Source organism: Physella acuta, unplaced genomic scaffold, assembly GCF_028476545.2.
Source record: "Physella acuta isolate Inbredline_101_S28 unplaced genomic scaffold, ASM2847654v3 ptg001066l, whole genome shotgun sequence".
Lineage (NCBI taxonomy): Eukaryota > Metazoa > Mollusca > Gastropoda > Physidae > Physella > Physella acuta.
Genome location: NW_026732583.1, coordinates 418228 through 490316, shown reverse-complemented (window position 1 = coordinate 490316; position 72089 = coordinate 418228). Strand labels below are relative to the sequence as shown.

Here is a 72089-nt window from a genome sequence, read left to right as displayed (position 1 = left end):
TAGTGTGAGTACACGGGTAGCTAACACACACGGGCGTGAGTACACGGGTAGCTAACACACACGGGCGTGAGTACACGTAGCTAACACACACGGGCGTGAGTACACGTAGCTAACACACACGGGCGTGAGTACATGGGTAGCTAACACACATGGGCGTGAGTACAAGGGTAGCTAACACACATGGGCGTGAGTACACGTAGCTAACACACACGGGCGTGAGTACACGGGTAGCTAACACACACGGGCGTGAGTACACGTAGCTAACACACACGGGCGTGAGTACACGGGTAGCTAACACACACGGGCGTGAGTACACGGGTAGCTAATACACATGGGCGTGAGTACATGGGTAGCTAACACACATGGGCGTGAGTACAAGGGTAGCTAACACACACGGGCGTGAGTACACGCGGGCGTGAGTACACGGGTAGCTAACACACACGGGCGTGAGTACACGGGTAACTAACACACATAGACGTGAGTACATGTGTAGCTAACACACACGGGCGTGAGTACATGGGTAGCTAACACACGACACACGGGCATGAGTACATGGGTAGCTAACACACACGGGCGTGAGTACACAGATAGCTGACGCCACACTCACGTTGACGACGGGCCAGGTTTCATCCAGTTGTCCAGCTTGCTGGGTTGTCTGCTGATCTCTGCTAATCTGGCACACAACTTCTGGTCCTGGATGCGACGTTTTTTTTCTGCTGAAGAGATCGTCCCTTCGGATTTGGGCTGCAGATCACAAAAGAAAAGTGGACCTTATCAATCATTGTAGCGACCCTTCCCGGGGACAAACTTTCAATTTTCGATTTGCACTCCCTCCCCCCCCCCCTCAAACTTTCTATTTGCATCCCCCCCCCCTCAAACTTTCTATTTACACCTCTTAAAAGACTATTTAACACTCGAATTAATCACTTTATTAAGTGGAATTATCATTTTTCTCTATATATTTTGCTATTTTTTGCCTTGGTGTCACCCCCCCTAATGGTGTCACCCGGTGCGGTACACACCCCCCCCCCACCTCGCTACGCCACTGAGTTAACGTATACTATAGTTTGACTAATTAGATTTCAAACTCAGTTTATGTACCTACCTTCGTCTTTGAATAGCCCATTGGACCTGTGAAACAAAGAAACCAATTTGTTATCGTTTTTTTTTTCTTTTATTGTTAAATAGGGCGTTATGCTAACAGAAAGACAACTGTACTGCCATTGTTTTTATCCCTAGTGTCTGCAAGCAGCTGGCCTGTGGGCCGTGTGCGGAACAGATCTTGGCAACAAGGGACAGTGTAAACTAGTCTCAAAATGACACGGTTTTAATGCTAATTTATTCTGCGAATAGTCTCAAATTGACACGGTTTCAATGCTAATTTATCCTGTGAATAGTTCCAAAATGACACGATTTGAATGCTAATTTACCCTGTGAATAGTCCCAAAATGACACGATTTGAATGCTAATTTACTCTGTGAACAGTTCCAAAATGACCCGATTTGAATGCTAATTTACCATGTGAATAATACCTTACCTGTCTTGGATCTCGTCCCATCAGCAAAGGGTGCGGACTTAGCTCTGACTGGAATTGTGACCTCTTCCGATACAGGTCCTGTAGACGAGCCAGATCAACAAACATTTTACTTTGTCATAGACGGAAGTCTACAGTGTTTCATTGTATAACATAGACCATTGTCTTGGTGATATGTCGTGTTTAATTGTTATGTGGTATTTTAATAGATATACAGTGTGTATGATTAGTTGAATTATTGTTGAATTTTAAGTTATTTCAACCAAAATGATGAGACGACGTGGTTGTAGCGTATGACAGCTAACCCCAAAGTCTCAAGATTGGATCCTGGGTTCGATTCCTTATGATGTCGCCGAGTCCACCCAGCTTTTAATGGTACCTGATTCACTTTAGGGAAAGTAAACGGGAGTCTTAGTGTTGACGGCACTTCGTATGCCGAGGTCATATGCCCCACGGATCGCAAGGCTTGAAGGGGTAAACTTAAGATTGTAATTACAACTCTGATGTCTAAGATAATTAATCCATTTAGACCTTTTGTTACGTACCAGTTTGGTCGTTTGTCTTCGAACTAGATTTGGAAACTGGCCATTCCTCCTCTACTGGGGCTACTTCCGCTTCCGGTGACTCTTGCGTGAAGACGACTGACTCTGCAGCACCCTCGTCGTCATTTGATGAGAGTTGCTCTGGCCTGAAACTGTACCAGGTGCCATCTTGTAGGGCCTGCATCACGCTAACGTCGCCTGACGGCACCAGATGGACTAGCTCTGTTCCATCGTCTGCTGGTGTGTGGGCTGCTGATGGTGACGCAGATAATGCTGCCTTGTTTGTTGCTGATGGTGACGCAGATAATGCTGCCTTGTTTGTTGCTGATAATGACATAGATAATGCTGCATTGTTTGCTGCTGATGGTGACACAGATAATGCTGAAGGCTCATACCCGCTTGTGTCCTTTGCGTACTCCCATTTATGATCCTCTGTTACCTCTGGCATTTTTCTCAGTTGTGCTTCATTCATGCTCTCTGCATCCCCAGGACGGGCTTCTTCCTGCTGGACATCGGCCACCCCGAGGCCCCCCTCCTGAACAACCTCCCCCTCCGCTCTGACCTCTGTTTCTTCCACTCTGGAATTATCGCTGTAGAATTCCGCAGGGTCGACTCCGGACCCTGCGGATCTTTTGAGTTCGTAGAGTCTCTCCTCTTCGTCGTCGCCTTCTTCATCGTTCTCCTCGTCGACCCTGTTATTGTTTATATCCGTGTCCCTAGATCGAGATTTCCTCGGGCCACGGGACCGTGAGTGCCTGTGTGCCCACACCTCAATGTCTCGACTCCTCTCCTCACAGCTGGCGAAGGAAATTCGATCCGAGGCTGACATGGAGATAAACAAAACAAAAAATTACAAGTTCACCTAGATCAATCGCATAGCCTATCTGGATCTTTCTGTATTATTTCTCGGATTCTCTTATTAAAGTTATCTGAACATGGTAAGAAGCAATGGATGTTGGCAGTGTTGAATACAGAGTATATAGATGTTTAGAATAACACTTTTTCTAGAGCTATAAAAGTCAGTGTTGGTAGCTAAAATGTGTTGTTAGATTCTAAAGCAACTACGTTTTTATGAAGCTAAGGAATAAATTAAGTATATTTTAAAATTATATTTTTAGAGCAATTAAAAGCAGTTTATTATTAAACAAATTGATACTTAATTTATTTGATACTTTCTGGTATTTAAATAATTCGAGGTTGTCAACGTAAATCAAAAGTAAACAGAATAGTCAGTATATCAAGCAATAAATTACCTTCTTCGTAAATAGGACTAAAAGGTGCAAGCACTTTGTCTTGCAGAACTCGACTGAATGGCTCCACCCTTTTCTCTGGAAACGGTGCTTGTCTAGACAGGATGTTGTTCTTCAGTACCTCGGGGTTGAGGCCGGGTGAGTCCTGATGCTCCACACAAGATTGCTTGCACAAGTGGCGCTCAGCTCTGTCCTTGACCTCTCTTACGGGTGAGTCATAGCAAGCGTAGAGCGCCCTCTCCTGGCTCTTCTTCCTGGCACACTTGGCCGTCTGGTGAAGCGAGGGGGGCGTGGGGTCGTCGGGGAAGTAGCCCTCGAGCTCCGCGGTGCACGGCCGCTGGGCACTGGACGACGGTCGAGTTGAGGAGGATCCTCTCCAGGGCAGCTCACCCTCGACGTTCTTCTGAAACTTGGTATTGTCTGCTGCATTCCTCGTGAGCTGGGGGACTTCTGCTACGTGGCTTGTTTTGCAGTGCACGCTCCTGAGATCTAAAGAGAAGTTTAGAGTTTTTATAAGAATATATTGTTTTAACGCATCATAAATACAATAATATAAATTTGAAATAGTTCATACAGTACTTAGGTCTGTTCCTGCTAAACAAAGTAAATTATGAATGTACTGCAAAGGAAGCATTATATTTATTTCATAAGTACTTTAGACTTTTTTTTTTCACTACACCATGTGAAGAAACCATATTTGCGTGGAGTAACATTATTAAATTGATTTTTTTTTTTTTTTGCATAGCTTGAAAATCCGTTTCCGGTAAAAGAATAGTTATGTGGGTATCAAGTAGAAGACAATAGTTTGGACACCGCTAGATGCTCTATTTACTAACCCATAGTGAACTCCTTCAAGTCTTACCTCTCTCTTCATTTGAGGGTTCACCCCATCTAGCAGCTCTGGCACCGCTTGGCGAATCGTTGACCAAGACCAGCGGCTCGAACTCGCACAGCTTGTTGCTGTGGTTGTTGGACGTCCGGTTGCAGGCGGGGTGTTCCAGCGACTCGGACTCACTGGAGATGGGGTTGGGGTCGACCTTGGAGCCGAGCACCTGTCTCCGTATGAAGAGCTGGGCGGAGTGGGAGTTCTCGCTGTTCTGGTGGAGGAAGAGCTGGGTGAGGTAGTGATCTGTCTTCCAGCTTGTCACGCGGCTGTTGGCTGGGAGGTTCCAACCTTCCTGTTCTATGGTCTTCTGCAGCTTTCCTTCGGGTATAATGTCACTCTCGCCTTCAGTAGGGGGACGTTGATTGGCTAACTCGCGGGAGATGTTTTCTTGTGGGGGCCGTTGGTTGGGTAAATCTTGTGGGGGCCGTTGATTGGGCAAATCTTGTGGGGGCCGTTGATTGTGTAAATCTTGTGGTGGCCGTTGATTGGGTAAATCTTGTGGGGGCCGTTGATTGGGTAAATCTTTTGGGGGCCGTTGATTGGGTAAATCTTGTGGGGGCCGTTGATTGGGTAAATCTTGTGGGGGCCGTTGATTGGGTAAATCTTGTGGGGGCCGTTGATTGGGTAAATCTTTTGGGGGCCGTTGATTGGGTAAATCTTGTGGGGGTCGTTGATTCGGTAACTCGCGGTAGATACTTTCTTGACACGTGTCAATCACCTGTAATTTTTTTACGACGGCGGTACCAATTGTTGCTTTTTTAATATTTTCTACATCCTTGTTTCCGGCGGATGGTTTTGTACTTGTTTTCGCTTCTTTCCGTTTGTGCGTGTTGCATTCATCTGTCTTGTGATCAACGTCTAAGGTCGAAGTTTTGGTCTTACTTTCTTTGCTGCTATGCTTGGCCTTCGTCTCAGGCTGATCGTTGCTTTTGTGGGCTTTTACTTCTTTGGCCTTGCCTTTACCTCCCTGGGGGGTCTCGGCGTCGTGATCCTCCTGGGACTCACGTCTCCGCTTCTTACTGGAGCTTCGACTGCTTCTATGGCGCTCAGATTTGGCGTCTGTTGACTCCCTGTGGTGACTCTCTTTAACTTGAACTTTGCTTGAAACCGAATGCAGCGATCGGTGTTCTGCGACTGAGGTCGCGCCCGTTCTGTGATGCGATTTTTCTGATTTCCCCCCAGGGGCTTGAACTGTGGTGTTAGATATTTTTATTTTCTTAAACAGCTCGCACGAGGCTATCTTTTCCTTGCGCGCGTGGTCTTTGGTAAGCTCGGCTCGTTCTTGTGTGCAGAGTGATGAGCTCTTAGCTCGGAAAGGAGAGCTGCTCTTAGACTGGATCACACTGGTTGACATCGCTCGCGTTGTTTTTTTACTGCTTTTCTTTTTCTTTTTCTGCGAATCCTTATCATCTTGATCTATGTCTGATAGTGTTTCGTTCTCTACTACCTTAGTAGGAGACATACTGACAGCTCTGCGAAAGACTGGAATCTGTGTATAGTTTGTTTTGGTGCAAGGTAAATACTCGCTGGCAGGGATTCGGTCGTCTTCAGAAGAAGAGGTGGAGACGCTTGGCTTGGCCGCGGCCTTCATGACGTTGTTCAAAACCTGGGTTACTCTAGCTGCGGCAGTCAGAGATTCCTCGGCTACACGTAGAGCAGCTTTCAAGGATTGCTTGATGGAGAGCTTGGATTCCTTGCTGTGTCTAGTCTTGCCTTGAACCTCTGAAGGTTGCACTGCTTCGATGACGACTTGATCAACTTTATGACTTCGTTTATCTGTGGGGGATTTCATTTTCCTGTCCGGGCCTTTCATTTTTCCCAGTTTCATCTGACTGACTGTAGATGTGGATTCTACAGACTCCACATACATTTCTTCTTTGACGCCTCCTTGTTCTGTGTAGACGCACTGCCTTTTATCTACCGTCGTTTTGAAAAGTAAATCGGAATATTTGTCTTTAGTTTTAGACTGCAACTTCTTTTCAGGCACTGCTATATGAGAAACTGTATTGAGCGATAAATATTGTTCTTCTTTATATTCGTGGCTGGATTCCCGTGTATGTCCTGGTTTTGACATTTTATCTTTCCTGTGTGTGCTCGAGGCTTGGTGATTCTCTAAGTCTTCTTTGTTTTCCTTATGTTTACTGGAATATTTATGACCTTCCTCTGCCACCTCAGGGTGTTTTGAATATATTGAGTCCATCTTTTCCCCGTCAAAGTGTTTGTTTTTCTTGGCACAACACGCCAGAGCATCTATATCCTGTTCCGTCGCTCTTTTAGTCACGTGCTTCTCCATTTTTCTCTTAGACTCGTTTCTACTGGAAACAGCTGCGTCAGCTTGATTAAAGTCTTCAGGCATCTCTTTGAACTTCAGGGCCCTCCCTGACGTTGCTTCAGGCATGGTTCTTGATCTGTGTTTCATTTCTCTTGTGCCATCAAACTCCGCAAAGTCATCTCGTTCATGTTTAGGTTTATCTTCAAATCTCTGAGAAATGCAGCTGTTTTCCCTGTGTTTTGTAGATGACCGCTTGTCTTTGCAGTCGTCTTTAATAACTTTCACATCGTTTTCGTGATATTTTTCGTGCTCAGATATCTCGTCGATGCCCGTTTTCTCAGAGTCCCGGCGAGTTCGGTGCTTTTTGTCTTTACCTTCTCTGTCCTCCCTGTGAACATGTTCACGAGTCGACTCGTTGTTCCTCCTGCCTTCTTTATCGTCCCTTTTTGGAACACCTCGCTTTTCTTCATCCAAGTAATGTCTTGCTTCGTGCTTTGCAATTTTCTCGGATATACTAACATCTTGTATATCATAATTCTTCATTGGTTTCCCTTCTTCTGCTGCAAGCTCCTTCGATGTTGCATTTTGTGGATCGTGCGAGCTCCTTTGGTTCTTCATCATCTGTTTATGTGAAAGCTTTAGCTCTTGATTCTTCAGGGCGTCTTTTCGATTGAACCTACTGTCTGAATGCTGCACTTTAATTTTGCTCTTTTCATATTCTCTTCTGATGACAGCGTCCATGACCTGGCTGTGACTTCTCGAATGTTCTGTCGGCGATTCGTTTTTTAAGAGTATTTTGGTGCCATCTGATTCAGCTGTTGAAGGATGGTTCATAGCTGACATGTACTCACTTAAACTGTCTGTTGTGTGGGATTTTTTCTCAGCACTGCTGCAGGCATCCGCCCCTGTTAAAATCTCTTTACTCATATTTCTATCTACCGACAAATTGGTTGGCGTTTCTTTAGCAAATATTTCCTGGTTTGGCTGCTCTTTGGGAGCCATTTCTTCTTGGTTCAGTTTTTCTTTTGAAACAGTTTCTTGATTTCGTTTTAACTTAGATAACATTTCTTTATTTGGTTTTTCCATACGAGCCATTTCTTGATTTTGCTTTTGTTTTGGCAATACTTTATCTTTTGACCCTTCTCTAGATAAGTTTTCTTCAGAAGTCCTTTCCATGGGCAACATTTCCTGATTTAACATCTCATTCGGTATTGTATGTTGACTGTGTCTATCTTTATGTCCTGTTTCTTGTTTTTGTTTTTCTACAGGCATCATTTCTTGACTTTGCCTTTCCTTATGCAACTTTTCTTGATTTTGCCTTTCTTTTGGCATCATTTCTTGACTTTGCCTTTCCTTTGGCAAATTTTCTTGATTTTGCCTTTCTTTTGGCATCATTTCTTGACTTTGCCTTTCCTTTGGCAACTTTTCTTGATTGTGCCTTTCTTTTGGCATCATTTCTTGACTTTGCCTTTCCTTTGGCAACTTTTCTTGATTTTGCCTCTCTTTTGGCATCATTTCTTGACTTTGCCTTTCCGTTGGCAACTTTTCTTGACTTTGCCTTTCCTTAGGCAACTTTTCTTGACTTTGCCTTTCCTTATGCAACTTTTCTTGATTTTGCCTTTCTTTTGGCATCATTTCTTGACTTTGCCTTTCCTTTGGCAATTTTTCTTGACTTTGCCTTTCCTTTGGCAACTTTTCCTGACTTTGCCTTTCTTTAGGCATCATTTCTTGACTTTGCCTTTCCTTAGGCAACTTTTCTTGACTTTGCCTTTCCTTAGGCAACTTTTCTTGACTTTGCCTTTCCTTAGGCAACTTTTCTTGACTTTGCCTTTCTATAGGCAACTTTTCCTGATTTTGCCTTTCTTTAGGCAACTTTTCTTGACTTTGCCTTTCTTTTGGCATCATTTCTTGACTTTGCCTTTCTTTTGGCATCATTTCTTGACTTGGCTTTTCGTTAGGCAACTTTTCTTGACTTTGCCTTTCCATTGGAATTTTCTCCTGACTTGACTTTTCCTTGCAATGGTGTATTTTATCCTCAGCCCTACTGGACTCCCGAACAATGTCACGAAGTTTGCCGATCAGCTCCTTAGACTTGATTTTGTTTCCCCTCAGGTCCATCAGCTGAGCGATGAATTGCTGCGATACTAAACTCAGACTTTCAGATTCAGAGCTGTCCTCGTCCTTTGGCACGGGCTCCGACTGAGTCTCCAGAACATAGCTCTGTTCGCTCGACGTGATCGTTGACTGTGTTTTGGAGCAACGGAAGCCAGGTAGGTGTTTGCAGTCGTCGAGAATTTGGGGTTTGATCTCTTCGGGTTCAGTGCTTGTGTGTGAATGGCAGGTTTCTGTTCGACCATCTGGCCCGATGCTATAATTAGAATGACTTCCCTGTAGCGTATCCACCAGGACCGTCTCCTCTTGGCCCGGGGGTGAGCTTTCTTCTTGAAACGGATTCTTCGGCTCGGAATTTTTTATCTGAGATAAGTCATCTGGCTGAGGGGGACTGCTTGCATCCTGAACAGCACCATTTGGCTCGGGGGGATTGCTAGACTCGTGAAATGGATTTTTAGATTCATGGTGACGTGTTTCCTCATGAAATGGATTGTTTGATTGAATGAGATTGTTTGCTTCTTGAAATGGGCTGTTTGGTTCAGGTGGGCTGTTTGCCTCCTGTAATAGACTGTTTGGTTCAGGTGGGCTGTTTTTTTCCTGTGCTAGGCTGTTTGGTTCAGGTGGGCTGTTTGCCTCCTGTGATAGGCTGTTTGGTTCAGGTGGGCTGTTTTTCTCCTGTGATAGGTTGTTTGGTTCAGGTGGGCTGTTTTTCTCCTGTGTTAGGTTGTTTGGTTCAGTGTTTGCCTCTTGAGGGGTATTTGAACGTAGGTGTGAGTTGGTTTCCATGGGTTCTGGCCCATTGTTTTCTTGATACCCAGAATCTGAAAGTTCTATGGAAAAGGTCCCAGGACTTGGCTGTTTGGCATCTTCTTCTGTTTTTGTTTTTACGCGAATCTCAGCTTGGCCGAGATCTGAGTTCTTCATTTCACAATTCATTAAAGAATTTTCGTTGTTCTTTTCTGCATCATTTGATAACCCAGTTCCAGCCTCAGCATGTTGTGTATCAACAGCTTCAACGTCCTCTTTTTTGGAATCCGCAATTCCTGTGTCTCCTACACATTCCTCGTTCGTGCCAACACCCTCCCTCATCATCTCTAACTCTGTGGCTTCACAAAGCTTACTTGACACCGGCTGCGGCGCCCCCTCTGCGTGATCCACGAACCCCCACACATCCCCGCCCTCGTCTGGCCGCATGATTTTATCCGGGCCACAAAAATGCTGCGAGAGATCTTTCTTCAGCTCCCCGGCTAACGTCTCGTCCAGAAACACCGACCTGTCACCGTCTGCCAGCGACACCATCGCCCCGTTCTCGTCGTTGCTCTGACTCAACTCCTGTTTTGATGACAACTTCCGGTTGTTGGACGTGCCCAGGGCGTCCATCTTGGGCCAGCTTTCTGACGAGATCTGCTCACACGACTCAACGACCCTGATGCTGGACTGCTCCACCCCTCGCTCCGTGTACATCTCGCTGTCTTCCTTGGCGGCTCCCCCCGCGTCTTTCCCCGCCAGGATCTCGTCCACGCGACTGCCGATGTCGGCGCCCCGGCACATGTCCTCGTCGTACTCGTCCTCAAAGCGCATGTTGACTTGCGTCAGGGGGACGACGGACATGTCGCTCTCGTTGTTCTCGTAGCCTGGCCCTGCTTCAGCCGTTTCCACGTTGGTTTTATTGAAAGATCTGTCCAGAGAAAGCCAAAATAAATTGAGAACTCTTCAAATTTTTTTTAAAAACTCATTTGTAATCAGTCAGAGTCTCTTTCTTTATTTAAACCAACTACAATACCAAACGTTGTTAAGCTTAAATATATTTTCTCGCCAGCTTGTATAATTAGTAATTTAAATACTTCAGTTTTGTACACTTTGTTTCGTTTTGATTTGCCCTTCGTTTTTTTTTGTTGTTGCTATTTCATCGTATTGAAACTAACCCTAGCCCTTACCGAAAAGATAAAGCAACTCTAGACCATAACCTAAACATAGCCTTAGAGTAGTGGCTAGAGTTTGGTGAGTAGCAGACGCACCTGTTGGTCAGAGGCAGACCAGATGGACCTCCCTTAGCCTGGCCAGGGGTCTTGACGGACGTGTCTTTAGAGGCCACGTCCCTCAGCTCCATCGAGTTGTAGTTTTTGGGCGCGTCCACCAGCGTGTGCTCCATGGCGCCGTCGTCGTTGGCGTAGCTGTCGATGTCGTCGTCCAGCGAGCCGTCGATCACACTGAAGACGTGCGGCTTGGGGAAGCGGCTCGGTGTCTCCACCACTGGGCCTGTGTAATCTGGGGACACAAGACATAGCACGCTCATAGCTTCAAATGGGTCCAGTAGCATCTTACACAGCTCCAGAATATTGTGGTTCAACTCCAGAATAATTATACAGCTTATGGTACTAAGGTACAGCTTCAGTGCATTAATGAAAAGCTCCAGAATATTTTGGTACAGCTGCACTACATTTTGTTACAAATCCAGAATAAATAAACTTTGGCAAATACGGTTAAAATTACTATACAATATAGTGAAGCTTCCCATATGGAAAAGTTCGGCCATCTCCATTACCACAAAAATTAGGATATTTAACTCTAATGTCAAGGCAGTTCTGCTGTATGGAGCAGAGACATGGAGAGTCTCCAAGGCAAGCACAGCAAAGATACAGACCTTCATGAATAGATGCCTTAGACAGATACTGAAACTGAGATGGCAGGACAAAGTGCCGAACTTGGAACTATGGAGGAAAGCTAGGCAGGAGCCTATAGGTGTGCAAATAAGAAGGAGGAAGTGGCGCTGGGTGGGTCACACACTGCGAAAGGCTCATACAAATGTTACACGCCAAGCGCTTGAGTGGAACCCCCAGGGAAAGCGGAAGAGAAGGCGCCCAAGACAGACCTGGAGGCGGAGTCTTCTTGAAGAACTGAAGCCAATAGGGATGTCTTGGGAGATGTCAAAATTAATAGCCGAGGATAGGAAGAAATGGAAGGAAATGGTGGAGGCCCTGTGCTCCATAAGGAGCAAAGAGGACTAAGTAAGTAAGTAATAGTGAAGCTTCATATTCTGATACAACAGAACTGAAAATTGCAAGTAATCTGAGTAGTAACCGTGAACAAAGTTTTGAGGTTTTGAAGAACTTTGCTCGTCAATTGGTTTTACCCGGGAACAAAGCGCAGTTTGGAACAAAGAACGCTTATAAATGTGTAAATGTATGTAGGTGAGCTAAAACTTACACTAGGAAAATGTGCGATATTTTCTCTAGTACTTTTTGCAGGGGAAGCAACCTAAAACTAAGAGGTAAAATTTGTTTTTTCATGGTGCCTTCCCCTTAATTCTCTTCAGTGTACGGTTCAGTGAGATATAAATATAGGCCCTATATTGTTTTGTATTGTTGTATTAATTAACAGCTGAAACTGACGCCGTTACCCATCTGACTTTAACCTAAAATCTGACTTTGAACTAAAATCTGACTTTGACATACAATCTGACTTTGACCTACAATCTGACTTTGACCTACAATCTGACTTTGACCTACCATCTGACTGACCTACAATCTGACTTTGACCAACAATCTGACTTCGACCTGCAATCTGACTTTGACCTACCATCTGACTGACCTGCAATCTGACTTTGACCTACCATCCCACTGACCTGCAATCTGAATTTGACCTACAATCTGACTTTGACTAACAATCTGACTTAACCTACTATCTGACTTTGACCTACAATCTGACTTTGCCCAACAATCTGACTTCGACCTATAATCTGACAACCTACAATCTGATATTGACCTACCATTTGACTGACCTGCAATCTGACTTTGACCTATCATCTGACTTTGACCTACCATCTGACTTTGACCTACCATCTGACTTTGACCTACCATCTTCTAAATCATCAATCAGGTGATCGATATCCGTATCGACCCGTCCGTCGATGGTGACGATGGGTGGGTACTTGTCGTCATTATTATCTTTCCTGGTGAGCAGTGCGGCGATGGAGTCGAAGGGGGCGCTCGAGTTCTCCACCTGACCGGCCTCCAGGCCAGACCTGCGGAGGTAGGTCGACGAGTAGCCGGCGGCCCGTTGGTTGACCTTCGCATCTTGTTCTGTTGGATGGGTCAAGTACTTGGTTCAATCTACAAACTCGAAACTTTACCCGGGCCTAATCATCGTACAACTACGTGTACGTGTGTGATAAGCATATGTATTATATATATATATATATATATATATATATATATATATATATATATATATATATATATATATATATATATACATATATATATATATATATATATGTGTGTGTGTGTGTGTGCGTGCGTGCGTGCGTGTGTGTGTGTGTGTGTACGCGCGTATGTGCATGAGCATGTTCTTGTCCATGTGCATGTGCAGGCGTAGATGTAAACGTATGCGCATTATGCATACGTAGGGTATGCTAGACGCAGAGGCGTCGCAAGGCGGGTGCGGGGGTGCGGTCCGCACCGGGTGATACCAATTAAGGGGGGGGGGGCGGGACCAAGACCAAAAATAGCTAGATATATTGAATAAATATGTTATTTGCCAGTTCAATTGATGGCTAATTAGAGTTTATATAAAAATATTTAGAGTACATAATGACGATCGCGACAAGGGTGGGGGGTGAGGGTGGGGACGACGACGACACCATGACGTAAACTATAGAGAAAACAATGCTACACCCAGCTGTATTAACAAGCGACTGTAGATAAACGTCATTAGTATTAAGTGTAAACCCTGTAAAGCTTTTACCCGGGGGTGACACCAACTACACAATTTACATAGAAAAAAAAGGCGGGGTTACACCACGAGGTGCGCACCGGGTGACACCCGACCTAGCGACGCCACTAGCTAGAGATATAGCCCAGTATACATTTTGTGTGTGCTAAAACAATATAATTGTATGATGTACTACCGCTGATCTTAGAAGCCATGACATAACCCAAATCCTAATCCAATATTAACTGTTACCCGTTGGAGAAAAACATTACTGTTCGTACGACGCCTCACGAAGAGCTATAAAGTAGCACAAATATCGGTACCTTAATTCTACAAGAGAGCATTAAAAGTCACTAATATCGATACCGTTTACAGACACACCTACTTTTTTTTTAAATATCTACAATACTTCTATTAACTAACAAACTTACCCCAAAGCTTAATATATTATAATTATTGTCATGTAATTTGAATCAGAATTACGATTAGGTTTATGGTTGAACTATCTTTGTAGGTAAGCGATACAAGAAATTGAAGAACTGCACATAGATAAATATTTCTCTATTCTTATGGGGGGATGCGTAAGGAAGTTGTAACTTGAATCAATGAATGAATGTCTATTTGTGGTACAATTTAATTAAGAAACAAATAGTAGCATACCTTCTTTATTCGTTTCGTTCCTTTTGCCAGACATCTCTCAAAAAATTTTGTAATAAACCCTGGAATAATCTGGTGGACTTGTTTGTGTTCAGATGGTGTAGTGTGACCTAAGCAGACGATCTTCAGTTTCTTCTTGTTTTTACTCTACATTTCCATTCTTAATCCATGTTGGTACACATTACACAACACAGAATACGATCTAACAAGTTAATGATTGATTTTTTGTTGATATTTATTGATGTTTATTCCGCATTCTTTGCAGTCCGAATTTTTTAAAATTATTGTGATGTTACTAATAATTAATTCATTCACCTGCGTAATTAATTAATTTACTTTTTTGCTGATGCGTTATTTCGAAATGGCTACAAAATGCAACGTGCATACAGACCGATCTACATCAATGTAGACCTAGGCTACCTCCCGCCTCGTTCTGGACACTTAGCTTAATAATGGATGACTTGGACTTGCACAGTAACCGTTGGGGGCAGATAACCTTCTCGTCGTGGTCAAGACTTGTAACTTGAGTCCTGGAGGTTCTCGAGAACTAGGACTCGATCATCTCCAGTGACTGATCCAGTCCTTTTACTGATTTCCTTTTGCTTCTATTCTGTATGCACTACCGCCATTGTCTACAAAAAATGATGTCACTGGTATCTATTTGGGCGTTCTTTAAGAGTGCGCACTGTTGCGCACCGCTTTCAACAGATCTTTTATTTAAACTGCACACAACTATTTCTACACAATAGTCTTATTATTTTTTCATGTGTCACGAAAGAACCAATCAAAATGGTGTGTAGTCGCTTTTTATTTGGGTTTAATTTATTTGTATTCACTATTGTGGTATGTTTTTCAACGCTATACAAGAGCGTTACTGAAGCTTAAAAATTAACTAGTTTTATATAGAATAATAAAATACATAACATTAAAAACAGCTAGAATTTATTTTAATCTCAATTTAAAAAGTAACAAAAGTAAATTATAAAGTTAAACTATGTGATTCAATGTGTGTATAGTATACATAGCGTGGTCTATTAGTAACATCTCAATTTTGTATTTAAAATAAAACAATTATAGACCTAAAATTAAACAAACAAGAAAAGGACACCATTGAATAAATTGAAGAAAATTGCGGGAATGTGGGGCGAATAAAATGTATCAAGGTGCGCAACAGGTGAGTGAAGCGGGGAGAGGAAATCACCCTGTCACAAAAGAATGTGCTTGCGGCGGGGATTATGGGGGGAGGGGTAGGGTAGGTCTACACCGAACGATAGCAAACAAATCTAACTTTCGCCCATTCGTGTCTTTATGTTTGCTCTATTTAGCCAGCAAATATTTCAAATTTACCGCTTTCTTGTGGTTTTAAATTTGTATCTGTGACTCCTTCTCCCCCACCCCCTCCCCGGGTCGGTGTCCCCTACCTTTAGGTCCGGTGAACATGTGTCCGTTCGCGCGCCTTTCATAGCGCAGACAATAGGAGGGTACCTGTTCCCACGGTCTTGGTCGGCCACGCACGGGTGGATTCGGCCTGAGGATGGCGGTCATTGTGTACAAGTGTTAGAGCTTCGTCCATTTAGGTCACTTGTTGGACGGGTGAAAGATGCAAGGGGTGGGGGGGGGAGGTGGATGGGGAGGGGAAGTACGTCTACAGTTTCAAACATTTAAAAATGGCGGGCTAGATTAGACTTGTCTCGGTATGCTAGGACGTGCGAGAACTGGGATGAACAAATCAAAGCGAAAGGCCAAGACAAACAAAAAGGGATTTAGTTCTAGCCAAACACTTGGAATGTCAGAAAACATTTTGTATTTAAAAAAAAAAGATTTAAAAAAAACAACAGAAAACGACTTTAACAATAGGAATGTATATGTCCCATCAGTAAAGGTGTTTCCTATCCTTTGAAACCGCCATCATATTAACCATTGTAACCAACTACAGCCTACATGTTTGTTGCTTGCATACTTTGTGTTGATTCTTGATCTAAAACTAACATGCATGTTGAACCACTTCAAGAATCCGCATCAACTCCTGATACAGTCTACCAGTATCTTTTTCAAAAGATCCGCTAGCTTCCTTTTAATTTATTAGTATCGTTAAACTATCTAGAATATTCCAATGCAATGATTTGCGTGCTTTCTAAACCACCCCACATAACTAGATCACAGAGGAGTTACAACGTAAGAAGTCTCTTCCATGCAAGTGTAATCATACTGAAAACATTTTAGTGTAATCATACAGACAACATTTCAGTCTAATTATACAGACACCATTTCAGTGTAATTATACAGACAACATTTCAGTGTAATCATACAGACAACATTTCAGTGTAATCATACAGACAACATTTCAGTGTAATCATACAGACAACATTTCAGTGTAATCATACGGACAACATTTCAGTGTAATCATACAGACAACATTTCAGTGTAATTATACAGACAACATTTCAGTGTAATCATACAGACAACATTTCAGTGTAATCATACAGACAACATTTCAGTGTAATCATACAGACAACATTTCAGTGTAATCATACGGACAACATTTCAGTGTAATCATACGGACAACATTTCAGTGTAATCATACAGACATTTCAGTGTAATCATAAAGACATTTCAGTGTAATCATACAGACATTTCAGTGTAATCATACAGACAACATTTCCTTTTCTTTGGTTATAGAGAATCTTCTCAACAATAACCGAGTACAGAAACACTCGCTGTTGATGATAGTTTTGATGTTTAAAAACTTTTTACTTTAGGAGGGGTGGGTAAGGGGTCAAATGAGGTCATCTCCTCCCAGACGATGACCTGGAGCTCTCACCTGCCGGGATGACCAAGTGACCAGCAGTGACTCAGTCATACAAGAATGACCCCAGGGAGGTTACAACTGGTCGCCGCCATTGTGTCCCGTCATGCCACTTTCTCGCTCCTCCCCCGGCTGCGTCTATACACCAAAATATTGCTGCAAACTAGATATTAATTTAGATATTGAGATACGTTAATTTATCCTGTACCTACACACACATACATACACATAACTTAAACGCCCATATTTGTTATCCCTTTCAACAAGTACATCAAACGAGGTCAGTTAAAACTCAACCTATTTTCACCTCCTCCAAAGAAATCGGTACGGCTATTGTCAACGGCTATTGTCATCCTACCTTGTGAACTCTACTTCCTACCTGAGGTCATTGCCGTGTTGAGCCTGATATTGTGAAAAACGTTGCACCGAGAATCTTGAACGCGCCAATTTTTTAAAAAAATTTTTGAGACTATTGTATCAGGAGGATGATCATACCCAAAGATAAACCTATTAAAATAAATTTATAAATATCGAGGTTTTTAATGCACTAAAGTTAAGGAAATGAAATAAACTGGCTCTTTAGATAAAATAGCAAAAGCAATAGTCTCTAAATTGGTTAAAAAATGTCTGCCATTTTTTGTTACGCTTAATTTGGAAATGCGCAAACGGAAAACTGCGCAAATAGAAACGAATTATACTAATACATTTTAAATTTCTTATATTCCGTGGGGAAATGTTTTATTATACTAAAATGTACGTGTAACCTATCTTTGCTAATGTCAGTAAATGCTCAATTTACCACACAAAAAAATCCCCTGAGCACATTTTTGTGCACAATTTTCCGTTGCGCCTGTTTCGAGTCACCCAATATTAACCCTAAACAACTCTTATCTGCCTCTTTTTTTGTCTATATAATCAAATCTTTGTTTTGCTGGCATGCACCAACCCTGCTCACATGTTCTGCGAGTAACTTGCTACTTAGTTATATCCTCTTTCTTACTGAATATGGTCTGTAAGGTAATTTTAATGACTAATTTAATGTTTTTTTATTTTTATAAAATAGATATGCATTAATCAGGAAAGTTAGAAAGAAATAAGTCACAATTGAGTTACAAAATAGTATACATTCTAGTGTGCAGATAGTACACTCTGGGTGCAGATTGTACACTCTAGGACCCAGATTGTACACTCTAGAACCCAGAATGTACACTCTAGGGTGCAGATTGTAGATTCAGATTGTAGGTTCAGATTGTACACTATTGTGTGTAGATTGTACACTATTGTGTTTAGATTGTACACTCTAGGATGCAGATTGTACACTGTGACCAGATTGTACACTCTAAGGCTCTAGGGTGCAGATTGTTGGGTACATACCCCGAAGGTTACGTGACATACGACGCTGTTACTCATAGATGATCAAAATACCTTTGTCTAGGCCCAAAGTGGATGTAAGCCTTCATGTTAAACGTAATGCAATCTGTGCTGTGTGTGTACGTGTGTTCTATGTGCTACAGATCTTGTACTGATGTGTGTGTACATGTGTTCTATGAGCTACAGATCTTGTCCTTTGATGTGTGTGTACGTGTGTTCTATGAGCTACAGATCTTGTACTTTGATGTGTGTGTACGTGTGTTCTACAGATCTTGTACTTTGATGTGTGTGTACATGTGTTCTATGAGCTACAGATCTTGTACTTTGATGTGTGTACGTGTGTTCTACAGATCTTGTAATTTGACGTGTGTGTACGTATGTTCTATGAGCTACAGATCTTGTACTTTGATGTGTGTACATGTGTTTTATGAGCTACAGATCTTGTACTTTGATGTGTGTGTACGTGTGTTCTACAGATCTTGTACTGATGTGTGTGTACGTGTGTTCTACAGATCTTGTACTTTGATGTGTGTGTACGTGTGTTCTATGAGCTACAGATCTTGTCCTTTGATGTGTGTGTACGTGTGTTCTACAGATCTTGTACTGATGTGTGTGTACGTGTGTTCTACAGATCTTGTACTGATGTGTGTGTACGTGTGTTCTACAGATCTTGTACTGATGTGTGTGTACGTGTGTTCTACAGATCTTGTCCTTTGATGTGTGTGTACGTATGTTCTATGAGCTACAGATCTTGTACTTTGATGTGTGTGCACATATGCTCTATGAGCTACAGATCTTGTACTTTGATGTGTGTGTACATGTGTTCTATGAGCTACAGATCTTGTACTTTGATGTGTGTGTACGTGTGTTCTATGAGCTACAGATCTTGTACTTTGATGTGTGTGTACGTGTGTTCTACAGATCTTGTACTTTGATGTGTGTGTACGTGTGTTCTATGAGCTACAGATCTTGTACTTTGATGTGTGTGTACATGTGTGTTCTATGAGCTACAGATCTTGTCATTTGACGTGTGTGTACGTATGTTATAAAAGCTACAGATCTTGTACTTTGATGTGTGTGTACGTGTGTTCTATGAGCTACAGATCTTGTACTTTGATGTGTGTGTACGTGTGTTCTACAGATCTTGTACTTTGATGTGTGTGTACGTGTGTTCTATGAGCTACAGATCTTGTACTTTGATGTGTGTGTACGTGTGTTCTACAGATCTTGTACTTTGATGTGTGTGTACATGTGTTCTATGAGCTACAAATATTGTACTGATGTGTGTACATGTGTTCTATGAGCTACAGATCTTGTACTGATGTGTGTACATGTGTTCTATGAGCTACAGATCTTGTACTTTGATGTGTGTGTACGTGTGTTCTACAGATCTTGTACTTTGATGTGTGTGTACGTGTGTTCTATGAGCTACAGATCTTGTCCTTTGATGTGTGTGTCCGTGTGTTCTACAGATCTTGTACTTTGATGTGTGTGTACGTGTGTTCTATAGATCTTGTACTTTGATGTGTGTACGTGTGTTCTATGAGCTACAGATCTTGTCCTTTGATGTGTGTGTACGTGTGTTCTATGAGCTACAGATCTTGTCCTTTGATGTGAGTGTACATGTGTTCTACATATCTTGTCCTTTGATGTGTGTGTACATGTGTTCTATGAGCTACAGATCTTGTACTTTGATGTGTGTGTACGTGTGTTCTATGAGCTACAGATCTTGTGCTTTGGTGTGTGTGTGCGTGTGTTCTACAGATCTTGTACTTTGATGTGTGTGTACGTGTGTTCTATGAGCTACAGATCTTGTACTTTGATGTGTGTACGTGTGTTCTAAGAGCTACAGATCTTGTACTTTGATGTGTGTACATGTGTTCTAAGAGCTACAGATCTTGTACTTTGATGTGTGTGTACGTGTTCTACAGATCTTTTACTTTGATGTGCGTATACATGTGTTCTACAGATCTTGTACTTTGATGTGTGTACAGGTGTTCTATGAGCTACAGATCTTGTACTTTGATGTGTGTACAGGTGTTCTATGAGCTACAGATCTTGTACTTTGATGTGTGTGTCTATGTGTTCTATGAGCTACAGATCTTGTACTTTGATGTGTGTACATGTGTTCTAAGAGCTACAGATCTTGTACTTTGATGTGTGTGTACGTGTGTTCTAAGAGCTAAAGATCGTGTCCTTTGATGTGTGTGTACATGTGTTCTATGAGCTACAGATCTTGTACTTTGATGTGTGTGTACATGTGTTCTAAGAGCTACAGATCTTGTACTTTGCTGTGTGTGTACGTGTTCTACAGATCTTTTACTTTGATGTGTGTGTACATGTGTTCTAAGAGCTACAGATCTTGTACTTTGATGTGTGTACATGTGTTCTAAGAGCTACAGATCTTGTACTTTGATGTGTGTACATGTGTTCTATGAGCTACAGATCTTGTACTTTGATGTGTGTGTACATGTGTTCTATGAGCTACAGATCTTGTACTTTGATGTGTGTGTACGTGTGTTCTATGAGCTACAGATCTTGTACTTTGATGTGTGTGTACGTGTGTTCTATGAGCTACAGATCTTGTACTTTGATGTGTGTGTACGTGTGTTCTACAGATCTTGTACTTTGATGTGTGTGTACGTGTGTTCTATGAGCTACAGATCTTGTACTTTGATGTGTGTGTCCGTGTATTCTACAGATCTTGTACTTTGATGTGTGTGCACGTATGTTCTATGAGCTACAGATCTTGTACTTTGATGTGTGTGTACATGTGTTCTATGAGCTACAGATCTTGTACTTTGATGTGTGTGTACGTGTGTTCTATGAGCTACAGATCTTGTACTTTGATGTGTGTGTACGTGTGTTCTACAGATCTTGTACTTTGATGTGTGTGTACGTGTGTTCTATGAGCTACAGATCTTGTACTTTGATGTGTGTGTACATGTGTGTTCTATGAGCTACAGATCTTGTCATTTGACGTGTGTGTACGTGTGTTATAAAAGCTACAGATCTTGTACTTTGATGTGTGTGTACGTGTGTTCTATGAGCTACAGATCTTGTACTTTGATGTGTGTGTACGTGTGTTCTACAGATCTTGTACTTTGATGTGTGTGTACGTGTGTTCTATGAGCTACAGATCTTGTACTTTGATGTGTGTGTACGTGTGTTCTACAGATCTTGTACTTTGATGTGTGTGTACATGTGTTCTATGAGCTACAAATATTGTACTGATGTGTGTACATGTGTTCTATGAGCTACAGATCTTGTACTGATGTGTGTACATGTGTTCTATGAGCTACAGATCTTGTACTTTGATGTGTGTGTACGTGTGTTCTACAGATCTTGTACTTTGATGTGTGTGTACGTGTGTTCTATGAGCTACAGATCTTGTCCTTTGATGTGTGTGTCCGTGTGTTCTACAGATCTTGTACTTTGATGTGTGTGTACGTGTGTTCTACAGATCTTGTACTTTGATGTGTGTACGTGTGTTCTATGAGCTACAGATCTTGTCCTTTGATGTGTGTGTACGTGTGCTCTATGAGCTACAGATCTTGTCCTTTGATGTGTGTGTACATGTGTTCTACATATCTTGTCCTTTGATGTGAGTGTACATGTGTTCTATGAGCTACAGATCTTGTACTTTGATGTGTGTGTACGTGTGTTCTATGAGCTACAGATCTTGTGCTTTGGTGTGTGTGTGCGTGTGTTCTACAGATCTTGTACTTTGATGTGTGTGTACGTGTGTTCTATGAGCTACAGATCTTGTACTTTGATGTGTGTACGTGTGTTCTAAGAGCTACAGATCTTGTACTTTGATGTGTGTACATGTGTTCTAAGAGCTACAGATCTTGTACTTTGATGTGTGTGTACGTGTTCTACAGATCTTTTACTTTGATGTGCGTATACATGTGTTCTACAGATCTTGTACTTTGATGTGTGTACAGGTGTTCTATGAGCTACAGATCTTGTACTTTGATGTGTGTACAGGTGTTCTATGAGCTACAGATCTTGTACTTTGATGTGTGTGTCTATGTGTTCTATGAGCTACAGATCTTGTACTTTGATGTGTGTACATGTGTTCTAAGAGCTACAGATCTTGTACTTTGATGTGTGTGTACGTGTGTTCTAAGAGCTAAAGATCGTGTCCTTTGATGTGTGTGTACATGTGTTCTATGAGCTACAGATCTTGTACTTTGATGTGTGTGTACGTGTGTTCTATGAGCTACAGATCTTGTACTTTGATGTGTGTGTACGTGTGTTCTATGAGCTACAGATCTTGTACTTTGATGTGTGTGTACGTGTGTTCTACAGATCTTGTACTTTGATGTGTGTGCACGTATGTTCTATGAGCTACAGATCTTGTACTTTGATGTGTGTGCACGTATGTTCTATGAGCTACAGATCTTGTACTTTGATGTGTGTGCACGTATGTTCTATGAGCTACAGATCTTGTACTTTGATGTGTGTGTACATGTGTTCTATGAGCTACAGATCTTGTACTTTGATGTGTGTACGTGTGCTCTAAGAGCTACAGATCTTGTACTTTGATGTGTGTGTACGTGTGTTCTACAGATCTTGTCCTTTGATGTGTGTGCACGTATGTTCTATGAGCTACAGATCTTGTACTTTGATGTGTGTGTACATGTGTTCTTTGAGCTACAGATCTTGTACTTTGATGTGTGTGTACATGTGTTCTATGAGCTACAGATCTTGTACTTTGATGTGTGTGTACGTGTGTTCTATGAGCTACAGATTCACCACAGCTCACCTTTGATTAACAGTTATAGTTATAGGTGGACCAAGCTTTGCTTCATCAATCAGATGAGCCGTTTTACTGCTCACTAATAGCAGTTTATAAGTTTAATATTATTTATATCAGGATTGAATGTCTATTTTTGATCCTCCCAATAGGCTAGCACGTATAAAGTCTACTTAAACTAAAGTAATCGAATTTAAAGTAGATAATAGTCAGACAATGAAATACCTATCACACCGTAAGTGTCTTGATTAATTTAAAAAAAAATTAAGTTGTGATTGGCGTAGATTTGTGTACTATTTTTAGCTAAATTGGTCTCATTAATTCAGGCAGATGTATTCTATCATCCCCCCCCCCCTACAAAACAGTCACAGCCCCCACCCCCTATAAACATCTACCCCTGGGTTAGACGGAGATTCCCATTAAGTCTTGTAATTCTGTGCCACATGTCCGACCCTACACGTGCCATTGAGCGCACGTCCAGGAACAATACATCGCTCACGGTTCCCACGATATTTCCCAGCGTTGGGCACACGAGGAACTCAATGTCGCGTTCTGCATTGTGAGCCGGCTCCCACGATCGTGGGAAAGGCGAGTCCGACCGGCCCAGATGAACGTGCGAGCCGAGGCGCGTGTTTGATTGGTTCACGGAGCAGGTGGCGCCTCTAGCGGCTTAACAGGTTGTTGGTATGGGTCAGCTGCGGACAACTGACCTATTGGTGGTGATGATGGGGATGGGGTTTGTTGTTGTGATGATGATTATATTATGGTGGTGGTTGTGTTGTTGGTGTGGAATGTTTTAAGTGTTGGTTTCGTCGTGTAGAATTTGTTATAAGAAATCACTATCATAAATTCCAAATTAAATACATTTTCGATTTAGAAAATTGATCGATTTTGGCTTTTGTTTTAGCAATGAATTAATAATTTAATGATAAAATTTGAAGAAAAAAGGCGAAGGCTTGGTCAAGATCGTAGGTGTCCGGTGACAAAGCTGACATGACATGACATGACTTGAGATGTCAGTAACCCGAGTTTCTTTCAGCCCCCCCCCCCCCCCCCCGCAAATTAAATAGATTGCATATAGAAGATACATAATTTTACAAGTGTTCGCCCACACCCCAAAAAATAAAACTTCAACTGCCCCCAACCCCCTCAGAAAAAAAAAATTCTGGAAGAAACACTGTCATTAACAGAGATATTATGAGCTGTCAGTAATTACAATCTACTCATCTAACTGCTCACTCTAAAATAACTGCTGCATGTTCCCAAGACTTGAGACTTTTGAGACTTTGATCACTTTCATCAGTTACTTACATGAAATTACATGGTTATACGCTTAACAATATGTAGTGGTTTAAATATTAACTGCAGCAAACTGAAATAATATTTACTTCAAAATGTTAGGAATTTTATGCATATAAAATCTAGAAATAGCAACAATTTCAGTTTAAAACAACAGACTTTTTAAGAATCAGTTTTTTTTATAAAAATTTAAAACTGTTTTCTTTTTGTCTTTCTAATGATCACAAAGTTCTTGAAAAAAATTCTTAGAATGTGAACGTCATTTCCTGGCAGACGACATTGCATCAGTCCTATCTGGAGGTTCGCGTGGTAGCCGTCTGACAAAGGCTTTTGTCCGGGTCGCGAGGGTCGCAGGGGTCGTGCGAAAGGATGAGGCGGTAGGGAGATGATGCCCCCTGGGTCAATGCGGGCAATAGGGTGGGCTGAACGCTGTCAAAAATGTTATAATGGCAGCTAGTTTGGAATGTTTTCAGACCCAATATTCAGCTGCTTGTATTGAAGCACATTTTAGTACAACTTTCAGTTTTCAAGAAAGGGATAAGGTTCATCTAAGACTAATATGAATTTATAGTTACTTCGAATTCGTTTTTTTAATTTATTTTATTGTAATTACTATGGCAAATAGCATTGTATTAATATTATCATTGTTATAATGTCGTTGTTAATTTTTGCCCAAACATATAGGACCTATTAAATTAAATAAATACAGTGTTATTAATTACTTCAAAGAGTAACCGTCAAGTTTTAATAAAGATGTCAATAAATGCTACGAATACTTGAATGTGATAAATGTAATAACGTAACAAGCTTTAGAAACTAGAAAATTGTGAATGTATGAATGTAATAGGCTTTAGAATGTAGAAGATTGTGAGTGTGTAAATGTAATAAAGAATAGAAAGTAGATGACTGCGTGTATAGATGTAACAAAGTATAGAAAGTAGAAGATTGTGTGTATAAATGTAATAAGTTAGAGAAAGTAGAAGTCTGTGTGAGAAGGGCCTATAAATCTAATAAGCTGTAGAAAGTAGAAGATTGTGTGTATAAATGTAATAAAGTATAGAAAGTAGAAGTATGTGTGAGAAGGGCCTATGTAATAAGCTGTAGAAAGTAGAAGATTGTATAAATGCACAGAGAAATGAATGCTAACAATAAACTGACCACTAGACGTTAGAAAGTAAGAAATACTGTGTCCGGCCGCAGGAAATAAAACGTGATTATAACCCCCTCCTTGCCCCTCCCACCTGCATTATGTTCATATAAAGAAACCTCTTTAAAATGTCAACACGATTTTATTGTGTTTAAGCTTGTTCTTGTGTCATAAGATAATATCTGTCCCTCAGTTCATTTGACTGTCATTCAGTTTGTGGCCAAATGTCATTCATTTTGGCCAATTTCTGAAGGAGCGATTAATTTCATATTTTCTGCAAGTAAGTGTATCAACGAAAACAAGGCAAGAATATCTCATTTTAAATTGTATTGGATCTTTAATTAGTATTTAAAACAGCATCGGGGGGGGGGGGGGGGGGGGAGGGGGGTGCAATGTATCCCCCGAAGAAACATTAAAAAGTAGAGCGATATGCTGCTAACCCGAAAGTCTCAATTTGGAATTCGGGATCAAGTCATTAGAACGTCCCAGAGTCCACCCAGCTCAGATGGGTTCCTAACTCATGTTATGGAAAATAAAGGCGGCTATGTATAGTGCTGACCACAATATCCCTTCATATGACTACGTCACTGAAACAAATTAACTCTACTTCATCTGCCCCGTGTGTCTTGGGCACAAAGAGGAAAAATAAATTTAAGAATATAAAACAGGAGTATAATATTTAAATGTTTGTTAGTCTAAGCTTTATTTGTTATTGTTTTTTTTTATGAGTTGAAGGCGACACAGTGATAAAAGATGGACGAGCAAGCCAAATTAGCACAACACTACGTGAGAATGTGTAGCTTTTAGATGCCAACAAAATAAGACTACGGACATATATTATTATCCATATATATAGACAGCATTCATGTCAACAGTCTGGATAAATTTTTCTTTTAAAAACCCGACTAAACAACAGTACATTTTACCATTATTTCTTTCATCACGTTGCCCAGATGTCCGTTTGTCTGTGGGTTTATGGTCAAATCTTCAAATCAGTCTTGATCTATTATTATTTTAATGCAACGCTTTCTGTTAAACTTTCCCACGCAAGACTATCTTAGTATCAATATGATTAGATATTAAATCAATCATCAAAAAATACTTTAATTAAAGATTGTTATGTTCAGTAACAAAAGGGTATATAACAGGATTAGGGGGTACGTTCATAATTATCCTCAGCTCTAGCAGTAAAATAAAACGTTTTTTTTAGTATTATCAATTATAGGTAAAGAAATGTTTCTCTGTTTTCTTCTTGTAGCTTATTATTATAAAGGCTAGTACCCTTATTTTATTTTATTTTTTATTGAGTAGTATTAATTATAAGGCCTATTCGGGCCTATAAGTATCAACATTTGTTTCTCTGCCTTTCCCTCTAAAGCTAATGTTTCCCCATTACAGTGCTGTTTATGCATATCTTCAAACCATTACATTGCAAATAGAACATTTTTTGTGTAATAATGTTCTTGCCACTGTAATTTAATATCGAGAGATTAGTTAAAACTGCGATATAACATCCATCACTCATAGATAAAGCTGGTCATTTTTCTTGTACTACTGTACGGTCCGGTATTTAGTTTCACCTAAACCGAACACCGCCCACTTGCCAGTTTTACTTAGTAATTACCGGCTCTGGTTTCACACATCCCGAGATGTCACGGCGCGTTAGCCGGACCAAATTACCAAATTACCCAGAATCCTCGAGTGTCAAGAGAGCGGAAAGCGATTGCATTAACATTAGGGCAAGTCATGGAACTTTACACCTGTACAATAGGAGCCAGTTCCCCCGTAGAGTTCCACCTGGGGGCGGCAGCGATTCAACAGGTAACCCCATTTCACCAGAATTAGTCCCCCATCAGAGGTTCCAGTTTGATAGCTTCAGTTTTCAAGATGGCTTCCAATAAGACCGCCAACTGAGCTGCTTGGAATGTCTCGTTTTCAAATGACCCTTGACCCCGAGGATCCACTGGGTAATTGACTAGCCCCGAATGGTGCATTCCTGCAGGACTTATTGGATCGACAGCGTGCTTATGAAAGGGGAAGAACTCTATTCACCCTGGCCAGGGGCCTGTATTGGTGACTGACCCCTGAATGCGAGCGTCCCCTTGTCGTGCTATGATAATAAGCGTCCACCTGAGACGGTCCTGTTTTCTTTCTTCATCGCTCTAATCAGCGGCCAGCAACAGGTAGCCACCCGTGTAGGGGCGGCCCGCTAGAGGGGCTGAAAGTGTAAGGTGGGTTACATGGACGAGTCGGGACATCGTTCTTTTTAGAAGTTGTAAAATTGTCTTTAGAACAGCTCACAAACTTTTTCATCTTGCTTGCGATAAAATTTGTAGTAAAAAAAAATTAAATGTCATTATAAATTAATGACACCACCCCACATTAAGTTCAAATAATATCGATCCAGTCCACATAGGGTGTGTTCTATCTAAACAGTTTCTTTACTTAGAATACCACTGAAGTTCAAACAAACACGTTTAGTTATAAAACGTCATAACAATTTGTAATCAATGAATGGATTTTAAAAATTAGGTAGAGGATTCGGAATATCAAATGTGTTTTAATTTTCAATTTGCCTACAGATTTTAAGTTTAGAAAATGTGCATTCGCCTTTAAATATTACTTATTTTTACTTGTCTTATGTCATTGGTTTTAAAAATGTTAACACCGATGAAATGAGACTAGTGTATGTAATACAGAAATGAGAAAACTGTTTTGATTAGGTAGATAGTTAAACGCTCCCCAACCAAACGTCCTTTAATTTATTCTGCTCTAAAAACAGATCTCCGCCACTGCGAGTCTCCCCTTGAAATCGAAGAACCCACAATAGCTCTGTCACATTCCACTGGTCAACCGGAACAATGGTGCCCACTACCACGTGTTTGCCTATATGTCTAGCACGGATGATGGAGTGGTTTAGGGTGTCACTGGCTAGCGTCGGTATGCGCGCACATCATTTGACGGCTACTGTTCCGCGTTGCCGCGCGGTACACTGAGCCCCGAATGTTTCACTTACCGGCGGAGGCTTTGTCCCGTGCGGCCAGTAGACACCGACAAATCTTTTCATGGCGAGTCACAATCGCGTGGGGAAGCGAGCGTGACATCAGATTTAAAACATTTCAAAGATGACCTAGCCGGAGCCCTGCTAGACGTGGGTCACTGCTTTCATACGGGATACGAGGATTTATTGTCAAAGGCTATAACGGCGGAGCGGGTGGGGGGAGGGGGGAAGATCTACAAAAATAAAATTCTGACTTGCACGCTAAAAATATTTAAGTCATCTATTTGTCCTAACCTCGTATTGCTTGCCTGTCGTGTCTTTAAACTGGGATATCGGGAAGACGATTGAGTTATTCAACTAGTTTTCTACTACTTACTAAAGAGGGGGGGGGGGGTGATTTCTAAGTTTTCGGCATATTGGGGGGGGGGGGGCAGTATTTAGATACGTCCACTAGGTCTGCTGTTTGCTACTATTAGCACAGCAGACAAATTGTTTGCGTGTTATTTTGAATAAACGGAAGATCAAATACATTTTTTTTAAAAATAAGTTTTATTTTCTGTAATCCAGAAGATTGAAATACGTAATCATAAGGAGTTTTTAACACGTTTACCGATTTAAACATTTTTAAGTCTAGTCATATAGGCATAATATGCATTTTTTTTAAATTTGCAATGTAATGGTTTAAAGATATGTATAAACAGCACTGTAATGGGGACATTTTAGTTTTAGACTGAAAGGCAGAGAAATAGGCCCGAATAATTAGAATAGTTTAGACGAATCTTACATCAAAAGGACAATTGAAACAACTTTTTACTTTACAAATGTAAAATATTAAAAATCAAAATATTGCACTTATATTGTGTTATATTGAATGTGTGTATGTTTTAACATGTTGGAGAATATAAATTAGGAATGGTAAATAACCTGTCTCTATGTTTCTTTATTCCTAGTTTTGCTGCAGCTTCACAACTTTAATAACAGTGCTTTGATAAACAACTCGCAACGTTCATTGTTTCACACACAATTTATGTCTAAGAGTAGGTCGTGTTTCAAATAGATGTCAAATGTGATTTTATTTTTTTAAATGATGTGATTCCCAAACTTAATCATAAAAAAAATCCCATTTTCAAAACCCAAATGTGCGGTTGTTTTGTGGGAGTCCTACAACTTTTACTACTTTGTGTAATATGGATAGGGCTGGTGGGTGTAATTTATTGGGATGGGTGGGTTCTATTTTTGGGTTCTGTGCGCGATATCCAAGAAGTAATCTCACAAGCCAAAAGTTACAACAATTGCTATTACCGGCTTGGCATTTATTGACATCTCTAGCGTCACTGACTCATTTTCCGACTCCTTTGTTCAAACTGCTGACTCCATCGATGCCCTCCCACTGGCATCGACTGTTACGTCTGAATCATTTCCTGCTTACGTCACAGCAGACCTGCCAGCCGCACGTGACTAATGAGGCGCTATTGAAAGAGGTGGACCAGCATCTAACGCCGCCCCGGGGAGTAAGCGAGGCGTAAGTTCGAACACTTTTGTATAATGTGCCCCCTCGGGAACAACTGGCCATTAACTCCATGTGGCATGTGGTCAGTTAGGTCTAGGCTAGAAGTATTGGACCTAGGTAGACGTAAGCTACACATGGGTCAAAGGGACACTAGAGACATCATACAGTGTGTCAATGTGTAGGTCCTCTTGTATTGTAGTTCTGTGCTACAATGGTTTTATTAATACTCCATTTTCAAACTGAGCGATATTGATGCTGAATTATTTTTTAAATACTGTATTTTAGGACCTTAATGACCAACCAATGCTGTCTTGCACAACGTTAAGTTTGTAATATTTAGTCTCAGTTATGAATATTCTATTTTGAATAGATTTTTAAAAATATATAATGACATTTATAAATTAATTATCATTTCTAAATGGCTAAAATGACAGATACAGTTTCACTAAATCCCATATGTAAATAACCTTTAGATCCATCTTTGTGTAATCCACGGTTAGGTGAATCAAACGTCGAATCGTGTAGTCATGTTTGATGGGTGATGGATAAAAGACATAGTTCACATCGAAATATTGAGTCAATTGTTGGCGTCAATAAACTGCATTAACGTGTAGTGCATGCATGACTTAAGTGACCCCCCCCCCATACCCCTCGACAACCTCTTTCAAAACGGACCAACATTTTCTGTTGGTGCTAAATTATCAATGGCAACATTTCAAAAGTCGAAATGATTAGTTTAATGAACTAGTTCCAGTCGACAGAGAAACAAAACAAAACAGGCTAGCAGGCCCAGACGTCTGGGCGTTTGAACTTTCACAACCCAAAGTTTCTCGTCAACAAACGGCGACCAGACGACAACATCGTCTGTTACCTCTCCCGCCAGACGAACCGATTTCCTCCAATATTTTCTCTCTGACACAATTCTGTTGACGTCTGTCTGTTCTGATGTTGACGTCTGTCTGTTCTGGTGTTGACGTCTGGTCAGTTGACCTGTTGATGTGTAGGTCTACCATCAAATGGTCTTAAGATAACTTGGTCGGTGAAAGCGCCGCGCAATGTAAACTCGCACTGTCCCTGTGGGGTGGGGAGGAATTTTGATTAAATTCACTCGAACCCGCGTGAATACCAGTGAAAATAAAAGGGCGTGAAATAAGCCGACGGGAGTTGGGGGTGAGGGGGTAACGGGGGGTGAGGGTGGGGGACGAGGTCGGGTAGCTGGGTGGGTGAGGGGTAAAATTGAATAGCCCGGCCCGCTAGCATAGAATCAAGTGTCGACTGCCGGGCAGACGACAATGCCGGGACATTTGTTTGGCTAGAGCTTCAGTCAGCCATTGACGCTGGCAGCCTCTATTGTCCCCAGGAATGCGTCAGGCGCTATAAAAGCCCGCTGGTGCTCGCTCTAGCCTATCACTCGCCCTGCGAACCTCGCTCAGTACACAACTCTCACTCGAGCTGTTTCGTACCCACGTCACTGGATTATACAAAACATGGAGACCACCGCTCGCTACACACGCCAAGCTGTTTGCCTGCGATGCAAAGATTGTGCATTTGTCGAGTCTGAAACCTCAGCTCAACGTTTGGATATCTCCACAAGCAGTGCGCTGAAACACAGACAGTTATCGTCTGCTGTTGTCATGTTCCTAGTGCTGCTCCTCGCCCCGATGTCAACCTCGGCGTTCAGTGTTGAAAGAACCACCACAACTGTAACCAAGACGACAACCTTCCACACCGGCTGCCCCAGACATTTTGGACACAGGGTCCAATCTTGTGTCGCACCGTTTACGTCACTTGTTGACATGTACACAGCCGAACAGGACAACATTGGTCAAGCTGTTAGCATTGCTAAACAAATTTGCATGTAAGTATTCATTACACGATTTTTAACCATAATTTTCAAAGTTCCAATTTAATGCTACTAAAAACTCATTAATTAATTTTAATAATGATAATTAAAAAAACATGTAAAACTTATGTTTCTTAAATTTCAATTGTTCCTATTTTTTATTTTCCCAGTGAATACCAAATGGTCTTGACATGCCTCCACACCGCCCTGATTGACTGCCCTACCATGAAAAACTTGAAGCGGGTTCAAGCAACCCTCGACTCACACTGGGTTACTAAAATCAATGAACTTTGCTCGATCCAATCGAAGAGTTCATCTGATGCTGCTAACAACGACTACAAAGATCTAACCAACTACATTTACCAAAACAACCATCCAAACCACGTCGACTCTTACAAAATCGCTCGTGAAATCTTACACGCCTCGATGAAAACCAAAGCAGAACTGGAGCGTGAGGTTTTAGCTGCCAAAGCCCAATCCGGGTTGTCTTCAATTTTCATCGAGAAAATCCACTACTTCCAGCCACCACAAGACAACGAAGAAGTGAAGGAAATCAAGGAACAAAACAAAGACGCTAAAGTTGAACTCAACATCGTTAACGTTATCCAGAACTACAACTACCCCACAGCACAGAAGAATGACGCCATCAAGCACAGCACAGTTCATCTGGTACACGCGGCACACAACTCGGCCACCGGCTCGTCATACGGAATCTTACTCGTCGTGTTGTCGGCAGTCGCCACTCTACGACTTCTGCTTTTATAAACATTCTTCGTGGATTACCAGTCGTATAAACAATTCAAACTATAAATAAGATTAATATATAAAATACTTCTGTATATAAAACTCTGATACGGACTAACTGGATTTTAAAAAATCAACCAGCTGAACTTCAGTTGAGCAAGTTATTTATTATGGAACAATGCTATCTTCCAGGCCTAGCCTCCTTCTGATGTGGGCTGTATGCACACATTTTATGCAAGATTATGTCACGTGGTACAGGAGTTTGCCCATCATGTTCACTGGTTAAAAATTGACTTAATGTTGCAATACCAAGTCTTTCAATTTATTGATTTTATTCTACATTTATTACAAGTTTTTATGAATAAATTATTTTGCCGAACTAAATATTTGATTTAATTTTCTTGACTAGTTCATGTGCTGTTTGCTCTATCATGGCTGTATTGTATGAATATGTATGTTGCTTGTGTTTGTATGTATGTTGCTTGTGTTTGTATGTATGTTGCTTGTGTTTGTATGATAGCCTATAGGTTAGACCTAAATCTGAACAACATTGTAGTCAAGCTAGATACAGGCTACCTCTACAAACAGGCTACATGTAGCTTACACAGTAATGATCATACATGAGGTTGCGTGCTACCTGTCTACTGAGGTTGTATTCCATAAGGCTAGCAATATGCTACCTGTCTACTGGTGTTCCATCAGGCTAGCAATATGCTACCTGTCTACTGAGGTTGTATTCCATCAGGCTAGCAATATGCTACCTGTTTAATGAGGTTGTATCCAGACAAACAGGCTAGCAATATGCTACCTGTCTTCTGAGGTTGTATTCCATCAGGCTAGCAATATGCTACCTGTCTACTGAGGTATCCAGACAAACAGGCTACTTGTTTTATTAGAAAAGTTGAAACAAACAGGTTTACCCTGCACCTAACCAATTACCCCTTAATAATTTGATCAAGCTAAAATCTATATTTAAAAAAACCACAACAGAAAATGATTCTGCATAATGTAAACCAACTTTACTACAAACAAGTTCTATACAAAATGAAAATGTTCTAGTAGGCAAGAAAATTTTGCCCACACTAAACAGAACAAGTTCTCTACAGCACAAATCCAACTAGAATGAAACCAACTTTACTACAAACAAGTTCTATACAAAAAAAACATGAACATGTTCTAGTAGTAAGCAAGAAAATTTTGTGCCCAGACTAAACAGAATAAGTTCTCTACAGCACAATCCCAACTAGAATGAAACCAACGTATTACTGAAAACAAGTTCTATACAAAAAAAAAACATGAACATGTTCTAGTAGTAAGCAAGAAAACTTTGTGCCCAGACTAAACAGAACAAGTTCTCTACAGCACAAACCCAACTAGAATGAAACCAACTTCACTAATTAACTAAACAAAGTAACCTACCATACCCAGGTAACTAATCGGGTCATGTAATGTGCTTATAACCAGGAATTAAAATCATTTTATTCATTCTTAAAAGTAAGTAAATACTGAATGATTTCTTCCATGTAAATTAAGACAACATTTATAGCCTAGGGAACAAACAATTGGCAATCACTTTTTTTTTGTTCTAGTTATAAGGGAGGTCAACTGTCATTACATTTCTAATTGGTGTAAGAAGTCCCTAATATTGTGATCAAACTCTGACATGATTCAGTATGAGCAATCAATAAATAACAGTTATGAAATTATCAACAGCCAATGACAAGCTAGAAAGAATGAGGCAAGAATCATTAGCTGTATCACTGTTGGTGTTTTCCCAAGAATTGTAACAACAAACATATAAACAAAAATATCAAGACACAAACAGAAACTTACAATTTAATTTTTATTTGACATAAAGATCATTTGGGAGTGTCCAAAACTATTTATTGGATATCATAGTATTTACAACAGTACATAATTCATTTATTAATGATGATGAAATCAATTTTATTTCAATCCTGAAGGGACATCAGTCTTTAATACCCCATACAAAAATACATTTTAATAATTCAAATAAAGAGTTGATGTGAATAAAAAAAATGTAAGCATTGTTTGAAAGCAAGGCAAAGACTGAGATGAATAAAAGTTATGGAATGATTGCTTCAATGACTAATTGAAATCTTAGCATTCCAGTTACAAGAGCTTTATACAATGTGGATACTAATTTTATTTTATAATTTGTTTTCAATCCAGGGGACATTATCATGACATGTTTCATCAGGGGAGAGTATCTCTTAACTTATTTAAATATTCAAACATCTTGAAAATAAATTAACTGTAAAACAACAATAACCACCATGCTCAATTAACGTCAACAAAACTTAGCATGTACTAAACGGCTTCAGTCATTTTGTGGAACCATTTATGTACAACATGTATTACCCTATCCAGATTTTTAAATGGGTTGAAAGCTGATAATTATGTCCAAGCTCCAACCTTAATTAAATTATTACATACAAAACTGGCAAAAAAAAAAAAGCTAATGACTTGTACAAATCATGCCATCAGGTATCACACCTAGACAAAATTCCCTGCGATAATGCAAACCATCTGCACAAAGCTGACTGTACAATACAAATAAAAGCTCCAGAAACTCATGCAACACAACATTAAACATGGGGCAGGAAATACATAGAAAATAAATCAAATACAAAATACTATGGAACCTGGCACCTTCATACATGCTCATATTTTAAAACAATTTTAATAGTAAAAACAATAAGGTAAATTAACATAACAGCAAAAGATAACAGGATTCAGCTACAATAACTTAATTTCAAAATAGAAACAAAATTTATCTAAATAAATAAAAGTTTTGATTTAAAACATGAATACCTAGCTTTCATTTACAAGAACATGTTACAAAATCTTGCATTTAATTAAAACTGAACTCGTAATGCGCATATTAAAAATATTTATATATCTATATGTATGTAAATATAATACAATTCTGTTTGCCTTATAGAAAAATATGAAAAAAGCATGCGATAGACAAGGTCCATCAACACAATGGTAAAGAAATATAACAAAAACTATTTAAAATTGATATGTGAATTTTGTTATTTTTGGTCCTACACAACATGCATACATGCCACCTATGTTTAAGTGTCAAGGTGTCGCTGTAAACACACAACACTAACCACTGGTCAACACCTGGCCAAGCTTACACCCAACACTAACCACTGGTCAACACCTGGCCAAGCTTACACCCAACACTAACCACTGGTCAACATCTGGCCAAGCTTACACCCAACACTAACCACTGGTCAACATCTGGCCAAGCTTACACCCAACACTAACCACTAGTCAACATCTGGGTCAAGCTTACACCCAACACTAACCACTGGTCAACACCTGGCCAAGCTTACACCCAACACTAACCACTGGTCAACATCTGGCCAAGCTTACACCCAACACTAACCACTGGTCAACATCTGGGTCAAGCTTACACCCAACACTAACCACTGGTCAACATTGGTCAACATCTGGGTCAAGCTTACACCCAACACTAACCACTGGTCAACATTGGTCAACATCTGGCCAAGCTTACACCCAACACTAACCACTGGTCAACATCTAGTCAAGCTTACACCCAACACTAACCACTAGTCAACATCTGGGTCAAGCTTACACCCAACACTAACCACTGGTCAACATCTGGCCAAGCTTACACCCAACACTAACCACTGGTCAACATCTGGCCAAGCTTACACCCAACACCAACCACTGGTCAACATCTGGCCAAGCTTACACCCAACACTAACCACTGGTCAACATTTGACCAAGCTTACACCCAACACTAACCACTGGTCAACATCTGGTCAAGCTTACACCCAAGCTGGCCTGTAAAGAGACACCACTAAAAAAAACTATTCAAGTGTTCTAACACATCTTATTGCACAATATGTTAACAAAAAAAAAACAAATACAAAAAGCCCCAGACAAGGTAGGCTACTCTTGCGGTTAATGTTGGTTAGCAAAGAAATATTCACACTCAAAAATCCCACAAAAATATATACAACAACAGTAATACATCCTATAAAAGCCATTGAGGAGTATATTAGTCCATGCTAAGGGAGAAATGCTACATGAATTGAATGTACAAAATTTACAGGAATATTGTTTACACTTTCTTTAATACAACAAAACCATAGCACATGACCTTTTTGGTTAGACCTTACACTGTAGACACCATTGGACCAAAACATTCAAGTGAGACTGACAATTAGAGAAAAGTGACTGACTATAACAGGTATGGAAGTTCTAAACCCAATGGGACTGAGTGTACCTGGCAGCCTTGTACCATTATAGCTACACAGTAAACAGATCCCATATGAGACCACCCATTTCAAACAAACATACAGCTAATACCTTGATTTGTATTAATAAAATACTAATTGTAATGAGAAATCTTCAACTTTCATTGATACATCTTTCAATTAAAAAATATTTTTAAATATTGCCTGCAATCCTACTCAGTATTCTATGTAAACCAAGCAATTTAAAACACCTGTTCTTATCTAATGAAAGGTGTAATAATTTTTATATTTTATTTGCAATTCTTTTTAAATAAGTATATATATATGGTCTTATTATATGCACACAAACACAAATCACAATAGGATGTATATGAAGAGATAAAAGATGCTTTAGATTTTACTTATTTCTGGACTCATCATCCGCTGGAAGATGTTATCAGAGCCTGGCTCAACAAGTGATGGAGGCATCTGGTCTGGGACTAGCACCGGCATTTCATCATCTTCAGGTGTGCTGTCTCGAGATTCTCTGCTGCATGCTGCCGCCGGCTCTATAGGCTCAAGGAGTGGGGGGCTGAGCGCCCGGGGCGAGTCACAGCTCTCCTCCATCCTCTTCTCCTCCAGCACACATTTCTTCTTCTGTGCTATTGCCTGAGCTATTTGATTTGTCAGACCAGTCAGTTTGAATGCTGTAGCTGGAGGGTGTGCACTAGTGGACGGTGATACTGTGGAAGCGTTGGTACACACTGGAGGAGGTTCATCAGAAGAGCCAGAAGGTTGCTGAGGGCATGCTGTTTCTAGCGATGGACAAGATTCATCCATGGGTTCCTGTGTGGAGTCTTTATGCTGTAGTTCGAGAGCTTTGTAAAATGAGTCACTGTCTGAAGACTGGCTCAGTTTGCCATTAGGTTTGCTGTCTTCATCATGAGCAGCAGCTGAAAGCCCTGAATCTTGACTACCTTCAGAAAGCTGTGCAGCATCTGAAAGCCCAGAGTCTTTAACACCTTCTTCAGAAAGTGCATGTTTTGTATTTTCTGAATTCAAATGTACTTCAGAGTTTCCATCATTAATGGAATGTTCACTGTGTGAAGTTTTAGAATATTTAACACCTGGCTCACCTTCATCTTTGCCAGCTTGCTCTCTCAGCCTCTTTCTGGATGTTTGATCTGTATCAGAAGAGAACTTCTCCATAGATCTTTCAGCCCTCCGCTTCCATTTTTCATAAACAGACAGTTTTTGTGGAGTTCCAGTAGAAAAATCTGCTGTAGATTTTTTAGCTGTTGTAGATTTCAACTCTGGGTTCTTTGAAGATGTGGCTCCATCATGAAATAGTTTACCTGACTCTGTGCCTACCCTTTCTTCATGTGAATTGTTCCCAGAATTCTGTGATTTGACACAAGGAATTTTGGTCTCTTTATGGTCCTCATGGAGAATAATTTCACTGAACCTGACCTTTTTGACTGGAGGTGAGGTCACATGATCAGGCTGATCAATGGCAGGCAACTTAACAGGATGATAGTATTGACTGGACTTTGGCCCATGAGAAACTCTGCTGTTGCCATAAATTGTCGAGGTATTGGACATTTTATCTGGAGCAACATTAAACAGCATTTGCCCTTGCACAAGTTTAGCATTGCCTTCAAATACAGCTACTTCCTTTGTGATAGGACTTTTCAGCTTGCTTGCTAGTCTTTCATTCACCTTTCTCAAGCGTTCCTTAATGTCAACACTAGGTGAAAGAGGTTTGAACCCAGCTATTTTTTTAACTGGCAGGGGCTGCTCCTGTTTAATCTCAGCTGGAGGATGAGTTGAGCTTTTGATGGTTGTGTTGCTGGCATCTGGGCCAGCCCCTGGAGAAATGGCAGGCTTTGGGGACACGTTGGTTTCCTTCAGCTGGAGGCCAGCCTTTAGCTTAACCACCTGGCCTGCAGGGCTGTTGGCATCTAGAACTGTTATTTTGTTCTGGGCAAGAAGTTTCTCGTACTCTTCTCTAGAAATCTTGACAACCTTGACGGGCGGTTTGGCTGGTGCAGCCACAGGTGGTGGAGCAGGTTTTGGTTCTTGCACATTTTTCCCGTTTTCTGATTTGGATTTTTTAATGTACTGGTTGATGGTGATGCAAGGAAGAGTGCGCACAGTTTCCCTGAATGGAAGGGAATATCTGAACTTTGCACCTGGATATTTGCTCAAGTCCACACCATGTTTTTTTGGCGTCTCCTCCGATTCACCTTTTGCACTTTTGGGAATGTACGACTCAAAGTCTTTGGCGCTGCTCCCCCCCAGCAATTCACGACGATAGCTCCATGTAGCTCTTGGCTTAAATTCATCATCCTCCTGGTTGGAAGAGCTTTCATTGTTTGCGGCACTGTAGAAATAGATACACATTAATTTGATATTTACAATTATTGCTCAATTACTGCATTATTTCAATCTCTGTTATTCTCTTTGATACTTACAGTTTCTTTTGATTTTCATCTTCATCTTCTCCCCATCTTCTTCCAGAGGAATAAAGAATCTTCCCAGAAGTATAAGAATCTGGTTCAGAATCTGAGTCAGAATACTGTGAATAAAATAAAACCAAAAGTTAAAAACAGACAATCTTGGATGCATGAAACAAAAAAGCAGTTAACAACTTCATAGCATATGACAAACAAAAGGACTTTTTGAAATGCGCCATTTTTGCAATGTATATATTACACACCCTTCTCCTTTTGTAAGGATGCCTCTGGCCAGCGTAGCCATACTCCTGCAGGTATGTGGACTCCCCCCAACTCTCACGTTTTCTGGTTGCTCGATGACAGGCAGGCTCCAGGTAGACACGAAATGTTCTTCTCATGCTGCGCTCAAACACACCTTTTAAATTTTCTGCCATGTAACCAAAGTCTAAAAAAGAAGATTATTAAACAAAATCAGACTTCGTAAGTAATAACTAAACGCACTCAACTTCAAGTGGGTAAATTGAATTAAATATTTCCAAGCTAGACAAAGTACAGTTACATGAAAACCAGTCATTTTTCTCAAATCTTACCACTGTCTTTGCCATGGTACTCAATACAGTTGTCAAACACAAGATTCATATCCCTCTCAAACTGTTCTGGTGACTTGTAAGCTTTCTCAGACAATTTTTTTTCTATCTGTAGCAAATCTATGGGTTCCTGGACAAATTTTACAAACATTACAAACAAACAAAAACTATTCTCTCTGCAAAGGACATGATAACAGTTTTAACACTCAATAGTCTTCTAGCGCAAGAAAATATTACTCTTAAGTTCATAAATTGGTTGCCGAATCTGAACGCTTTTTTCCCTTAAAGGATAAATGCTCTAACAAAAAAAAAACCACCTACCTTGATCATTTCAAAGAAATCTGGTGTATTTACTTCTTCAACAGCTTCCAAAAATGGCCATGAGTGCTCATTACGTTTGATGTTGAGTAACACTAGTTAGATAAAAACAAACACATTAGAAATGATCGAGTTTAAGTAGTTTTAAAAAATTGGTCCCACTGGCGTGTACCATATTGGTCATTATGCTTAAAAAAAAATAATTAAAATATAACACTCACCTTTTTCAAAATTGTATTGCATTTGCTCATCAACATCATCTTCATTACTGTAAAACAAATTAAAAGATGGAATTACTTTTTGTTTCAAATGTTCAAACACTTAAGTTATTAAAAAAAAAAAGAAGATAATTAAAGTAATCTACTTACTCTTCTTGTTTGAGTCCATTCATCAGCTCAGGTGGTATCTCTTTACCCTCAGCAATAAGTCGAGCTCTTTCTTCCCTCAACCTAGCTCTATTTGCCCTCTCTAAACAAATTTAAAAGGAAATTTATTATTGTTTGTAGTTATTGATTGAGTTTTGAGTGGTTAAAAAATGAATAAATGAATAAATTACTGATGATTATTAGGTAATTAACAAATTTTGCAGGGAAGAAAAGTTACAAATCAATGCATTTTTGGTATATATAGACTAACCTGCTCTAGCCCTCTCTTTCTCTTCTTTCTGTCTCTTTTCTTCTTCTAATTTTAACTGCTGCCTTTTCTCCTCATCTGCTATGGCTTTCAGCCTTTCTTCCTCTTCTTCAGCTTCTCTATTTAAACGCTCCTGTTAAAATAACACAAGAACAGAATGATAGCAACCCAGAATACTAGCAGAAATGTTACTTTTCATTTTGCTAACTCTAGAGTGAGCTGTTTCCACATAAGAAAAATAAATATTTAAATATACTAATCAATCTAATTATATAAGAACAGACTGTAAGAAGCTGTATAAGATGCAGCAAGAATAAGGCCGAATGGAACTTTAAACTAAGGTCATGGGTCAGGGCAAAGGTAAGCGCTGACATCACCTCTTCAAAATATGTTAATTTTTGTCACTTGCAATGTGTTACAATGCATTATTAGCTTTTGGCTATAGCTTTATTTAATGATATAACTGCTACTTTTTTCTATTAGGTCCCAATACTATTATCAATTATCTAATCCGAGATTGCAAGCGATATTCATTACTGATACACTGTAAGGATTTTAATTGAAGACAGATGGCACTTTAGTGGGGGGTTTTAATTTTAGTATTAATTGGATAATTATATTATCCCATTTTTTGCTAATTTATAAAAAAAAAAACATGCTTATGACAAAAGATTAAGAGTTGTACTTTTTCCTCTTCCTCCAGTTTTTTGAGCTCTAATCTGTAGGAAGATCTCTTGGGCAACATTTCTTGGGCTCTCTTTTCTCTTGCTCTTTCCTGTTCATTTTAAAATCATTTATAACAATAATGTTATTTACAATTTATACATAGGTTTACTTGAGTTATTTTTTTGCATGTATTTTTTGATTTGAAGAAATATTTTTAAAAAGACTGATAGTAAAATCAACTTGTACTGACCTTGTCCTCCATGATGGTAGGTATCTCAGGCAGGAAATCATTTTTTAAAGTCTTGTACAACTGTTTTTCTTTGTAGATTTTAGTGTCTTTAAACTCTTCAGTCAGGTGTTCCCAATCTTCCACACTTTCACACACTAGCTGCCAGTGGCTCAGGCCACCCCTCAAAGGTTTGTCATCTGCATACAAGGCAACATAATCCATTGCGGTTTCATCTTTGATCTTTTTCTCCTCTTCTACTAAGCTAAGATCTTTGGAAGTCTCAACTTTAATATCATCTTTTTGCTCTTCCTTCACTTGTGTTGTCTCATCAGTCTTGATGGTATCCTCAAGAGCTGTGTGCTCCTCTGGTATGACTAGACCTGTGGGTTCTTGTGCTGCTTGTGAGATGGGAGCTGCAGGGACTTCCTCTATTATTTCAATGCACTCTTCTTTAGGTACAGTAGTGTTTGTGTCCACAGCGGTGTCTGACAGTTCACTTGACACTGGTAGATCTTCAGTGACTCTATCAACAACAGTGGCCAACTGTTCATTTGTTACATCAACTGAACTTGTATTTTCAGCTTTTTCTTTTTGAGAACCATCTTCTTCAGCTTGACAAGTGCCTGAACATACCTTGCTACCTTCACTAACATCAGGTGCTTCATCAGCTCCATGACACACATCCTCTACCATTGTGACATCACAGGGCGTGTCTTCTTTAGCAACCAGCTCATCAGTCACTAGCTGGTCACCTCTGTCCTCAGGAGATAGCTCTACATCCATATCAGTGGCAGTGTGATCAGCTGGTGCAGTATCAGTACAGTTTTCATTGAGCACAACCTGGCTCTCATCAACACTTGACAGTCTTTCTTCTACAGACTTTGGCTCATCAGTATCTTTATTACCCGGCTGTGGGGGTGATGTTACATTATCAATAGCTGCCAACACAGCTATGTTTTCTTGTGAGTTATCCTTGTCTGTTGCAGCTTCTAACACAGATGCACTTGTAACATTCAAAGAATCTTCAACAACATCCATGTGCTTTTCCTCTGTTTCCATAGCGATACAAGCATCAGAACATTCTTCCACTACTTTATCTTGTTCTTTTATCAGCTCGTCTCCTTCAGCATTAGCTGTCACTCCTGATGACTGGAAGGTTTCATCAACTTTTTCATCTGAAGCTGTCGCTGCCTGTTCATTGACAGCTTCAACCCCTGCACATGTTGTCTGACATGAACTGCCATCTTTTTCTTCACAGCTGACATCCATTTTGTCAGGACCACTGTCTCCCTCTCCACCTTGATGAGTCTCTGTACTCTCTTCACTTGAGACTTCATTCAATGAACTCTCAGAACAAACGGCTGTGTGCACTCTGTCTACAATGTCTTCCAACACCATCTCAACAACTACTTTAGTGTTCTCTTCCTTTCCAGCACCTGCTTCCCTCTCTTCATTGTTGGTTAATTCAGGTACTGTAGAAGTTTCTGTATCTTCAGTTTCTGCCTGGCCAGTGGGTTCAGGTTTAGTAAAATGAATAGTCATATTTGTATCCAATACTATCAGGGATACTGATGCATCATCCTCTGTTGGTTTGGCTAACACATTATCCTCTGTAACTTCAGCATTACAAGTTTCTACTACTTTAGAAGTGTCCATTTCATTAACACCAACACCCTGTATTGTGTTCTCTTTCTCACCAACACTTGTCACTGTTTCTGTCTTATCTTTGTCAACAACTCCAATGATTGGAGTGTCAACAACATGCTCTTGTTCCCCAGCCTTTACCCTGATCTTTGCTTTGTATCGATTTTTGTTAACAGCAAGTCCTAGAGTCTCCATACATTTCAATTTCAGCTCTTCCTCCTCTTCCTCCTCAGGATCAACCATTTCTTCATTAGAGGCTGCAGTGGTAAGCTGCTGGGGATGACCAGATAAAGCTTCTACTACAGGTGTTCCATCTGTAGTATTGTGGTCAGGTAAACTTTCTTCTACAGGTGTTCCATCTGGCCTATTGTGGTCAGCTAAACCTTCTACTACAGGCGTTCCAGGTAAACTTCCTTCTACAGGTGTTCCATCTGCCTTAAAGTGGCCTAGTAAACTCTCTGCTTCAGGTACTTCCTCTGATACATGTGTTATCTCTTCAACTGGGCTGTCCTGTGACACAGGAGACAACACGATGTTGTCAGAGCCTGGTTGACTGCAGTTACCTTCTGGCTCAACTGGTGCATCTGAAGACTCTTCCTTCTGCTGTGAACTTTCAGTTGGGTCCACAGTTTCTCCTACGACCCCGTCTACTTCATCCACATCCATTTCTTCACTTTTAGGAACATAGTCAATCACTGCTTCTTTTATAGGAATTGATAAGTCAACTCCCACTGGTGGCACATTGCTTGCAGGAGTAGAATCATTCATGGCCACAGTGGAACACATTCTGTGAGTATGAGAAACACTAAGATCCAAAGCCTCATCAGAGGGCAGGGTTGAAAAGTGAGCACTTATGTTTGCCCTGCTCGTATAGGATAAATCAATAGCACACTCACTGTCAGGCACATCGTATCTTGTGAGAGATAATGCCCTGGCTTGACTGTCTACGAGTATGTCGGTGGGTATGTCAACATGACTGTAGTCTGTAACATCTATAGGCTGCTCGGCTAAAAATCTGGCTTCTTCTGTAATGATGGGCTGCTCAGTCATGGGTTCATTTAAATACTTGGTGGGTAGCTCTATTATGGTGGTTTCCTCTGTAATAGAAGGTTCTTTTGTAATGGTAGTGGACTGATTTATAATTATTGAGCATTGATCAATAATATTCGAGGATTTATCTGTAATGACAGATTGGTCTGTAATATTTAAAGATTCATCTGTAATGTTTGCTGCATGATTTGTAATTGAGGATAGCTCAGCGGTGGATATCACTGTTATATTTGGAGATTCTTTGGTTATGCTGGAGGTTTGATCATCATTGTCAGAACATTCTTTTGTTACACTGATGGGCTCATCTGCAATATTTGATGATTCTTCTGTAATGTCGTTTGACTCATCTGCAATATTTGATGATTCTTTTGCAATGTTATTTGACTGATCTGCAATATTTGATGATTCTTCTGTAATGTTGTTTGACTCATCTGCAATATTTGATGATTCTTCTGTAATGTCGTTTGACTCATCTGCAATATTTGATGATTCTTTTGTAATGTTATTTGACTCATCTTCAATATTTGATGATTCTTTTGCAATGTTATTTGACTCATCTGCAATATTTGATGATTCTTCTGTAATGTTATTTGACTCACCTTCAATATTTGATGATTCTTCTGTAATGTTATTTGACTGATCTGCAATATTTGATGATTCTTCTGTAATGTTATTTGACTGATCTGCAATATTTGATGATTCTTCTTTAACGTCCTTTAACTCATCTGCAATATTTGAAGATTCTTCTGTAAGATTTGTAGATTGATCTACAGTATTTGATGATTCTTCTTTATTATTGGATTGATCTGCAATATTTGAAGATTCTTCTGTAATGTTGATGCATTGATTTGTAATACTTGAAGATTCTTCCGCCAAGTCCTTAGGCTGATCTGTAGTGTTAGTGGATTGATCTGCAATATTTGAAGACTCTTCTGTAATGTCATTTAATTGAGCTACAATATTTGATGATTTTTCTGTCAAGTCCTTAGACTGATCTGTAATATTTGAAGATTCTTCTGTAATGTTAGTGGATTGCTCTGTGCTATCTGAGGGCTGTTCTGTAATGAGGGTCTGAGTTACATTTGTTACATCCATCCTGGCCACAGTGTCCAAGTCAAGAGGCGTCCTCCATTCACCTTCTGTTAAGTTGACCTCATTGTCTTCATCCATCTCATCCTCAACATCTTGCAGTTCAATTATCCTTTGCTCCTCTTCATCGTCATCCTCATGCTGCTCCTCTGTGTCAACTAGAATCTCTTTAGAAACACAAGCATCAGACAATACAACCTCATTAGCTATATCCTTACTATCACTGAGATTCTCATCTTTAGCAACACTGTCGTTAGATATTGGATCTGTGGAAGATGTTTTAACCTGTTCACAAGCTGGTTCATCTGGGACTGGATCAACATCACATAAATGCTCAGCATCACCTGAGGTTAATTCTTTCACATTACAGCTCTCATCAACTTGGTCAGGGTCACTCTTTGTTGTGTCACTCATTTTACTATTATCTTCAGTTTTATCTGTTTCAGCATGTTGGACTAATTGTTGACTTGTGGCATGCTTTGTGTCTGAGGTATCAGGTTCTTTTGATTCTGAAACAGGTGCAGCAGTTTCAGATTGTGTTGGTCTACACTCTGACTGAACCACATCAGTCTCTCCTGCAGGAACTTCATGGTTAATGGATGCTGCAACATTGGCCTCTGCACCAGCATCCTGGTTAGAGTTTGGCAAGTCTTGAGCAGCACCCTCAGATGATTGTGTCACATCCTCGCCAGATACTTTATTTTGTCGTCTCTGGGGTGTTGATTTCCTTCTTGAACTTCCCTTTTTTGACACACTGTCATGGGGTGAAACATTTCCTCTGACTGCTGATTCTGTATTCTCAGATATATCATCAACAACAGTGTCCTGCTGAATGCTGGCGTTTAACTGGTTGACAGCCTGCTCTATGTTTTTCATGTGAATGGCCTCAGCTTCGCTCTTGACCATCCCACTGCTTAAACTACTATTGCTGCTGTGTTTTATCTTGTCCCCATTCACACTGCTGTCCCTGCTGTGACGGCCAGTAAACTGGTTATGAAAGCCATCAATCGCTAGGCGTTTGAGTTCTTTTTTAGAAAGACTAGGATCAAATACAATTTCTGGAGCTTCTTCCTCTGCCATTTTACGACGAGATCTACGAGTTGGCTGGTGATCTGTCAACTGTTTATTCTGTGTTGCCTTTTTCCTTTGTGGTGTTTCACTGGAGAAAAAGGCAGATTAGACAACATGTATACACTTACTTAAATTGAAAAAATTATCATTTGTTATCCTAAATGCATTTAGAAAGTATATTGTGGTGCTACATATTTTAAAAACTGGGAGAGCCCTTGCCATAAGTGCCAAGAAAGTTGACACAAAACATTATCGGATTAAACTGCAAGTTCAACCTGAAGGATTCAGAAAGGAGATTTATTTCACCTGATGTGCATATCAAATTCTGATAAAAACCTATTTATTTATCTTTTTGTGACTTTTTTTTTTGACTTTCTTATGATCAAATTCTGGTAAAAACCTACCCATTTATCTCTTTGTGATTAACTTTCTTCTCAGCTTTTGGCTCTTTGTTGTTGCTCTTAGATCTGGATTTCCTCCTTTTTTTACCACTTGATTTTCTTTTAGATTTTGTAACAGTTTCTATGTACTTCCTGAAATTATTACAATTGTAATAACAAACCATTAAGTCTACAAAAACAAACAAAAAAGGCTATCTATAAATTACAAAAGTTTTCATAAACTTTCGAAACGGATGTATAAAGAAAGCTGATAAACTTTAAAAATATATCTTAACTTACGTCTCATTTTCAGAGTTTTCTGCACTTTTAATAGGTGTCTTCTTTCCAGGGGACTTTTTTCTGCCTCGTGTCGTTTTTTTCTTCATTTTCAGTTCTTCTTCAAAATCTACATCATCTTTGTCATCATCCATTGCTTCATCATCACTTTCCTGAAGCGCCTCACTGTTAACAATAAAACGTAATTTTTTAAAAATTGTTTTTACAATATTTAGCCAGACAACCTAAATTTAAAAATTAGTTTAAAAAAATACATTATGAAACAAGATGAATAATTTTATATAATGATATATTTTTAATATGTGAGATTATAAAAACTACACCAACACTCACGCTAACTCTTTCTGAGCTTCATCCTCTTCTTCTTCTTCTACCTCCTCTTCCGTAATATGTTCATTGATATCTTCATCCATTAAAACACTGTCTTCAATTTCTTCATCAGCATCTGCTTTCATAGCTCTAGCACTTAGGATTGGGTTTCTTTTTCCCTTTTCACAAGCATCATTTTCATCTATATCTTGAGGCTCTTCAACATCCTCTTCCAAATCCAATCCCTTTCTTTTTTTGCGAGTTCTTTTGTCATCATTTAACCTTAAACATTTTTTACATTTGATTATATTAATCAACAGCTTTACTTAACTGTCAAAACCTTTTTTTTGTTCTACTTTTGATTATACTGAAAATGGATACAGCATTCAGTGCTGCATTATGAAAATGTAAACTTACTTTTCTTTAGCACTAGCAGATTCAGGCATTTCCCTGTAGAGCCGAGTCCCATAAAAGTACCAGTACTTAGCTCCTTTGGCATCAACACCTAATGGCTCCACACGTAGGCTATCACCACTCAAGCCCTGAAAACAAACAATATAGAATATTTTGTTTGAAAGTTTGTACTGAAATGGCAAGGAATCTAAAGAAACCTGAATCACTTCTTTTTAAATGCAGATTATTGACATGCCAGTTAATTATAATAACTCACTGCATATTTTCAAGAAATTATTTTTTCATTGCTACTGAACTAGCAATATCCACTTTTGTATATTTGGTAACGCAGATAACTTAACCCTAAAGTCTGTAGCTGTACAATTTAAAGCATTGTATTAACTAAAGCAACTGTAGGAATATGCTGCTAGAACATCTAATTGATAAGAACAATCTTTTTACTTTCACAACACATTCAAGTACTACCTTTAACATTTCTGCAACATCATCAGCATCAAGTCTAAAGTCACAAAGAGCATGTAAGATTTCCACTCTTTGCCTTACAGGTAAACCAAGAAAGGGGGTGTCTGCCAGAGGATTTGGGCGACCAAGCTCTTGTTGCCATCGCTGTTTAAATATATCCTTCAGGAACAGGTCATAGTTGAAATACCTGAAATAAAAATAACATTTTTAATGGTGTTACTGTTTAATTAAACACCAATAACTTGAATAACACTTCTAATATATTTACAGCTGTAGGCCTATTTATGAATGTTAAAAATCAAGACTAAAGTGAAACTATTATATTTTTACTCTTCCTAAATTCTAACAATAAAGTTTATATGTACAAATAAAGTATGATACTGTCCAACAGGTTTTGAAGATTAATTTGTGACAATATCGAGAAGTCACACTAGTGGTATAAATTCAAGTCCAATAATAATCTATCACAAGGAATAAGATAACTTTGAAAAAGATATTATTCACAATTCTATCATTCCAGTTGGAAATAAGTGAAACTGTCTAATAAAAATAAAGGCAATCACATAAATTATAACTTACTTAATATCATCCCTGGCATAACATCCATTTAAGAGTTGACATATTATGTCAATGACAAGTGTACTACCTCCCAGAGCAGGTGATGTCAGAAGTGCTTCTTCTAAGTCCTAATATAAAAACATAAGATTTAGTCACTTGTTTATTATTTAACAAACATTTATAAATTTTCAAGCCATAATTTAAAAATGCTTACAGTTTAGGAAAATATTTTGAACATGTTTTTACCTCTATGTCAAAGTCACTGAAACCAAACACTGCCTTGAAGAGGGAACAAAAATGTGCTATGGCTGGAACCTCCCACCATGTATGAACTTCTGCAAAAATAATTGAAGTGATTTTATTTTTATAATCTCTTAATAAGCTAAGTAATTTGCTATGACTACTCAAAATAAACTGCTCACTGCAAATTCAAATTAGTTAGGCCTATTGTTGAGCATTTAAATTTTAGTCTACATGACTGAAAAACAATAAGTTAATAACATTAGACCCACTAGATGTATTATATCAAACGAGTGAAATAATAAATAAATAGCTTAGATTTTAGATACACTCTATAGGGCCTTGGCATTTATCTCCCTTACTTCCGATAATTGGGTAAACCAATGTCTGATAATAGATTCTTCCTTATGAAAATAGGTGTTTCATGTTGTTAGTTACTTAGTAAACTTAAAGTCTAGTTTTATGGTTAGAAATTAGGGTTAGGATTGGGGTTAAGATTGACATGAGCAAGTTAAATGTGTATTTACAAGTAAACTAACATCTCTCTTTTAAAAAGATAGTAGGCCTATTAAATTATTGGGATGATTTGAGATACTGATGTCCAATAATAGACTCTTCCATAAAATAGGTGTGTTGGGTTGTTAGAAGTATTGTAATCTCGCCTACATTTTTGGTTAGAAATTAGGGTTAGACATATGGTAGGACTATGGTTGGGGTTAGGAAGATGGTTAGCATTAACATTAGCCAGCAATGTATGTATTTAGTTAACTACCAGTAAGGGGTCAACAATAAATGATGTCACGCTTTTTTAATGAGTTTTACCTACCCCCCTCACCTCCGTCACAAAAAGCCACTAAAATGACATCACACCTTAGCCTACAACCCCCCTCAAAATTGCAGTTGAATTTTCCTTAAAACATCAATATTTTTCCAAAATCTTATCTGAACTCTCTCAACACTGAGTATTTTAATCAATTCCTATTACAATTTATTTAAACAGTTTTCTAAAATGCGAAATAACGGCTAAAGTTTTGTTTTCTAACATTACTTTTTGTTGATGCAAAAATGTGACATCCCATTATCTGAACCCCCCCCTCATCACACACCATCACCAAATTACAGACCCCCCCTCCCTATGAGTGTGACGTCTTTTATGGACAACCCCTAACCTAACACCATTTTTTTAAAAGAAGATTCTATTATCAGACACCGGTATAAAAATTCCCCCTATTATAATGTACTAGGCATGCTGCCCAGCTTCGCTTAGGCTTTCGAAAACATTGAGAATTTGAATGCTTAATTAATTCGCCCGAGGGTCGGTCTACGACCTCAAGAGTTATGAAGAGGTTCCTCCGTGGACATTTTTTTTTCGATTTATAGCTCATATAAGGCACCGGTCAGTAGAGGTCAGTTTTGACCCCCTCATCGTAGACTTTTCGGCCAACCGGCCCCCGTGCTCTGTCGCCCCAAGGCAAGATCCTGCCAAATTTCAAGCGCCTGCGGCGCCAGGAAGTGCCCTATCGGACACCCGACAATCTAGATCTAGAGTCCTAATAGAATTTTTTTTTAAGTTTAGCCCGAGCAAAATAAAAAAAAAATAGATTAACTAAGTTGACTTGGTGCGTCTCGAACCCACACCACCTGCGTGAGTTTAAGTACACTATCATCTCCGCTATATAGGCACCTTAGAAACACGGAGAATAAAAGACGTATTTTAAAATCTTAACTTACGCGAATATGCCTATTCTTTCAAATTAATTTTTTTATCCCAAATTAGCCAGTTCCAAACAAAGACTTTGTATAAAATAATTATGTCTTGAAATAGTTTAGTCCTAATATAGAAATTTATTTTTGGAATAGATTCTAGAGAAGTTAGAGTCTAAATCTAGATCTTAGCGTCTACGTCTCGATCTAGATCTAGTTATTGCGTAGATTTGTAGATTTAGATCTAGTCTAGATCTAGAATCCAAATAAATAAAATAAATTTTATGAGTTTAGGCCGGAAAAAATTGTATTGTATACATTTCATAGTGTACGTAGATCTAAATCAAATTTGAATGAAATAGTTCATTTCTTTTTATTCTAAACACAGCAGATGACGTCATTAGATAATGTATAAGCAATAGTGACATCACAGTTTTATGCGTTCTTTTTCACGTGTATTAATGCTTTTCCGGTTGCATAAATAATACTGTTTCTCTACATTCGAATACGCCTTTATTTTTTATTTTTCTTCTTTAAATAAAATTGTGGTTATACATTTAAAACATCTAACATATTATTTTCAACAAAAGTCCGTAAAAAGTTCTCGATATATCGCTGCCGATTCTGACGTGATGTCCGGCGAAAAATTTTTGCGGACAGACAGAGAGAGAGAGAGATGTGCGAACGTGGGGTATTATATATTAGGATTGTGCTCATTATCTGACACACACTGGAATACAAATACATCCCACCTTCCGATCTAAATTGATTGTTTGTCTAGTAGTCTACTATTAGATAGGACCGATCCAGGTCTAAATTGAAATCTAGATCTAGATCTGATTACTATCTATAACTAGGCCCTATTCTAAATCAGTAATTACAGACAAGGTCCATCTTAGAATATTAGACCATTTTAAACATAAATTTTAAACTCTATTGCTGAGTGAGACTTGAGGCCCCTACCTACTGTACTAAAGTAACTAAACTTTTAATATCCAGATCTAGAAATCTATCTAGATCTAGAAGCTACTAGTCTAGTACTACACTACTAGAATCTAGATCTAGATTTCTAGAGGCAGGTCTAGAAATCTAGATATCTAGATCTGACCTATCTAGATCTAGATCTAGTAAGTAGGCCCTAGCCCTGCCCTAAGCCTGGCCTATGAGAAATTTTAATTTCATCTTGAATAGTTTTACCTCTAAGACGTTCTTGTGTTTCGGAAAATGGTAGATCACTGTGCTTAATGCTTTCTGCGTCGGTGTCGTCCATTCTGTGAAATCAGAGGACTGACCCGATGCATCAATCAACTGTCAAGTCAATGGACGTAGGCTTCAGTTTTATTATTTTACGACACTACACCGTCGTAAGCTTGCTTGGGTAGTCCCGTTTATTGTCAATCGCACAGTACCTTTTGAACAATAAGTTAAATGCAACTAGCTCAACAAATGCAAATTCAAAAGTAGTTTTGAGATGATAATACAAATACGGTTTGGTGCATCTGACTACGCGCTGTCAACTATGGCGATTAAATGGTTAATATACAGTTTTATGCTCTTTTATCACGCTCCACAATATCGGCCATCTTGTTTGGGTTAGGAGGGATATGCTGTGCATTATGGGTTAGTATTGAATCAACAAGATGGCGGTCCACCAATTCAATGTTTACGATGAACATTTGTGTTAGGCCTAACCACATAGAGTCTAGCTGTGAGTGTAATTCGTACTTTTGTCTCCCAACTCAGATTTTGCCTACAGATATTTAAAGTACTGATTCTACTACTAAATTGCCCATCCCTATGAATACAATTAACATTTTATATTATTTCTCGTATTTTTATTTTCTTTTTATTTCACACCTCACCTGTTCGTAGCTGTTCAGTACTGTTCACTGCTCATTAAAAAAAAAGTAGATCTAGTAGATTTCTAGATCTAGATCTAAAAGTCAAGTGCGGGTACTGACTTACTTGAACTTGCTTGAGTGTATAAATTAGTAAATTAGATCTTAGCATAGCCTGCTAAATCTATATTAGGGCACATGACTTTTTCCCCTCCCAAAACTATTACTATGCCATAGTATGGCACAGTAACTATGCTTACCAACAGGGACAGGTCACAAACTAAATAATAATCTAGATCTAGAAATAGGGGGGGGGGGGGCTACTGAAATAGATTTAGTTAGAATACAATTACTTAGTCTACTTGAATTACAATCTGAATCTTACTAGATCTACAACCCAAGCGATTGATTTTTTGAAGAAATTGTTAAAAAAATAATGTTTTTGTTTACGTCACCTTTTCAGCTTTTTGTGAGAATAAAGGAAAATAAATGACATTCAAATCACAAGCAATCACTTATTTATTAGGCCCTAATAATGTTAATTATTATAGGCCTAATCATAAGAAAATAGGCCTAATGGAATGAGTGCCTAATGCCGCTATTCCCAGTTGACTGTGGGAATGAATAGACATTTATTATTTTATAGGCTAGCCTATATTTTTATTGGTAATTGTTTTAGGTGCGTAAAATCGGCCAAAGCTAGTAAGGCGCGAAAAAGTTGCTTCATTGGTAAGGCTTTATTAGAAGTATATTGTGATATATTTGTGTCAAATATTAGAGATAACTGAATATTAATTATTAAACCAAAATCAGTTGCTAAATTTATCAATATAGGTCAGAAATTAACTTTAAACAGCAGTGTTTGCGAGGCAAGATTTGCAATATAAACAGCTGCCACCTGTAAGTTAGAGTGCTTTCCCCTGAAACTCTAACTATAATTTTACCAAAAAAAAACTTAAACAAGATGGGTGCTAAAGTAAATGAGCTTGGTTGCATCTGATGAAAACATTGCTAGTCTTTATTTATTGCTGAAAAGTTTTAATACAATTGTCTAAAAACAGGTACATTAATGAAATTTTGAAACATTTTTGTAACTTTTTAAACATAAATCCTCCTAAAAATGTGATATAATTACTAAAATTTAATGAGTCACCTTTTTTGACATTTCTAGCCTCGGCCGATTTTACGTACCTAAAACAATAGATTAACTTATTATCATTATAGCCATAGGTAGCATAGGCCTACATAGAGTCTGGGATCTAAATCTAGGAAAAATCTAGATCTAGACATTTCCATTTGCACTATTTTGCATTTTACTTTTTTGAAGTTTTGTCACAGAAATTGAAACAACTAAGATATAAAATAAGATTATAAGCAATGTTGAACGTTAAAATTTATAGTAGTGTAAATACTTTAGGACAGGAGATTTTGCCATAGATATCTGACTTCAAAGCTTCAGTGGCTATTAATTTAATTTGGGATTTATTTATTATTATAAATTATTATACACATGAAATGTACAAGTCTATATTATTTATAACCACAAAAAAGACATATTAATACATTTACCTGTTTTCATATTATTAGGAGTGCTGTTAATCTGTAATACATTAACTATCTTCAGCGATTATAATAATTAGCCTATTTTGTAATGAATGTATTGAAAAATGAGTATTCTGCCTAAAACCGTATTAAAAATACACAAACCTTTTATAGATATCATTTATTTTATTAGGCTTTTTAAATCATAATTTGTGAATGTATTCATTGTTGAGTTTTGAAAATTTATAATTATAATTGAATAGCATTTTGTTTTTAGTTACAGAATGGTTAATATGCTAGACTAAAGTGTGTTAGTAACTGCATCAAAGCCTTTAAAATGGAGCCAAATCACTGGAACTACAACTTACAGTATGGGCATTCAACTTCTGGTGGCCTTCCAGCAACACACACTTCTCTCAACAGACTTGACCTTACTTCTGGTAAGAATCATAGCACAACTTTGCCCATTTTAATTTACTAGGCATGCTGCCCAGCTTCACTTAGGCTTTCGAAAACATTGAGAATTTGAATGCTTAATTAATTCGCCCGAGGGTCGGTCTACAACCTCAGGAGTTATGAAGAGGTTCCTACATGGACATTTTTTTTCAATTTATAGCTCATATAAGGCGCCGGTCAGTCGAGGTCAGTTTTGCCCCCCTCATCGTAGACTTTTTGGCCAACCGGCCCCCGTGTTCTGTCGCCCCAAGGCAAGATCCTGCCAAATTTGCGGCGCCAGGAAGTACCCTATCGGGCACCCGACAACTTTGCTTTATATATTATAGAGATTAGCAAATTGCATAGATAAACAAAGATTTCAATAAAGTAATTAAGGCCTGAAATACTTTAATATAGAAATGTATTATTTGAATAGATTCTAGATCTAGGTAGGGTCTACATCTGTGTAAGTCTAGTTTTTCCGTGAATCTAGATCATCTAGAATATCTAGATCTAGAATCCTAATAGAAATTTTTTTTTCAGTTTAGCCCGATCAAAATTGTATTGTATAAATTTTATAGCATACGTAGATCTAAATAATATTTGAATGATATAGTTCATTTCTTTTTATTCTAAACACGACAGATGATGTCATTAGTTAATGTATAAACATTAGTGACGTCACTGTTTTATGCATTCTTTTTCACAACTATAAACGCTTTTCCTGTTGCATAATTAAAACTGATTTTCTACATTCGAATACGCCTTTATTTTTTATTTTTCTTCTTTAAATAAAATTGTGGTTATACATTTAAAACATCTACCATATTATTTTCAACAAAAGTCCGTAGCAAGTTCTCCATATATCGCTGAAGATTCTGACGCGCTATCTGGTGAAAATATTTTGCGGACAGAGAGCGAGAGAAGTGCGCACATGGGCTTTTATATATTAGGATTTTTCTAATTACAGTTTAGACTACATTTTCCTCTTCAGTTTAGCCATTAAGGGTTAACAGCACAATTTTAAAAACAATCGCTAAAGAAGCTTTGGGATTAACATCTTGTAAAGCTTAGCAATCCATAGGGCAGATGAAGTAAGTTCTTATGTTTCTTCACCTCAGCATTTGAAGGGATGGTGTGGTAAGCCACCTTTCTTTCCCTCAACGTGAGCCATGTACCTATCAGAGCTAGGTGGACTCAATGACAACCTGCAGTCCTGCGTCTGGACCCAGATTTGAACTCGAGACCTTCAGGCTAGCAGACGAATGGTCTACTGTCTGCCCCCACACTTCCCAAAAAGTGCCAACAGTATAGTTAGTAACTGTCGTGACATTAAGTGTGTTATATTTTAAACAGCAATAAAATTGCCTCTATCTACATGAATAAACAAATATGGTAATATGTTTTACTTCTAGGACTTGGTTTGACTCACAGCCTACAAGCCTCTCATGGCTCTCTTAGTGGCAGGTCTATGGCAAGTGTTAATTATGGCTTGGGAGTTCCAGTTCTAGAAACTATGTCATCCATTAATTCTGGGATTTCCAGCCAGCAGAGCCATAAAGGTATGTCACTAGGTCAAGGTCAACTAGTGTTTGAGCCTCAACTCCGTGTCCAAGCCGAGCAGCAGTCACCAACTTACAGGGGCTACGACAGTTCCAAAGCTCTGAGAGCAGACAGTCTGGCAAGGGAATCAGCGGCCAGGAATCAACTCTTGGAGGCAGCAGCTGCAGCCAGGATGTGGGGCCCATCCTCATCCTTGTACAACCAGTTTGGCTCCATTTTGTCTGAGGTCTCTGGCCCAACCGTTACCACCTTGTCATCACCAGTTTCTGGAACTGGAAGTATTATCTCCCCCAAGTCCAATCAAATTCAGATGCACGATCCGCCACCTGCTCACAGCTCTAACACCAGGCACATACAAAGAAATCTCCACTCCACTGAGCTCTTATATGGCAGGAGCACAGAGTCCTTGATCCCATCAGGCCTGACTCAGATCTCTGTTTACAGCTCCAGTGGTCTCAGTAAACAAACTTTAGTCAACAGTCAACAGCAGGTCTTACACAGACATGCTTCCTTGCACAACCAACAGTCCTATGCATCTCATAATGATATTGAAGACTTATCCTCCAACTCTCAAAACCAACCCTATGGTTCATATGCAAATCTTTCAGTCAATGACTCTCAAGACTTTTCCCCCACACAATTGTCAGGGGACATCAATTACGAAGCTGTGAGCCCTGCCTCTTCTATGAATGAAAGTTCCCAGGCAAATCAAGAGCATTCTTCATTTTCTATTGTACAGTTTCCTGACTTGGCCAATCTGACCTCTGAGCACGCCCACACCCTGGCTGATAAATTCCAGGAAAATGATTTCCGTTTGAAAATTGACACTCGAGCTCAACAACAGCATGAGATTTTATCATCCCACCTGGGACAGCGCCAAGATCTAAGCAGTGCTTTAAAAATTCCTAAAGACATGCCCAACCTGCAGATGTTATCAATGCCAGGGAATCAGCGTGGCAGCCAGTTCCAGCAGCTGTGGATGGGTAACTGCATGAGCATGCCCCAGAGCCAGATCTCCATCAGCTCCCCTGACAGCCTCATCCAGGTCTCACAGCACAACTCTCTGACCACATCCTCCATGCAGCAGCCCCCTGCCCCTATCCCCATCCAGGCTCTGGCAGACTCTACAACCAAACCGAAGCGCCCCAGGAGCAGGAAAAAGAAAGAGCCAAATCAGCCCCAAAGCCCAGGCAGTGAGATAAAAAAATCCCCCGTGTCTATGTCCCACAACATTCTCAACCTCCCCCCTAGCTCTCCTCATGTTTCCACCCTCCCCATGGCATCTCATGTCAGCCAGACTAATCAGATGCAGGGGTACCGGAACTCTAATAACAATCAGTTTCTCTCGAGGGATATCCAGAGAGCTCAAACCCCTTCCATGCCTCAAAACTATTCCATCCAGGATCACCAGAGCCATGGCTACCCTCTTGAAGCAAGTCCCAAGTTAACTGTAGGGCAGAACCAGAATCTAATAAGAAATCAAAATGAATTTATTCTGCCCAATCGTCTTGTCAGTGAAAAGACTTCGAATTCTTACAAGCAAGCTCAGAGAAAATCTGTTGACGTCAGTTCAAAAAGCAATAACTTATCAAATCAGGTATACAGATCCAACATTCCAGATAACCAACAGCATTTGCAGACTTACGCTAGCCACACTATGATGGCTAGCAGTGGGCAGCACAGAGTGTCGCCCATGCAGGACAATCGCACGGGTATTGGAAGGATGCAGGGTTATTCAGAGCTCTCCTCACAACAAAAGATGGCTAGTCAAATGTCCCCTCTAGAACAGCTGTCTCCACAGAGTGCCGACAGTAGTGGTTATAGCAATAAAATGAATAGTTCCGGACACATTCTGACCTCTGGAATCATTAGCTCTCAGTCCATACCTATGTCTCATTCCCCCATGGACTCTAGACCTGTGAGTGTTGAGCCTTCAGCAATGCATGCATACGAGCAGGCTCACTCTGCTGGGTTGATAGATGCCCAGGACTCTGCTCAGTTCCAGTTGGATTTCTCAGGGCAGCCTTTCCTGGAACAGTTGGTTAGTGTCCATGCTCCACTCACTGTCCATTCAGGCAGTTATGGTCAGAGTGCTGAGAATGGAGAAGTTGTCTTCACAACTTTGGTCTCACCTGCAGACAGCGCAAGGCTTCATCAGCATCACGACTCAGCCAGTAATGATGGCTTCAGGCCTACTTACCATGGTGAGGCTGTTCATGAAATAAGGCCTATAGGCTCCATAGGAGGCCATCTTGGAATGGAGGATGTTACCTTTAATGCCTTTTTTGATAACCAAAGAGAATTAGACACAGACGATACCATGAGCATTCACCAAGGCTCACACTCAACACCTGAGTCTGATAAAATGAGCCTGACATTTGTGCCACGTGTTGTTGAAGATGATGAGTTAAGTCACTTCACTCAACCTGGTCTAGCCCAACCTGTCATGGTTAAAAAGGAGATCCATGAACCTAAGCCCCAGCCTAAAGACTCCTTCCAGAACTCTTTCTTAAGCTACTTACAAGGTCATAAGCAGGAGACCCTGTCCAGTGTTTCTTCCTCTGCTGTTACCAAAAAACCCCAGCTTCCTAAATACATCCCAGAACCACGACGTCCAAAGCCTGTCCAGCCCCCGAGAGAAAGCTTAAACTTATCTGATGCTGAAGACAGCACCAGCAAATTCAAAGACTCTTCCATGTTCAGTGACAATGACTCCTCTCACAAAAGTGAGAGCGACAGAGAAGGTTATTCCGTTCAGAGAACTAGTGAACTTGCAGTCAAAATCACTTTGCCAAAGAATAAGAAAAAAAATAGGTTCGGGCCTTTCGCTGAATCTTCATTACTTAAAGATAGCATGCGCAAAAATAAGGAGAGTGCATCAAAACGTAAAAGGAAAAAAGGCAAGCACAGAGTGGGTTCAGAAGGTGAGGATTTATGGCCTGCCGATGGATCAGATGATGACATGCCCTCAAGACCAGAAGTTGTTAGAGAATCTACCCCACCTCCAGTCAGAACATCCATTGGCAGAAAAGCCAAAGAAAAATGCATAGAAAAGACTACAAAACACAGTAAGTTTTACCTTGATGTAAACAACTTAACTTACTGTAACTGTTTCTTTTATTTAGTAAACAGCCAGATCCTGAATATTTGTTTTGATATTGATGATTATACTATTTAGAAAAATCAATAATGAAATCTCTACTTAGAATTATAGGGTCAACTAAACAATTTCAAATCTTAATTTTCAGGATCTTGAAGAAAAATCTATAAATATAATAAATGGTCTATTATTTTTTTCTTTAACTCTGTAATTCCATTGCTCAGTACTCAGAAAGCTAAATTATATATTATAGCTCTTTTAAAAGTGTATAATCATTTGGATGTACACTCTAAGAATATAAATTATAATGAAGATGTAAAAACTAATTTCATATTTAGTTGTTTTTTTTTTTTTTTTTTTTACATTTTAAATTTACAATTTGATTTTTGGTAAAATTAAAAGATTTAATTGACAGAACTATTCAATCCATTTTAGTTAGCTAGCTCAGGCTCACCTTTATGGCAAGCAATAACTTGTGTTTCAGGTAAACATTCTGGATCAGAGAGTAGTTCAGATGATGACTTGTTGCCTTTTAAAGGGAAAAAAGCCACTAAAAGTGATGATTCAGATAAAAATTATGATTCTGATAAAGACCCTGTATGGATGCCATTTGATGTTGTAAGACGCTGTTACTATTTTTACCATTAATCAGTAGTTCATCAAAACTTTAAAATATATTACTATGCAGAGGCTAATACTGTTTATTACTTTCAGTAAGAATAAAAATCATGATAATTAGAAATAGGAAACAGTTAATTTAGAAATAGGCAAGAATATGAGAAAATGTTGAACCAAAACAGTTAAAAACCAACTTCTAATATTTGTTTAATTTTTTGCAAGGATCTTAAACAAGGGCATGAATTTGATGAAAAAAGAAAAAAGGCTAAGTATGTTGATTTATTTTTAACTACATTAATCATATTCATCATATAAATATTCTTATTAATTCCATAAATTTTCATTCCTTTGACCGTGAAGTATGAAGTAATCATTTATAAGTTTTGTTTAACACACTAAACAGTTTGTAGCTAAATGGTATTGGTATGAGAAGGGCTGTCCCTTGGTGGCTTGATGGTATGCTTTACTTGCAGTGTATGCTGTCAACTTGATACCTTGGTTTTTACTTTCTCGTATATACGAAGTATAGAGAAAGTATTGTAATCGTGCAAAAAAAAAAATCGAGATTTTTACAGATCTCGACGTTTTACACCTCACTGATACGGAAAAACATAATTTTGCAATCTTGTCCGTATGTCTGTGTGTGTGTGTGTCTGTGTGTGTGTCCGTGTGTAAACACGATAACTTGAGTACCGTTACAGCTAGGTTGATGAAATTTCACATATAAGTATTATATCAAAATCGTAGATCCGTATCAACTTTTGAGCGATTTCCGATAACCGGAAGTGGTACTTTTCCTACTTTGAATTTTTCAAAAGCCTATAACTTGAGTACTATTTCAGATAGATAAATGAAATTTCACATGTAAGTAAAAGATCTAATTCTCTACCTTCTGTTAAATTTTGAGTAATTTCCGTTGACTGGAAGTAGTAATTTACGCTACTTCCGATTTCTCAAAAAACTAATGTAAATTTTAAAAGTACTAATAATATTGCGCACTATTATGCGCTTTTTTATTGGGCGTTCACTTGGTGTGCAATTAATTTGTCTACGAGATTTTATTCTATTTTTAAAACTTTAAATATTTAAAATGGATTAAAAATCATGTCTATAGCCCGAGTTCCCATCCCCTGTTATATTATATAAGAATATTCGAGAAAGTTTAGGGGAGATCACTCCCGGTTTATTTAAATTGGGAAACAAACTTTTTTTTTCTTACCTTTTGTTTTTGAATAACATGACTGCAGTGGTTGTTAGAAGATGTAAACAGGATGTTTTTTGTTAATCATACACAGGCTTGCTAGATTGTTTAATGTTTTTCCTGACAATTGTTTTATACATGTTATTTAGGTAGTTTTTTTTCTGACTTGAAAGATGTGTTATACTTTTTAACACTTGTTATTTAGGCAGTTTTTCCTGACTTAAAATATATTTTATACTATTAAAAACTTGTTATTTAGACGGCGTGTTCGAACTTCAAGCACAAGATCTAACAAATCTGCACATAGAGTGCATCACTCCTCTGCTCCTAGTCACAACTCAGTTGCTGGCACTCCAACTGTTGTTAACCCCTGCAAGCCCCAGGGAGAATCTTCACTTGGGAACTCTGAGTTTAAGGTTAGGTTTATATTTTTAATGTAAATGTAATACAACATTGGTTAGTTTATGGTGGGCCATTCTTAAACTGTTAATATACAGTAATGCTTATGTTGTCTAATGGATAAATGTGGGTTGTTAAGAAAATGAACTGATTCTATTTAAAACATTACATAAGTTATACATAGTCGTTTTGTAAATGTATTTTGTGCTTTGAAACTGTAGGTTGGCATGTTTGTGATTGAAAAAAAAGACAAGCTCAGCTTTGATAGCTACCCAATCTGGCGAATAGAACCTGATAGGATACGCAAGTTTGAGTACAGGAGCTTTGGGGACACAGTGCAACATGTGGCTGTTGAAACAGTACGTGTTTTTGTATTTGATGTTTACAGCAATTGTTCTTATTATTGTCCCGTCCCCCCTCTCTTTTCCACTGTGGGGGGGGGGGGGGGGAAGGGGGGGTTGTAGCAACTCTCATTTGCCCAATAACTAGTTAGAGCTAAGTTAGACTGCACAGAAATTTATTTTCCTAACAAAACCTATTCAATTAAACCAAAACAAATTATGAACCTTTAAGCTTGACCTAGGCTTCATACCATATATTGAGGAAAAGCTGTATTGTTTAGAAAAGATTGCATGAAATGAAAAGAATTAAAGTCTTAAGAGATTTTCAAACATTTGAAGCACTTTGGTTTAGAATTTGGTTAACACTACTGTTTGCTATATAGCAGGTGTATAGTTTATTAGTATCTACTATAAGAAACTAATAACACATCCAGCATGCTAAAATAAATTAAACTCAGTGTGTGTTAGGTAGGCAAGCCCCCCCTGTGACACAGACAACAGACACTCATGCTCATGATAAAACACCTGTTACATCTCTAGCTCATCCACACATGATGCATTGGGTGTTATTGTTACAGTAACACTGATTAATGTCTCATTGGTTGTAAGCTTTCAGCTGGAAATATTGAATATTACTGAATAAGTATTACAAATTTAATATTTGCTCAAAAAAAAAAAAATGTGTGTACAATAATGTAATGAAAGTACAAAACTTAGTGTAAGATTCAGTTTGTGTTGTTATTATGTGTTTGGGATAATTCCAATTTTGGATCCCTCATTAGAACTGTGCTTATATAAGAGTTACAATTATGATTAATAAATTATTTAAAGATGTTTAAAATGTATGTATTATGTTTTGGTTTTCAGTTAGGTTTAGTGTTATCTAAAGGTTTTAATTAAGAGTGTGGTTAGTTGTTAGGTTTGCATTTAAAATTGGCATTGAGTATAGTCTGTCTTTGACTTTGCTTGGGGTTGATAAAATGAGATTTGGAGACGAGTTGGCCAAGGCTTAACTTTTAAATGCTGATATATTACTTCAGCATCACAGTATTTTTACTTTCTCATATATACGAAGTATAGAGAATGTCTTGTAATCGTGCAAAAAAAAACCATATTTTTGCAAATCTCGACGTTTTAGGGCTCCCTGAGTAAAAAAAATATAGTATTGCAATCTTGTCCGTATGTGTGTGTGTGTGTAAACACGATAACTTGAGTACCGTTACAGCTAGGTTGATGAAATTTCATAAATAAGTATTATATCAAAATCGTAGATCCATATCAACTTTTGAGCGATTTCCGATAACTGGAAGTGGAACTTTTTCTACTTTGAATTTTTCCAAAGCCTATAACTTGAGTACTATTTCAGATAGATAAATGAAATTTCAAATGTAAGTAAAAGTTCTAATTCTCTGCCTTCTATCAAATTTTGAGTGATTTCCGTCGACCGGAAGAAGTAACTTACGCTATTTTTGATTTCTCAAAAAAAAAAAAAAACCGCATGTGAATTTATAAAGTACTAATAATATCCCGCATTATTATGCACATTTTATTTGGCGTTCACTTGGTGTGCAATTCTTTTTTTTATGAGATTCTATTCTATTATAAAAAGTTTAAGTAATTAAAAATGGCTTAAAAATATTGTCTATGTCCCGAGTTGCCATCCACCATAATGTTATATTAGAATATTCGAGAAAGTTGAGGGGAGATCACTCCCGGGTTTATTTACTGAGAGACTCTGCATTGACAAATATATTGGATTAGCTTCTGTTAGGCTAAAGTTGTAACAATGGGCTTAATTTTTCTTGCCTTCATGTGTAACACTTTGTCACAAGATTGTTAACTAACTTTTTATCTGAACTAATAATTCTATTCATACTTACAGTACACCACATGGATGAAGTCTATGGAGAGCCAATTTGAACCTATAAAAGTTCATGAGGTTGAAGGGGTGAAAAATTCTGAACTTTTAACTGTCAAGGTGCTGGATGAGTGCAGACCCAAACCTCAGAGTGATAGAAGGTAGCTTCAATAATTAGATGCCACAGTTTGTTATCGACAGCACACACACACACACACACACATCTAAAGCAGTAATGTAATGTGTTAGAAGGTAGCTTCAGTAATTAGATGCCACAGTTTGTTATCGACAGCACACACACACACACACATCTAAAGCAGTAATGTAATGTGTTAGAAGGTAGCTTCAGTAATTAGATGCCACAGTTTGTTATTGACAGCACACACACACACACACTTCTAGAGCAGTAATGTAATGTGTTAGAAGGTAGCTTCAGTAATTAGATGCCACAGTTTGTTATTGACAGCACACACACACACACACTTCTAGAGCAGTAATGTAATGTGATAGAAGGTAGCTTCAGTAATTAGATGCTACAGTTTGTTATTGACAGCACACACACACACACACTTCTAGAGCAGTAATGTAATGTGTTAGAAGGTAGCTTCAGTAATTAGATGCCACAGTTTGTTATTGACAGCACACACACACACTTCTAGAGCAGTAATGTAATGTGATAGAAGGTAGCTTCAGTAATTAGATGCTACAGTTTGTTATTGACAGCACACACACACACACACACACACACTTCTAGAGCAGTAATGTAAGGTGATAGAAGGTAGCTTCAGTAATTAGATGCCACAGTTTGTTATCGACAGCACACACACACACACACACATCTAAAGCAGTAATGTAATGTGTTAGAAGGTAGCTTCAGTAATTAGATGCCACAGTTTGTTATCGACAGCACACACACACACACATCTAAAGCAGTAATGTAATGTGTTAGAAGGTAGCTTCAGTAATTAGATGCCACAGTTTGTTATTGACAGCACACACACACACACACACTTCTAGAGCAGTAATGTAATGTGTTAGAAGGTAGCTTCAGTAATTAGATGCCACAGTTTGTTATTGACAGCACACACACACACACACACTTCTAGAGCAGTAATGTAATGTGATAGAAGGTAGCTTCAGTAATTAGATGCTACAGTTTGTTATTGACAGCACACACACACACACACTTCTAGAGCAGTAATGTAATGTGATAGAAGGTAGCTTCAGTAATTAGATGCCACAGTTTGTTATTGACAGCACACACACACTTCTAGAGCAGTAATGTAATGTGATAGAAGGTAGCTTCAGTAATTAGATGCTACAGTTTGTTATTGACAGCACACACACACACACACACACACACACACTTCTAGAGCAGTAATGTAAGGTGATAGAAGGTAGCTTCAGTAATTAGATGCCACAGTTTGTTATTGACAGCACATACACACACACTTCTAGAGCAGTAATGTAATGTGATAGAAGGTAGCTTCAGTAATTAGATGCCACAGTTTGTTATTGACAGCACACACACATACTTCTAGCGCAGTAATAATAGAGATCGATGTCTGTTAGCTCTAGCATCAATGTTAATTTTCTCACTCATGTTTTCTTCCCTGAGATGTACCCAGCCAGATACAACATTGGTTATTGTAGTTTTTAATAGTACTCAATCCCACTTGTGTTGTTTCTGGATTAAAAAGTAATATTCAATCCATGGAATTGATTTTGTGTTCTCCCACCCATTAGACTGGAGACAGAGTATGAAGATGACCCACTGATTGAAACCTTCAATGTTTACCTCCAAGTGTTCCTGAGTCAAGCATTGGAGCCTAACTTTCTTTCTGTCATTCTCAACACTCAGGGTAGGTGGATCACATTTGCTTTCTGTCACTGGTCAATCTATTCTTGTCAAGTTTTATATGTGTATTTATTAATTCATGATGTGTTGTTTATTTCCAAAGAAAAATTTTATATTGATGCCCTCAATCTGATTGATGACATGATTGAAGCTAAATGTAAAGAAATAACAAGACTAGCACACTGGAAGTTAACTTTTTTGGTGGGTTCATTTTACTATTTTGTCATGAAATATTATTAAAGAAAGTATTAGTTATTCTAGGAATTGTAATATTTAGTCAATCTTATATGCATATCCACGTTTTGTCATATTATTCTTTACGGACTGACCTGCGACGTAGCATACGCCGCTATTTACCCAGCTCTACGATTGTAAACAGCTCACCAGACTGGTGGGGGTGGTCTGGAGAGCGAGGGAGGGGGAGAAACGGTGTGCCTATGTGGTGGTGTCCCACATGGTCTCTCCATGGAGAGAATTATATACGTAGATTATTTTTATTTTATAGATCAAAGTAACATTACTAGTATTATAACACCACTAGATGTATTCAAAACAAAATGTTCTTATATTTTGATCCAGTTAACAACTATTCTGTATATTTTGTCCGAATTCCTGAGTTAAAATCAATTACCTCTGTTGCCATTAGGAGTGCCTCCACAGATGTCCTTTGATGAAAGAAATAGACCGTCCCAACCTTAAACAACCCTGTCAGGTAACTGATACTCCTCTAGTGTGTGCTCAAAGTTTAATAAATGGATTATTCAATTTGTTGTTTGTTTTGTTTCTGACAAGGTATAGGTTGTGGTTAAGTATTTTTTTTTTATCGAAAAAAAAAAAGAAACTTAAGCAAGTTAGACTTACACTTGCAATACTTACATTGTTGATGATAACATCTGTAATGTTGTATCTTTAAATACACCAGGCCAGTGAAAACTCCAGTCCTCCAACTATAAAGTCTGTGATTCTCAGTGGAAACCCTTATGACAGGTTCTTATTAACAGAACAGCCACAACACAGATCTGAAGCTGCTTCAGTGAGTTTTTATAAGGCTTTGATTTAGTCAACAAACTCCGGTTGACCTTATGTGTGTGTGTGGCAAATCTTCAAACTCATACATGCTCAATCCAAACATTTAATACTCAATCTAAAAATGCATCTAAATTCTACAACATGAAAAGCTAAAATGTTGACCTACTATTTTAATTTTTTTAATACAAGAATTACTTATGAGAAGAAAAAATTAAATTCAAACCTTTATAATAAAGAGCATAAAATGCAGCGTAATTTTTTTTTTAAACCTGCTTACTTTAGTAAAAAGAATTTTGCAAACATGAAATGTCTTACATATTTTAGTGACCAGTGCTTTTACTTAAGTAAGTTTGTTTATTTTTTTATTTTCGGTGCATTTAATGTTCATTATGATGTAGGTTTTTGTATTTGTTTTATTCTATCTGTTTTAGAAGGGTTTCTGAGTTTATTTTTCAGAGATTTAAAACCTACATTAGTAATACTTCACTTATTTACAATGCTAACATTGATTATCACTAAAGATTTAGTAGATTAACAATATTCATGTTCAACATGTTTACCAAAAACCACTTTTAAAGATACTTGTCTAAAATTGAATATGTTACTACTAAAATATTGTACTGGATTCTAACACCACCAGCTATATATCTACCTTCAGGAGTTCATGATTGGCAAAGTTGCAGCCTACTATGTCAGGACATATCATTCTCTGTATCATTTTAAGTACTGGCTTAATCAGCGTTGTGATGCCAAGGTAACTATACAACATTCACATTTTTTAGACTTTTTAAAATTTATCTGTCCAACAGTCTGTATTTGTTGGACTTCAGGCCTTTTAAATTAATGTTATACGTCAAGATTTAATCATTTTGTCAGAAAAGTTGTGTTTACATATAAACTTTGTTAGTTTGCGTTTGTTAATAGAAATAAAATGATAAATTAAAAGCCTTTTCTTTTTTGTCCCTGAAGGTGAAGACAATGAAAGAAAGCAACAAGCTAGAGAATATAAGCAATGAGTTTATTTTAGACAAGTGCTTAGAGAACAGCTCCTGGGTCTTACAGGTAGATTTTTTTCTCTGAATTTCAGTATTTATAGAACTAGTTTCAATCAATTCAGAATGAATTTCAGTATTTTTTAAACTATTTTCAATCAATTCAGAAGAAATTTCAGTATTTATAGAACTATTTTCAATCAATTCAGAATGAATTTCAGATCTAAAATATTTACTTTCATTTTGCAGTCATTCGACAATTTGAAAAATTTGCTCAAGTATGGTGGAGAGGCACCACGATGAATGGCGTGATGCTTCCAGTGTTTCACATCAAGTGATTTACTATATGCAGAGTTGTTTTTTATAGTAATTTTATATCTAAAAATTCTAGTCCAAATTTTTTTATTCAATGAAATGTTTTTTTTAACCAATTTAGCTATTAAATTGGAATGAAATGGTTTCTCATTTTAAATGTATGATATTTATTAAAGAAGAAACAATAGCAAGTGCTAAAGCAAATGCTGTGAAACAAACTTCAAGAATAATCAGAAACACTACATGTAGATTGGCTTAGTACTGTTGAAGTCAAAGATGCATAGAGAACTTAAAGAAAAATCATGGCCAGTTTCTAACTATTAAGGCTTTGGAAAGGGTTCTTAAACATTAACATATTTTTAAAATATTTTCATCTAGTTAAATCAGTAGGCTAACCTGTTAAAAATTTTTTTTTAATTTTGAAGTTGTTACCATTTTGTCAATGTTAATACCAAAATTGAAGTAAACGAGAAAAGTGTTTTTAATATCATTGATTTGATATTGCCATGACTGTACTTACAACATGTAGAGAAAGCAAAGAATACCTTGTGGGATTACTCTTTGTTTCCTTGAACAGATATCGGGGGGGGGGGGGGTGTAGTAAAGAAAAATGACATGGAGGTCAGATGGCTCCTCTGTGTTGACCCATGAACCCCACCTCATTTAGTTCAGCAGATGATCTATTTTTTTTTGTTACTCTCAAAGTGGTATTCCATTGTTGCTTTATGCTTGAGTTACTAAGAAATGCTGAACTGATTCCAGCACTCCATGCCTTACCTATAAATAGTTGTACGTGCTCTAGTAAAGTTAGCTCCATGTTTCTTGTGAAAACTCCAGCTGTTGGTTTTAATATCTCAGTAGTTATTTGGAAGGGGTGGTAGCGCTTGATAATTCTAACAGTGGCTCTCACTGTTTACATGCACCAGATCTATTGATGTTATGTTTTTAACAACTTGTGTCATTGTTATCCTGTATTTTTCTCACTTTATGTATGCTTGTGTTTTCTAAAGCAGTGTAGTGGAACCATATCTGTACCATTGCTTTTTAAATGGCCAAAACCAATTAATTGGAAAAGTTATTGTCTTAATCAGTTGATTTTTTTAAAATTGTAAATATAACAAATAGTTTATTTCAAAAAAAGTTTTTTGTTATTACCATGCAATGAATTGTTCCTTCATAATATTTCACTGTACCTCTCACATTAGGCATATAACTGTTTTTATAGTTAACCACCACTAATAGGCAGGAACTCTTGTTAAAAAGCAATTAAAATACTGATTCATTTTTGCATTATTCATTTATTATAAAAAAAATTCGCAGCATAATGATTTTATAATAATGTTGATTATTATCCAAGAGGATGTAAAATACAAGTTTTCATCATTCTTTCATTGCATTTTATTGATAATCTATACCAAGATTTAATGAAATCTACATGTGAACATATACAAAGTACAGACATGAAATATGTAGTGCTGGAGACAGACCATGAAACAATTTGTAGTAATATGTTAGACAAAGTTGTTTTTTTTATCTTGAATGTATAGACATTCTTCACTGGCACTATATTATTAAAACTTTGTACATAAAACTGGGTATTTATCTTTCACACCTGTGTTATTCTATTAGCAACAAGCCTTTTGTAAAGGTATTTATTGTATAGTATCATTTAAATTGTATATATATTAAGTAAGAACATAATGCTTTCAATTGAATGTTGAGTATTGAAACTTACAGAATATATTGTTTACATCTCAACCCCACCTCCTGACAGTGTTCTGCGTAGATGACCCTGTTGTAAACTAATGCCCAGTGGTAGTATGTGTTAATGATATATATAGTATTGTGTTGTGTGTTCAAGGTTGGATCCTTCTTCTAGTGTCAGTCTAAAAGGGATGTAATAGCCTATTTATTTTATGTTACTCAGTTTTATCACTGAGATCACTACAAAATGTTATGGGTATCCAAAAGAAGTTTAAGTTGGACAAAGTGAGAACTAATTTAAAAGCAAACAGTAGACTTGTATTTGTGGTTTCTATATTTTTAGGTGCTCTTGATATGCAGTATTTGACAGAGAATTAAGTTTTAATGGTTTCTGCTCTGATCAGTTGTGCCAAATCAATTTTTAATTAATCCTTTATCATTAAAAAAAATTTCACATAATGAATTATTTATGAAGAAATTTTCTGATTTTAAAAATAGTCATATTATTTTTCTTTTTTATTATCACATAGGATAGTGAACTGTTTGCAGTTTTTTTTATCATTCACAAAAAGCAAGAAGTGTGTATGTAAATAGTTATGTGTTATTTTTATTTGACTGTATTCCAGCGTACATGTAAAATGTATCACACATGAATAAGAAGACCGATGCCTTGATGAAAACTCTCCTAATATATATAGTCATAGGGTTACTGTGATATTGAACCATTACATTCTAGTTTCAACTATCTTCTATTATTTTTTTAAAACTAATTTGAGAGTTCTGGAATGGCTATCATTTGCCTAGGTTTATAAATAAGTAAAAGTTTAAAATTCTATTTGTTCATTTGGTGCGTGGTGGTTCTCTAAGTGCTTTTATTTTTAGAAATGAATTTTTCTATCGTCTTTTCATCATTTTAAATTATGCAGTAAAAGAAAAATTTGCATTTTACTCATTTACATTTCTCTTTTTAATGCTTTTTATAGCATGGTTCAATGTCCTCTTGTTTTTTTTTTAAATTCCAGTGTTTATTTTACTTCAAATCTAAGAAAGATTTTATTTTATTTATGTGGTAATAAAAGCATGATGTTGATTGTAATGCTTGTAGTTTTTGTTTTCAATGTTTCGCATACAACTTTGAAAAATAGTAACATTGCATTTGTTGTAGAAGTATTTCAAACAGAAAATAATTACTTTAATTGCTACAAACTATCCCAGAATTGTAGATGATTATATAATAAGTTCATAAAAAGCACATTACAAAAGGGCATTTTGTTGATTGTTTTTAAAAAATGAGCTTGTTTTACGTTTTTAGATATTTTAAAATAAAGAATTCATCCAAACTTTTTATGTCAAATTGTGCTCAAAGAAGAAAGGTTTCATGTTGAAATGTAAAATGGTTTATGTAGACCTTTCTATTGCTTACTTCCTCAGGTGGCTGTTATCACAGTTATTTGGGCCATACTGTGTTTCTATGATAACATTTTATAGCAAGATGATTCTGCTCAAAAATGCTTCCTACATGGGATAGTTTAGACAGAAAAGTGCTATACACCTCGGTTACATGCTACTGCAAACATGTCTAGTTCTATAAACAGTTTCTCTTTGTTACATTTTACAAATTATTTTCAAGAAGACATTTGAATATATATGTACTTTCTCAGATTTTTGTATTGTTTTATTTTTGGAGGTTTATATAATTTATAAAAATTGTTCCTGCTTCTAATTACAGTGCTGCACCTAATTTGTTTCATGTCTCATGATGATCATGTGACTCTTGCTTTTTATTTTATTTTGTTGAAAAGTTGTTCAAGTTTCCAGGGGAATTTGTTTTTCTAAATAATTTGTTCATTTTATTTTTTAAAAATTTTCATCTTTTAATTTTAAAATATTTTTTATAAATTAACTATTTAGATAGTTAGCAATGATTTTTTTATTTTTTTTCAAAACAAATATTATAGCTTACAACTTAAATTATCACCTTTCAAATCTGCCTTATAGAAAGTTTAAAGCAAGTAATTCTTCATTCCTCTGTTGTTTTTTCTGGCATATTTCCTACTTGCAAATGTTAAAAAAAAATTAACTATATTTATTAAACGTGATATAAACATTAAAATGTTAAACTTATTTCTTACTTTATTTAGGCTTTTTTTTTAACTTACATTAATTTCTTCCGTGAATAATGTGCTTTGCATTAAACTTTTGGAAGTGTTAGAAAAAGCCAGTTTTTGAAAGTTAGCTGAACTAAGTAACCAATTAAATGTTTTAGCTAGTGGCCAACCTGGCTCTAGTCCAAAGGACTTGCCTTAGTCCAATGGGTACCTGACTCACATTCTCATGTTATGGAAAGGGAAGCCGGCTGAGCCTTGAATTGACCACACTGTCCTTTGATATGCCTAATTGACCACATTGTCCTTTCATATGCCTAGGTCACAGAAACCGGTGAACTCCGCTTCACCAGCCCCTCAGGTCCTAAATGGTATCTTTATTATTTTACTCTCTCGT

The 72089-nt window shown here is 38.2% G+C and overlaps 4 protein-coding genes across 4 annotated transcripts in view; 2 read left to right on the top strand and 2 right to left on the bottom strand.

Moving 5' to 3' along the window:
* The window catches only part of LOC131955431 (microtubule-associated protein futsch), an 18705-nt gene extending 4079 nt beyond the window's left edge, over nt 1–14626 (bottom strand). The window contains exons 1-9 of the mRNA XM_059319541.1: nt 13970–14626; nt 12454–12678; nt 10615–10864; nt 4189–10274; nt 3330–3815; nt 2080–2898; nt 1538–1615; nt 1106–1131; nt 608–744 (exon numbers count right to left, since the gene is read on the bottom strand). Of these exons, the coding sequence (XP_059175524.1) occupies nt 608–744; nt 1106–1131; nt 1538–1615; nt 2080–2898; nt 3330–3815; nt 4189–10274; nt 10615–10864; nt 12454–12678; nt 13970–14003 (8141 nt within the window). The 5' untranslated portion in view covers nt 14004–14626. The remainder of the gene's footprint in view (nt 1–607; nt 745–1105; nt 1132–1537; nt 1616–2079; nt 2899–3329; nt 3816–4188; nt 10275–10614; nt 10865–12453; nt 12679–13969) is intronic.
* Nucleotides 14627–31580: 16954 nt separating this feature from the next.
* LOC131955423 (uncharacterized) lies at nt 31581–32756 on the top strand. The gene is made up of 2 exons (XM_059319531.1): nt 31581–31720; nt 31876–32756. Exons 1-2 carry the CDS (start codon nt 31659–31661, stop codon nt 32468–32470), a joined length of 657 nt encoding a protein of 218 aa, XP_059175514.1. The 5' UTR covers nt 31581–31658; the 3' UTR covers nt 32471–32756.
* Nucleotides 32757–35955: 3199 nt separating this feature from the next.
* LOC131955441 (titin homolog) lies at nt 35956–52411 on the bottom strand. Its single transcript, XM_059319564.1, has 18 exons — nt 51992–52411; nt 49097–49185; nt 48872–48978; nt 48296–48479; nt 47834–47958; nt 47441–47698; nt 47111–47272; nt 46835–46963; nt 41598–46518; nt 41367–41456; nt 40685–40814; nt 40417–40516; nt 40270–40316; nt 40052–40143; nt 39734–39860; nt 39407–39588; nt 39162–39265; nt 35956–39070 (listed from the first exon to the last, which is right to left on the bottom strand). Exons 1-18 carry the CDS (start codon nt 52062–52064, stop codon nt 37099–37101), a joined length of 8892 nt encoding a protein of 2963 aa, XP_059175547.1. The 5' UTR covers nt 52065–52411; the 3' UTR covers nt 35956–37098.
* A 7-nt stretch (nt 52412–52418) lies between these two features.
* On the top strand, nt 52419–71680 carry LOC131955442 (uncharacterized). The gene is made up of 15 exons (XM_059319565.1): nt 52419–52502; nt 54452–54614; nt 56025–59240; nt 59757–59890; nt 60113–60159; nt 61351–61507; nt 61712–61849; nt 63714–63850; nt 65436–65551; nt 65651–65748; nt 66194–66259; nt 66470–66580; nt 67235–67330; nt 67546–67638; nt 67818–71680. The coding sequence occupies exons 2-15, from the start codon at nt 54512–54514 to the stop codon at nt 67869–67871; spliced, it is 4566 nt and encodes a 1521-aa protein (XP_059175548.1). The 5' UTR covers nt 52419–52502; nt 54452–54511; the 3' UTR covers nt 67872–71680.
* Nucleotides 71681–72089: the final 409 nt, after the last annotated feature.

Coding starts and splice junctions, on each gene's coding strand:
- LOC131955423 (XM_059319531.1), top strand. CDS start 31,659: ATGTACACAGCCGAACAGGACAACATTGGTCAAGCTGTTAGCATTGCT. Junction 31,721..31,875: donor ATTGCTAAACAAATTTGCAT/GTAAGTATTCAT, acceptor TTATTTTCCCAG/TGAATACCAAATGGTCTTGA.
- LOC131955441 (XM_059319564.1), bottom strand. CDS start 52,064: ATGGACGACACCGACGCAGAAAGCATTAAGCACAGTGATCTACCATTT. Junction 39,861..40,051: donor ATTTCTTTGAAATGATCAAG/GTAGGTGGTTTT, acceptor AAATTTGTCCAG/GAACCCATAGATTTGCTACA. Junction 39,071..39,161: donor GATGAAAATCAAAAGAAACT/GTAAGTATCAAA, acceptor CTATTTCTACAG/TGCCGCAAACAATGAAAGCT.
- LOC131955442 (XM_059319565.1), top strand. CDS start 54,512: ATGGAGCCAAATCACTGGAACTACAACTTACAGTATGGGCATTCAACT. Junction 59,241..59,756: donor AGAAAAGACTACAAAACACA/GTAAGTTTTACC, acceptor CTTGTGTTTCAG/GTAAACATTCTGGATCAGAG. Junction 66,581..67,234: donor ACAGATCTGAAGCTGCTTCA/GTGAGTTTTTAT, acceptor ATCTACCTTCAG/GAGTTCATGATTGGCAAAGT.